Here is a 66,619-nt window from a genome sequence, read left to right as displayed (position 1 = left end):
TCAGTTGCCTTATTGTGGAGATCCGGCTCACTGCTCCCTCCCACTAAGACTCACCCAGGCCACACTCTTTTCACCTGCTGCAGGGACACATTTCTGCAGACCAGACGGGGCAATGCTCATGCTCCAGGTTTGATGCAGTCTCTTTTGTGTCTACATCCACCTCCCCTGCCCACAAAGAAATGAGTATCATTGTTTTTCCAGAGGCCCCTCTCAAACTTCAGTTACCCTGAGACACTACCCCGTCTATTTATCTTAGGCCCTGCAGAAGAGCCAGAGGTGGGCACAATTATGTTGAGTGTAATCTTTGTGTTCCTGAGCAAATCACTTCACCTCTTAAAACCTTGTCTACGTAGCTATAAAACTAAGATAATAATAGTATGTATCCTGGGATACATATGTATCCCAATAGTACATATTAGGTGTGATAGCTGACCCATTAGGTCAGGAGCCAGGGTGTGGGAGTGGATCCGGAAGTGTCCGACTGTGACTTTGCCCATTACGAATAATCCAGAGTCTTGAACTGTGCTGGAAGGGTAACATGCGCAATAAACTGTCTTATTGCACCGAGCTAGAAAGATGACAAGATATAATCCAAAAGAGGATCCAAGAGATTAAAGGTTAAAAAAAACAATTGAACCCAGGCATCAAAATGTAAATTGAGATTGAAAGTCAAGTGGAGGCGAGGGGTTTAAGCAGGAGATCAGACCAAGAGTAGGTGGAACTGGAGCGAGGACTGGATGGGAGATAGCACTGGTGCAGAAGGAAGCCCCAATGTGATGAGATGGGGGACAGTGTGCACCAAAGAAAGGGTGTGGTGGGGGCACAGCCTATGGGCATTCACTACATAGAGGGTAACACTCTACTGAATGCAGTGGTAGACTACGTCACTGTTTGACAGTGTTGCACGTTCCTTCCTAGGCAGGACCATACTTCTCAGCCGATTAAATTCAGATGTAGCCATGAGATTTGCTTTGTCCAGTGCAGTTTAGGCCACTTGGTAGACCTTAAGGCTTAAAAGCTAGCACATGGTTTTCCACACTCTCTCCTCCCCCTACCTCCACTTCAGGTAGAGACTGGCTTCTGTGTCTGGGTCTTAGAATGAGTATAAAGATGACATTGAAGTAGAATCCCCAAATGACCTTTAATAAACCTGTACCAAGAAATAAATTTTGTTGTTTTCTGCCACTGAATTTCTAAAAGAAAATCACGGCATTATCTAAACTGTCTTGACTGATACAAATGAAGATTACTGGTTGGAAGCTAGTAATTAGTGGTTATGCCTAGTTAGACTTATTTTAATATGACAGGCAAGGAACAGCAATGATGTGGCAGGAGAAAACAACTAGAAAAACCAGGACTACAATGTTTACTTAGGATGATTTCTAACAGAGAGTGAAGTCGGCAGGTAAATTTGTGATGTATGCTGGTGTCATAGCCAGCCAAGTGGAAAATAAATGAGCAGGAGACCCAGCCTCTCTCATTCTCAAGTATCGCACAGCCCAAACAGAACAAATTCACACACACACATGCACACGCACACACAATTTTTCACTGGATTAAAAATAGATATAAAGGTCCAAGTCTTGCCATTTTGTGGTTCAGACTCTAAGAAGATTGAAGGGACAAGGTTGCTGAGTTTTGTTACTGCGATTGTGGTGTTAGTCTACTCATCATCATCGTCATCCTCGTTATCATTGTTATTTCACTGTTGCTTTTGTGATGTTAGATATTAAGAAGACATAACAAGAGTTGTTGTTGAGTGGGATTGCAAAAATAAGTTTCATCGTTCTTTGCAACGTTTAGTTTCCAAAGCCAGGTAGGCTTGAGAAGAAAAAAGGTAATTTATTATTTTACACAAACAAATGGCTTAGAAAAAGTTGTGCTTTTGAGGGGATGGGATTATAGAATGAGAAAGGTTCTTTGTAAAAAAATGATGCAAGAAACTGTAATCTGATAGACAGACCAGAGATGGACTCCAATCCTAGAGGAAAAGCAAGGCCAAGCCCCAGGAGCCAGCAAGACCTCCCCTTGGACACAGAGGCTAACTCTCCAAGGCAGCCCAGGGAAGCGGAGACTGCTAATGACGAACAGCCCTGCATCTTCAGACACCACCATCAGGCTCAACTCTGCATACCACCATAGGCTACTCCAACTTGGTGTGAGAGTGTGGGCATGTACAGGGGACAATAGAGAGATTTTTCTTCATCATTTTCCCATTTGCAAGCACAGCTTTTCTTGGCTTACACATTAGTAATACACTGTCCACTGAATGTCATATTGGCATTTGACCCAAGCCCCCTGCCCTGTTCATGATACGCCACACCAACTGCAGGGCTATTGGCAACAGCAAATGTTCATTTTTCTCAGTTGATCCCACATCTACTTCTGAATTGAGAAAAATGCTTAAAACAAAGGCGAGGACCCTTTCCGAGAGTAATGCTGAAGGGCATGCTCATGAAGATGAAAGCAAATGGAAGTGAGTCTTGGCTGCTATCTGCTCTGGTTCGGGCTATTTTAACAGTGCTATTCTTGAGCATTTTAAGTGCAGAATTGCCTTTCTCAGAAGCTCTTTGAAAAATTTTCCTAAATTGTATTCAGTCCCTACTAATTTACCATGCAGCATTTTCACCTTCTTGTTAATATACATGAAACATATTTGAGTATATGTTATTATTTATGTATAATTGCTGCAAAATAAACTTTATAAATGACATAGCACTTTTTACAAAGATTAAATATGGTATCTAGTGCTTTAGCTAAACAGCCATTCAAAAAAATTTATTCTTCAGATATTGAAAACAAATATGTACAGTCAGCCTTTTTTTACATCAGCAGTCGGAAAATTCATTGAATACATGATAAAAGTGATCTCCTGCTACCCATAGTTCATAGCTTTCTTCAAACATGTCTGAAATTTAATGGGGAATGATACATATACATAAATAATTAACTAGACGTTGGCTATAGAAATACATAAATAGAAAACATGAAAACAGACGATGGCTGCATAACGTGGGAAAAGCAGGGCAATAGTTTAGATCTTACTGCACTGCAGGCCATGACAAGAAATCACACGTTAAGTGTGCGTGAGATGTTTGAGGAGGATGGAGGAGGATCAGCTTCACTTGGATGCAGAATAGACCGCAGCCCTTAAGGGGGATTCTGGGCATTTGAGGAAGCTCTTGTCCTCAAAGAATTATCCAGTCATTTCCTGCTGGTACCTAAGATGTCATCATAAGAGATTCTTTGCCTGGATTTCAAGAAAGGTTTTTCTGTATTTTTCAATGGTTTGCTTACATTACACCAACAATTTTTACAAGGTGAAATTACACATAGTTAAACAAAATGCACAGGGTTAAACAATCAAACTGCTTAGGAGAGACATTAGTGAAAAGTAGTGGCCCTGTGCCCTGCCCTTTTCTCTCAGGTCTAAACCCAGGGAGAATGGAATTTAAACAGTTGCCTTTTTCAGGTCTCTTGTTATTTCCTTATTAAAATTGACCTCATCTCTTGCCCAGTTAGTCAGTGCTGACATTCTCTATTCTCTTCCTGCTATCATAAGTGATAATTCAGCTCAATCTTCAGTGCCACCATCCCTCCTAAGGGTTACATCAGGATTCTTAGCCCACTAGTTACCTCTACAGCCTTGGGAGGCAGTGGGCTCACTCATTTGTCCCCAGGCCCTCCACTTCTTCCTGTTTGTAGCACCACTTCTCATTCTGACCTGAGCCTTCCTTTCTGGACAGTCACCCACTTTGTAGCTACCAGCCCCTTTGTAGCTGTCACCCCCTCTGCACGTCTTCTAAGCCCTGCTTCCCTGTTCAGCGCTCCTCCACTCACCTTCCTCCCCCAGGAATAGACTGACTTTCTCTCTTTCTGGTCATTGTTTATTCTGGGCATTGCTTACTACAACATTAATGGGAGATAAAACAGGAGGGAGGGAGCACAGAAGGAAGAGCAGAAGCATGTACTTTGAATGGGAATTGCAGGCAGAGGTTCTCAAAGCAGAAGATATGCATTTTCATGGATTTCATCAGTTTTTCAAAGCTTAGGGCTCTTCCCTCACAGAGTTAAAATACCTAATATGGCCAAACAATCAAGGAGAAGAAAAAAATTACCTATATCATTTTCAACGTGTAGATTTCAATGACCTACATTATTAATGATGTAAATTTTGTATTCAAAATACTGATTTTTGGACTTACTGAATTAATTAGCTGGGCCCGGGACCCTGAAATATGTATCCTTAACAAGGTACTGAGGTAATTTAATATTATATAACAGATGATTTTGTAATATTTGCACGTTACTATATATATAAATGTAAAGTATGTATTACCTGCAGGCAAAATTGTAGACAGTGGGCCTCCTACCAATTTGGAACATAGAATTGGAGAGAGAGGTGTACCCTTAATATCTGACTTTTTAAATAATCTCACTAGAACTTTTGATTGATCCCGTCAAAATATTGAAATATTTGTAAAGTTAAATATTTTTTAAGCAGCAACTTGACTGCATCATTTATATGACATCACACTGAGGCAGCTGGACCTGGCACTTGGTAACCGTAATATCACAACTTCTGTTTCCTGCCATTTCCTCAGCCTCTTTTCCACCATTTCTGCAAGTTTAAGTATCAGAAATTGAGATTGGTTTTTCACAAGTTTTTTAATAAGGATTTTTTAGCTGCTCTGTATGGTTATTTTTCAGCTCTAGGTTTTTTCAAATTGATTTTTCAGTGGCAAGAGTTTCAGTTCCAGAATGTCTTAGCTATGAAAGGGTAATTCTCAGGTCCATTCAATGTCATGTTCTAAATCATCTCGATGTTCTCAGCTGCTTAAACCTCCAACTGTCCGTGAAGCAGAGTCTCCCGTCTAACATGCAGCTGTTGGAGGGGAAGAAAGAACAGCTCAAAAACGGCAGCATAAAAATCTGGAGGATGATTTGTATAAAACTCTAATTAGTACTTTACCTGACATCTTAAAGGCATCAAGTATTCCAAAGTCATTAAAAAACTGTTTATTGTACCAGTCATTTTAGAAGGATAAATTTACCTGCCAGGCAGTTAACTCCTCAGTATGAATATCCTTTGAACAGTAAATAATCCATAGTGATGCTCTTATCCTTTTGAACTACTAGATTAATAACTAAAATTTTGCAAATACTATTTCTAAATAGAATACTATGGGACATTTGGTGAAGTTGCTTCTTCTTAGGACTGGACATGGGGTTTTTCGTGAGTATGATGCATTTTCTTCCCACAGGCTTCATGATTTTTGAGTTGCCAAGGAAAGAAGGAACAAATTCATTGATTTTGCTGGGCCATTTATAATCCTCACAAGTATTACATTCTTTTCCCAAATAGACTTGCACTGAGTTGCAGTACTGTTTGTTCCTCATTTTCATTTCGAATACTTCTCTGTTCCAGATTCATCAATGACTAATTGAGCATTCAACATACCACACATGTGACGTGTGCAGAAATGCATTCCAGAAAAGATCAAACCAGGAGGCTTCCAATTTTCAGTTGGACTTTAACCTGCTTGGTTCTAATAATTCTTAAATATAGATCCTAATTTATAGGCTCGGCATGAATATTATTAAACCTTCCCCAGGGTTCTTTTGCACTTTTTTCCCCACAGGTCCACTGATCTGTAAAGATAGCTGAGTGGATGAATATACTTAATCATATACTTAGACCTGGTCAATGAAAGGGAGATTGAAAATCAAGCTAATATTCATTTTAAAATATTATAGTATACCTCTGGCCAAGATGGAGGTGTTAGGTGGACACACTGTGCCTCTTCACACAACCAAAAGAAGGACAATAACAATTAAAAAAACAAAAAACAACCAGAACTGCCATAAAATCAAACTGTACGGAAGTCCAACAACCAAGGAGTTAAAGAAGGCACATTCATCCAAACCGGTAGGAGTAGTGGAGAGGACTCACGGCAAGGCAGTGACTGGCAATAGATGGAGTGAGGCAGTGGCTGGCTGGCCGGGAGGTTCCACATTTGCATGTGAATAAACTAGAAGGAACAACTGGGGAGTGAGACAGACCACACAACTCCAGGTCCCAATGTGGGGAAATAAAGCCTCAAACCTCTGACTGAAAACACCTGTGGGGTTGAGGCACCAGTGGGAGAAACTCCCAGCCTCACAGGAGTTTGTTGAGAGACCCACAGGGTCCTAGAACATACGCAACCCACCCACCCAGGAATCAGCACCACAAGGGCCCAATTTGATTTCAGGGGAAGTGACTAAAACCCAGCAGAGAGCAGAGCAAGCACCATTATTCCCTCTCTGACTCCTCCCCAACATACAGTGTTACAAGGCAGCCATGTGGGTTGCCCCGCCCTGGTGAACACCTAACGCTCCACCCCTTACTACTTAACAGATGTACTGAGATGGAAAAAAAAAAGGCCCAAATGAAAGAACAGATCAAAGCTCCAGAAGAAATACAACTAAGCCATGAAGAGATAGCCAACCTATCAGATGCACAGTTCAAAACACTGGTTATCAAGATGCTCCAGGAACTCACTGGGTACTTCAACAGCATAAAAAAGACAGGCATCAATAAAGGTTCCATTATGTGAAATAAAGAAAAATTTACAGGGAACCAACAGTGGCAGGAAAGAAACCAGGACTCAAATCAATGGTTTGGAGCAGAGAGAAGAAAGAAATATTCAACTAGAAAAGAATTAAGACATAAGAATTCAAAAAAATGAGGAGAGGCTTAGGAAACTCCAAGACATCTTTAAACGTTCCAACATCTGAATCATAGGAGTGCCAGAAGGAGAAGAGGAAGAGCAACAAATTGAAAACTTATTTGAACAAATAATGAAAGAGAACTTCCCCAATATGGCAAAGGAAACAGACTTCCAGGAAGTCCAGGAAGCTTAGAGTCCCAAAGAAATTGGACCCAAGGAGGAACACACCAAGGCACATCCTAATTACATTAGCCAAGATTAAAGAGGAGAGAATCTTAAAAGCAGCAAGAGAAAAAGAGAGAGTTACCTACAGAAGAGTCCCCATAAGACTGTCAGCTGATTTCTCACAAGAAACCTTACAGGCAAGAAGGGGCTGGAAAGAAGTATTCCAAATCATGAAAGGCAAGGACCTACATCCAAGATTGCTCTATCCAGCAAAGCTAGCACTTAGAATGGAAAGGCAGATAAAGTGCTTCCCAGATAAGGTCAAGTTAAAGGAGTTCATTATCATCAAGCTCTTCTTATGTGAAATGATAAAGGGACTTATCCAAGAAAAAGAAGATAAAAAATATGAACACTAAAATGACAACAAACTCACAGCAATTAACAAGTGAACCTTAAAAAAGAACCCCACAAACAAACTTAGCAAACAACTAGAACAGGAACAGAACCACAGAAGTGGAGATCACATGGAGGGTTGTCAGTGGGGGAGTGGGAGCGGGGAGGGGGAAAATGGTATAGAGAATAAGTAGCATAAATGGCAGGTAGAAAATAAACAGGGGGAGGATAAGAATAGTATGGGAAATGTAGAAGCCAAAGACCTTAGGTGTATGACCCATGGACACCAACTAAAGGGGAGGAATGTGGGTGGGATGGGGTGTGCAAGGTGGAGGGGTATAAAGGGGGAAGAATGGAACAACTGTAATAGCATAATCAATAAAATACATTATAAATAAATAAATATATTATAGTATATGACATTTTTAAACTGAGAAGACAGAAAAATAAAAATAATACACACAAATTGACTTTTACTTCTTTTTTCTGCATTAAAACAAGCAGAGCCATTAAGGTGTATCCTAGCCTGTTTCTCATCCTAAATTTCAAATTTGCTGGTGGTTATGCGAGTAATGAGAGACCCTAAAAGGAGAAGACACCAAAGAGACACCAAGGAAGAGGAGTGTAAGGGCTGAGAGACCAGTTCCTGTCATTCTGTCATACCCAGCATGCTGTTTTATCCGGACATTCCTTGAAAAGAGTGGTCAGCCATGTCCAAAGTTACCATGAAGAGCAAGGAAGATAAATGCTGAAGGTTGTTTTCCTTTTTAGCTTGAGGCAGTTAGAAGCCACAGATGACCCTGTGAAATCAGATTCTGCAGAGAGCTGAGGACGTAATTCAGCTGTCTGCTGGGGGAGCATCTAAGGGGAGGCAAGGAAGTGGGAGATGGTGGGGGTGAGCTAGTCAGGAAGCTCAGCAGTCATTGCCAGGAGTTGAGCTCCTCAGGCCCTCACCAGGGAGCCTTCTAGAGCTGTGCGGTGCACAGCCTGAACGGACCTCAGCAGGGAGTAATACAGGACCCAAATGCTTCTTTCTCTGCAACACCTAATACAGAACATATCTGACACTTAATGCGTGAACTGAATGTTTCTTGAACACATAAAAGAAAAAAATCTACAGAAAAGAAAACATTTTTATAAAGAATCTAGTGATGAAAATGAAAAGAAAATCATATTTATATTTTGAAGATGATAGCAAGAATTGATTCAGTTTTATTTTGAGAATTAGGCAGAGTCAGAAAGAAACACAATGGTGATGATAATAATAACACAGCCTGCAGTGGCATAAATCTCGATGATTCATGAAGCCTTTTTCATATTCACCATCTATTTCCCTATGGAAAAGTGCAGCGTGGGATATTTAGGAAAGAGTTGTAAACCTAAAGCACATGAAAGGTGAGACTTGAATTTAGCATATAGGAAAAGTTCCTAGAACAGATTTCTAATGCGCTTAAATCATTACGTTGCACGCTTGAAGAGAAAAGCTGAATCAACGCACAGGAATGACGCACGCCAGGATCAGACTGGTGAGGGAGGCATGGCCGGTGCACCTGAGAAATTACTCGATGTCATTGCGATTCCATGCGAGTCTGCGCTTCATACAGCTCTGTGGAACATTCTAGCCTCCCCCATTTAAAAGCTGGGCCAGAGAGCAGAAATCCAAGAAGAATTCAGAGAAGAGTTCTGAAGATTATTAAAGACTAAAGAAAGAAGATCTACTATGAAATATTCACAGAACTTGACTTTTCCTCATTGTCTCACAACTCATGGTGATTCACATAATGTAACAGCATGGGAAAAGGGCTGTTCCAGTCATTCCAATTCTAATTATCTTATAAAAGAAATGTGCAAACTTGGCGGCAAGATCTCGGTGGTGGCAGCTCTTTGTCAAATGATTTTTGGTTCACCTCGTTCAGCTTCCGTTGGGGAAGGGCTTTTTCACAAGATTTTGCGGAGGTTCACGACTGACTTTTTGCAGGGAAAGTAGCATGAAAGAAAAATAGGGTTATTTAGACTAAATAAGCAATGGAGGACTTCATTTAAACAGAAGTTGTCAGAGCGGGGTGCGGAACCCACTTCTCCGGAGAGTGGTGCGAACAGGGCCGGCGCTCATCCCTCTGGATGGTCCCAGCCTGCGGAGCAGCGAGCGCACAGCCACCGCCCGCTCGTTCCCTTCCGCCTCTCAGGTCTGCAGGCCACAGCAGTGTCTGAGCCCGCCTCGCGAGCAGGGCCAGTGGTTTCTAACTAGAGTTTCTTCTTGCCCTGCGGCATGATGAGTGTAGAAGGGAGGGTGGGGTCAGAAAGCTCCCTGAGCCGCCCTGGGTTGGCGTTACCAAGACCGGGCACTCCATCCACCAGCACCTTCTGCTGAGAAGCACAGAGGATACGAGTTAGTATTAAATGATACTGGTCTGTCGGGTTTTATTTGTCCCATTGTATTGTGAGTGAGCGTGTGTGCATCTACCGGCAGTAAAACTACCTGGGAAGGAAATGCTGTTAAAAATCCAGAAAACATAACGGGGGAAAAAAATCCTCCCTGTCCTTTTGAGGTTAGGTTCTCACTCAAGCATGTGATTCTTACTTTCGGAGTCTAACATTTAGCATCTGAATTTGCTGGTGGCTGAGCCCTACCTAGGATTGTTTTCTGTTGTTAGCACATATAGGTTTTTCCTCTTAGAAAATGAGCTGTGCTCTAGCCCCCTAAAGCTACAGGGTAAGGGCTGGCTTCTCCTAAGAGCTGAAGAGACAGCAGAGCTGGCGGGCACAGGCAGAGTGAGCTTTAAATACCATGTACCCCATCATTTGGTGGGTGGGTGTTGCCGCTAACTATGCCTCTACTTCAACAAAGAAGGTGGTGAGTTGCCAGAAACCAGGGATGTTGCATCTGAAGGATTATGCTGAATCCTTTCCAGAGAACCACTTTTTGTAAAAAGATAAATTTTATCCTAAAATATTTTCTAAATTTACTTAGGCACTCTATTCAAGGAAAATAGTTTAAGTATTGCACCATGGAACTACTATCTGTAGAATTAGAGCAATTTCCCCTCAACAAAGGTCTGTCTTTATGCATCAGGTTGTGTCAGATGGCCTGTGTGGGGTGGGGAATCTGCCAAGGTCACAGTCATGCAGGCTGGCCAAGCAGACAATCCTAAGCCTAAGCATTCTAAGCCTAGTACATTTATAAACAGGTGGTGAAAATAAAATTTTGTTCTTTTAAAAAATTTTTTTCCTCTTGGCTTCCCATAATTGCTGCTTTTCTTTAGGTAAAACAGTCTTTCTTTCTTTCTTTTTTTTTTTTTACCTCCCAAATGCTAAGTTGATGCCCTTCCCTAGAAGTCTTCCCGTTAGTTAAGTTGGCCTGAAGGTCATAAACCATAATCGATATGGTGGCTGCAAGGTGCTAATTGTCATCCCCAGGGAGGGACAGTATCAACAATCAATAGGGAAGAGCAGAACACTAGTGGATTTATGGCTTTGGTTTTGAAAAGGTGTGGAAATGCCCTGTGATGCTTTCCCCCTGTACTCCTTTTGAATGTTAATGCTTTCTTGGGGATGATTTCAGACACACTGCTAGGATACTGCCTCCACTCGCTGAAGCAGAATCCTCTGAAGAGTTGCTGAGGCAGAGCTGAAATCATCGCTCGCCTCAAAGAAGCAGCCCTGTTGGCCGCTAATGATGCCTCACACAGAAAGACGATGCTCCTTTAACTCGAGGGTTTTAAGGGGAAGTTTCTAAGCCTGAAACGACAGCGTTAGATCTGGGGTGTGCCATCAGCTGCTCACAGCCACCACTGTCTACTGCTTCCACACAGCCCGGTCGGCCGGTCGGTCGGTCAGGAGGAATGGAAACTGAAGAAGCTTGTAACTACCTGTAACAGTTCCACCAGGAAATGGATCAAGTGTTTGTTCAGCCAGATCCAGGTACTTGACCAAAACTGTGTCTGCGACAGGCTCGTTAAATGCTTTTCTCTAACTTTACAATTTATGCATGAGCAATAATTGCATGGATGCCTTTTGAATCCAAGTTCTGAATTCAGAGCTGGCTGTCAGATAAAGTCTAATTAAACAGTTGCTAGGTGAAGTTAATGTTGGGGGAGGGAATGTAATGATGCTTTTGTTTTTCAAGCATGCTTAAGTTTACAATGCTACTGACACTGGATTAAGGAGTCGTAAAATAGGCTTTTTTCTTTGCTAAGCTGCAGTAAATTATTCATGAAAGGTATTTAGCCACGGCAGTATTTTTTTCCTTTCACCTCAAATATCCAATCTCCCACCATGTAAGAGGGATGTTTAAATTTGTTTACAAAGGATCACAACTCAACAACTCAGAATGGTAGTGGGGACGGGCCATGGCATCCCTGGGCGAGGAGCAGTGTGCAGCCTGAGGCTTGGGAGGCATCCGCAAGCACTCTTTCCCACTGGGAAACAGAAGGAAAAGCAAGGGAAACTGGGTAGAGTTGTAATGTGTACTGCTTGAAGTTAAAAGGTCCAGCTTGCTAATGGTGCCTTTTGATATCCCCAGTGACTGACTGAGACAAGGTGGTGTTTTTCTGATGCTCTCAGCTAGGCTACAGCCTTGCCCTTCAGTCCCTTTAAAACTCTTCAAGCAGACATTAGGACGAAGGTAAAGATAGGGAAGAAGATTAAGACGAGGTTAGGGCACAGGCTGAAGAAAAAGGTCTCCTGCTTACCCAGAGCTGGCAAGCGTGGGAAGGGCAGGGTCCACCCCAAGCCCTGCAGGCTGACTTTGCGGAGGCAAAGAGCTGGAGGGACAACCCCCCAGTGCAGCACGGGGGCTGGCAACAGTTCCGAAACTGCCTGTTGACATTTGTAGCTGACCACATTCACATGTCTTTAAAATCATTGTTTATGGGTTCTCTAGTAGCTTTGGGTCTCTTGTCTGAGTGTATAAAATGATATTCACTCTTAGCTGTCCTGTGAATTCTGAAGCACCAGGGCTCGTATTGGAACAGAAGAGCTGTATTTGGAAAAGAAGAATATGGAATTGCAGAGTATTTATATGAGCCAAAAGAGGGGGGTTGGTGGTTAAAATGCATGAAGTACCTGCAAAGAGCCAGAAAATGGTTCCCTGAAGTTCTTGGCTGGCCACCAAGAGAGCCATGAGTTGTTTGAATTTATAGGAAACATTTTGTATCTTTGTGTATATATCCTGGAAGGCAAGTTATTGTTCCCGGGGCTCATACACAGAACTTCTACAAGATTCAGAGGTATGCACACAATTCAGTTGCTTATATAGTGATTTGATTGCTTAGAGGATGAGGTGGCTTTTGTGGAGGGCTCCCAAAGGTGGGGGGAAATGTACAATAGAGTGGAGGGCGATGTTCACATGTGGGGGGTGGATGTGGAGGATGGGTGGACCTCCAGAGACTCCAGTTATGCAAACAGCAATGCAGTGGAGGCTTCCTTCAGCTCAGAAAGTAGAGAACAATTCTATTTCACCTCAGTTTCAGGATATGTATTATTTTAGTCATTGCAAGCCACATTAACATTTCAACAGTCAGCTTCAGAACTGTGGCAGAATAATGCTGCACTTTGAGTCAGTTGGTCTCTGCCAGTTGTTGCAAATTCAGTCCTGCTTGCCTCATCAATTCCCTTCCTGTGGCAATCTACAGACTGGGGTCCCCAGTCCTCTGGATGAATAGAAATAAGGTGCACAGGGTGCCTTTGCAGGACAAAGTGTCCTGTCTGTCACATGTGCAAGTAAACTGGACAAGCCTGTGAATGGTCTCTCTCAATGGACGAACTGTTTTTACACCTACTTTTGAAAACATGTCAACTCACATAACTAGGCTTCTGGCCTAGACGTTTTAGAAATTAGGTACAGCAATTATGTGGTTTCAGAGTACTTAAAATACAGACAGCATTGCTTAACTGTGCCCTGCGCACCGTTTGCAGCCGAGAGATGATGACTTGCTATTCACTCCAACATGCCAGAGAGAAACTTGCGATCCAGCATCCTTAGGGGGACGTTGCTTTTGTGGTAGTAGATTTCTTTTTAAATTTGGGGCAATTTACTTATGATCTCTGTTGCTTTGTGTGCTGATTTGCATAACAGAAATCAGAAGTAAATCTTACTTTGCACAAAAATGGGGTCAAGAGAATATACCCATTCCCTCTCCCCTCCTTATTGACCCCTCGCTGCACACTAGGCAGGACTGCACATGCACGGCCTCGGCCACAGCTGTTGCTGCAACGCTGGCAAAAGGCTGAGCACAAGAGCCCATGGCCACCGACATGAGATGGGGGAGTGAAATGCTTGTGTGTGGGGCCACATGTGCTCAGTGTGTGCTCAAGGCTGCTGCTGTTGCTCCAGAAAGAAGAAAAGAAACATATCATTGCTTTAAGATGTATTTTCTTCAGATGAAATATTTTTCTTTACTGTGAAATTGTATAATGAGATGCAAATAAAATGAATGTCCAAAAGAAGGATCCAAACTTGAGGAGGGTACATGTTAATATTTATAGTCTCCATGTAAGACATTTGGATGCGAGATACGTCCAATGGCTGCCCTTAACAATAACAACAACAACAAAAAAAGCGTATTAGGTAAGAAAGGGTTGACCCCTTAAATAGAGGGACACTGCTTATCTCCAGTCGGTTTTTATACTGCAGACCCGCGATCAACACTGCGACCCAGGAAAACTTAAGGGGCCGGATAACTGCTTTTCAGATCCTGAGCTCTGTGACTGCTAAAGTGTCCCGGTGACTCAGACTCTCTGCGTGTCTTTGACACAGGATCTATTTCAAATGCAATGGTCTAACATTCCAGTTCAGCTGGATGACATGCTTTTATTTCTCACGCCCCACCCCTGTCTGTATCAGCTGGCACCCTGAAGTTTGAATTCAGTACCCTGGACTGTGAGGGGCTAGAGATTTGAGTGAACCCCTATTGAAAGAGGCAATGATCACCGAACAGCAAGAAATCCCTCAAAGAGCCTGTTGTTTGATGAGGGGAAGAAGATGAAGCCCGTGGAGACGTAATAAGGTGCTGCCACAGAAATCCAGGTAATGTGCTCTTGGAGAGAAAGCAGAAAGCACCCACTCCTTTTGGTGAGGGGCAGATGCAGGCCCTGCCGCACAGGTGGTATTGGTGAGGACCCTGGGGGAAGAAGAGAGACCTATGGGTGGGAAAAGGGTGAGGAGGAGAGCACCAGGACTCAGAGCTCACAGGTGGGAAACCTAGAGGTGTCCAAAGAACAGCAGGGGTTGGGGAAAACCGCTGAGCTGACCAGACCAGGTGAGACTTTCTCCTTGAGTGTCCTGGACTCAGTTACTGTCACTTTGTTCTTGTCAATACGTTGGTCATTTTACCCAAAGCCAAATGGGATTTGATGTTTGTCCCTTTTTAAACTTATTGTGAAAATAAAGTACTATCTTAGAAAAATTCCATGGTCAGAATATGACCTAATTTGTGGTCCGGAGAACCGGTGTATCAGGTCTGCAAGGGGTTACGGGTAGGTGAGGGTTTTAGATGTTGGAGGACTCATGTTCTGAGGGGAGGAGGGGCAAGATCTGAGCCCAGAAAGGTGAATCTTGACATGGCATGTAGGAAGTATGGGGAAAGAGAGAGCGAGCCCTTTGCAAATTACACTTAAGCCAGTGGCTAGTAGTGAGAGTGACCGTGGCCAAGACAGACCGCTCACGATGGGCTGCATAAAATTCAGGGCATGTTACACTTAGTATCAGCGTCCGGGGAGCCTGACTTGAGAAAGGGGATGTATCATAGGATTGTAAAATATGTCATTGTTTAATTAAGGTTTCTTTTGCCCCGTGTTAAAATTAGGCTTTATTTCCTGAGCAATGCACACACATAGACCTAGCAGAGGGCAGACGGGATGTGCCGCCTGTGGGGAAAGCCAGTCAGGATTCAAACGCTGCTGTATCTGCTCATGCTGGAGATAACTGCCTTGTGTGCTTATTAACACTCAGGGTTGTGTCAAAGTCTTCTGAAATCATTTACCTGCTTGGATTTCGCTATTCACATGAAAGAAAAATTCATTGTTTTGCTAGAGGCAACTGTGAACATTCCTAAGAATTATTTATACCAAAAGGGACATTTTACTTTAAGATAGACATTATTTTTAAATGCACATGTTTTTTAATATTTTTGTATTGTGGTTACATTTAGTTTTTTTCTGCATCTTATTATATCTGTTTCCTTTAACTTAAACATACTGTTGAGCTTTCCACATTTGTAAATTATTGATTAGCTGATTGCGGGTTTAAAAACTGAAAACAAAAAAACAAAAAAAAAGACCCTCCCAAGGACTTCAATCAGACCTAGGTAAAATTGTGATATAGTTTGCATTTCCTTCTGGATCTATGTGTCTCTTTTTGTGACCACCTTCTGGTGTCTTTTTATGACCACCTCCTGGTTTCCTCATCTCTACCCCTTGTCCTCCATCACCCCCCAGGTCTCTCCTGCTGTGCCACCTGCTCACAGCACCCATGTCTGTCTCCCCAACCCCGTCCTCTTTTGCAGCCCCTCACTCCCAGCAAGGTCTTCCTTCAATTTCCTCCCTTTTAAATCCTCACCCAAGGATATGTTTATTGATTTACAGAGAGAGGAAGGAAGAGAGAGAGAATCTAGGTATGTGCCCTGACCAGGAATCAAATCCGCATCCTCTTGGTGTACAAGTTGAAGTTCCAACCAACTGAGCCACCTGGCCATGGCCTTTCTGTTAACTACACTGCCCCTCCTTCAGAAAGGAACCATTTTCACAGACAAACCCCTACTGTGTTACTATGTCACTTTTCTTGGTAAACTATTGCAATTTAACATCCATTAATGATATGACCAAATGAAGTCATTTAAATAGGAACTTGGGCACCACAGTATCCTGGGAGGGAAGAGGCTTACGATTTATAAAGGGCTATAGAGTTTTCAAAGCACGTAATCATGCTGCAAAGAGACTTAACCATGTTCTTGCATCTGCCTTTTAAACAGAACAGGGTGATAAAACTGAACATTTTAGAATCATTCTAAACTGAATCAGATGACTAGGTTATTTGCTGGGGCTTCCTCAGATGGTTGCCCATCACTGAAGCCTGCACATGAATGGTGTGCTGGCTCTAAAACCTGAGTTCTTAGAACAGCCCAACAAGTATGGGATGATGAGCTTGGAGGAAAGGAGTTGGCGTTTGCCTTGTACAGAGGACTAGGCTGGGGAAGACTGCTTCTGGGTGTCAACATGGCTCTTATCAGTGGAGTCTAGGGGTGGGGTGGGAGGGATGAACCAGGCACTGCTATCCTACTCAGCCAGCCCGTGGATGGGGAGGAGTTATCACAGGCTCAAAAGGTCCCATATCCGGTTCTTTACCGTCTTCATCGAATTTCACAAACCTAGAAATCTTCATGTTCTTCCTCCTATGTAACTTTGCCTGTATTTCCTTCCTGGTTTGTGTAGTGTTTCATAAGAGACTTTCTGAAAATGCAAACATGTACTTTCAGAAGTATTGAGAACAGACATAGAAAAGGACTCTGTCCTCATTTGGGGTTGAGAGAAAATGAATGTAGAATGGGACCTAGTAAGCCAGTAGGAAGGCAGTGATGCAAGTGTGGGAATCCTCAATAAACCATGAAAAGACAAGAAAGAACATGGCAAAGACGCCTTAGGCATCTATTCCACCAATACTTGGCTTCCTTTTGACCTGGCCCTTGGAGAATTTTCTCTTTTTTTTAAAGATTTTATTTATTTATCTTAGAGGGGAAGGGAAGGAGAGAGACAGAGAAATATCAATGTATGGTTGCCTCTCGTGCGTCCCCCGCCAGGAACCGGGAACTGGCCTGCAACCCAGGCATGTGCCCTGACTGGGAATCGGACTGCGATCCTGTGATTTGCAGGCCCGCGCTCAATCCACTGAGCTACACCAGCCAGGGCCCTCGGAGGATTTTCTATTTGACTAAATAGAAAGACGAAATCCAGTCTGGGTATTTGGGGCGGGTAGAGATGGCCTCATAGGAAGCATCAGGAGAGCGGCATAGGGAGCTCTGGCTCCATTACCTGCCCACCCCAGCCCCCAATCTCAGTTACTATGGAGAATGAACAAACACCCAAGCAAACACCAAACCCAATCCATGAATGACTTCTATAGTCCAAAGAAACTTAGTTTTAAAGGAATACAGTCAAATTTCATCCCAATTTTATTTCAAAATAAAAATGAACCATAAATGACTCCTTTGCAACTATGTCAGTCTTTAAAAAAATCAGTCATGGAACTGCAAAATATTTCCCCCCCAAATGGGTAACTCGTTCCTCCCGGATACTGCTCATCATTCCCTTCTTAAACTGTCTTTAAAACTGTGAATTTATGGACTTTAAAGTGTTGACATACACACAAAGTGTTATGATTACTACTGTTGAACTTCAACGCAATGGTTGTAAGTTAGCTGAGGGAGTATTGCATTAATGCTTTAGGTCATAACTTCTATTTTGATTTGATTGCTTGTTTTTACTGAGAGTAATTTTTTGAATCCATGTTAATTGCCATACCTGACTACTCTACTCCGTAACTTTTCCGATAGACAGATTCATAAATAAATGTATCTCAGGATTTTCTACACCGTAAACTGTAATATAGATACTCTCCTTTACAAAAGTTGATTTAAATAGATTTAGTTCAATGTCTGAAGCTTCTTATAGTCTGTGTATATTTCAATTTACCTTTAAAGCCAAACAATGATATCCACAGTCCTTAATCTTTCTACCAGTAAAATTTCCTTCTCTTTCTCTCCACTAAAAGGTCTTCAAGAGTAAGAAGCCATTGGGAGGCTTTTAAAAACTGCAGTCATGGGAACATCTGCAATAGTGTCAACAATAAAGTAAAGGAAACACGGGCAATCAATTCTTCTTCCCTAGCTCTGGGTACTTCCTTGGGTCAAGTATTGAAACTGGTCTTCGTTTTCTGCAGAAAAGAGAAAAAGCAGCAGGAGCTCCATGGTTTCGAAGTCTGAGACACCTCCTTTCTCTCTTGGCTCAGGCGACAGAAAGCAAAGAAGCATCGCAGCTCTTTTGGTCATGTCTTAAGTGAAGCAACACTTTGTTTTTCTTCTTTGTGTACTTTTCAAAGGCTTTTCACAGACATTCATCCACATGAGAGCAACATGAGATACACAGGCACTTCTGCTTCCATTTTCACAGTGCGGGGACCTTTCCAAGGGCCCGCACTCTTTTAGCATCCCATGGAAACTAGAACCCAGAACCCAATGCTCCCTGAGTTTCTATATTAAGCACATTTTCTAGCTTCCGTCTCCCTGCGTTGAAGCTATAGAGGTCCCTCCTTTCTTGGAGCCTGTGGTAGGGAGGCCAGCGCATGTCGTGTTTAGCCACAGTCCTGGCACATAGTTTGTGTTCCATCAATGGGAGCTTTATAGGAATGATGTACGAGTGATGTTATTGGAGGGGATCTAGAAGAGACTTGGCAGGGAGACTGGGTTTGGATGTCAAGTTGGCAAGCACACCTTGAGGTCAACATGACCTTGCACATTTCCCATTTTCTGTACTCTGGTTACCTTCCCTGCCCATCCCTCCTGGCCTCAGGTGGCTGTTCGGAGGACAACCTGGTAATTTCATGCAAGAGTAAAACGTTATATACAGAATTAGGCATCTCTAGCGAACGAGTTTAGAGATTCCTTCCTCTCTCTGAAAAACACAACTGTGAGCCTAGAAATAAAGTTGCTCTTTGTTAGTTATTTCCCTTTTTTCTCTTTCTTTCTTCCTGCAGGTAACTTAGCCTCTCCAAGGTGCCAACACCATGATCTCAGCAGACTGATGATGGAACAAAAAGAAACAGGGCGACCCTTTGCTCTGTCTTCCCCAGACAATGGATGGAGGACAGCCAGTTCCTTCACCCCTGGTGCCCTTTGGGAACACGTTGTCAGATTCTAGCATGTCTCTAGAGCAAAAGACCACATTTGTTTTTGTGATTTTGTTGTTTATCTTCCTGGGCATCCTCATCGTCAGGTGCTTCCGGATTCTTCTGGACCCCTATCGGAGCATGCCGACCTCAACCTGGGCTGATGGACTTGAAGGCCTGGAGAAAGGTCAGTTTGACCATGCCCTTGCTTAGCAGGGGGGAGCAAGACCCCCTTTTGAGGAGGTGAAGGGCTTCATGTCTTAGCAAGGAATTCTGTTCCATCAATGTTCTCAGCAAATCAAGTTTTAGCAACATCTGTTCCTAAGACCACCATCCATTATTCAGTAAGCATGCTGTTGGGTTAAAACATCGAGAATATTGGAAATAGAGATGTATATTACTGATCAAAAATAGACAAGTTTAAATTCCTGGGCACACTCAGTGAAGGAACATTGTCAAATGTGTGCAATGGAGAAACCACAAGCGTCGATGTGGATGTAAACTTTGCCGTAGGAGGAAGCATTGCCCAACCTGACCCGGGAACAAAGACCAGAAAGGACCTGGTCTGAATCTGGTGACTGGGCCAAGAAGAGACCTCTTTGCTTTAGTCCTGAGCCTCGGATTGCTTTATTTGCATGGGAATCTGGGTCTGAGGCAGGGAGTGAGAAGACTGTGTTCAGTGGACCAAAAGCAGGCACTTGTTTTCACCTAAAGCAAAGAGCATGGGGAGGCCCTGAGAGGGCTTGGAAGAGATGGTTCCATCCTGGTAAAATATGAGTGAGGGTGATGTTTCATTTTTTAAATAAAACTGAAGTCAAAAGTTTATGGTGGTTTTAAAGCTATTTGCCAGGGCAGGTACATTCTATATATTCATATTAATAACATGTGTGGGCATTGCTATACATAACCTGAATTTACTTTCTTTACACAAACAACTGAAATAATAGGTTACAAGTGCAGCCTCAAGTCTGTTGGTTTTTAAATAAAAAGTTAATTGTTTAGAGGAGGAGACTTTCACAGTCCCAAGAGAACTGTGTGTTTATGACTGAATATAGAAATCAAATAAAACTTTTTAAGACACAGAAATGTCTCCTCCTTTATTTCTCTGAGACTAGACGCACTGGAGGCAGTGTGTTATGCTGAGCGCTGGGCGTCTGGGTGCTCTGGGGAAGAGAAGAAGAGCAAAGACCATGAAAGGCCATGTAATTCATTCCTCTCCCACTGCGGGGAGGGCTCCTACAAATTGCCTCATATGCATAAAACCTATTCTAAGCACTGTTTAATTCCACAAAAAGAGAAATACGAAAACCTCTTATTCCAAATTCTACTGGGCAGAAAACCTTGTACCTAAACTAAAGCCCTCAGGCTGTATTTATAGTCTATGTCTTTTAATTTTCTCCTTAGCTAGCCATTGTTTTTTATATTTATAAAAAGTTTAAAAGCCAATTCTGTGTAAAAAGGCAGCCCCTAGTAAACACTGGTGTCTTCTTTCCTTTTTTTTTAGCATTCTTTGGGGGGGTCTGCCACTTAGATTTCCCACTTCCTATTTTCCCATTGATTTTTTTTCTTTACTTAAATAAAATAGCTTTATAAAATTTACCTTTTTAAAACATTTATTTATCTTTAGAGGGGAAGGGAAGGAGAGAAATATCAATGTATGGTTGCCTCTCATGAGTCCCCTGCTGGGAACTGGCCCGCAACCCAGGCATGTGCCCTGACTGGGAATCAAACCTCGATCGTCTGTTTCGCAGGCCTGAGCTCATTCCACTGAGCTACACCAGCCAGGGCTAAAATTTACCTTTTTAAAGTACGCAATTCATCACTTTTAGTATATTGGCAGAGTTTGTGCAAACATCACCACTATCTAATTCCAAAATTCTGTGTCCCCAGCAGTCGCTTCCTATCCCCCTTCCGCCTGGCCCCTGGAAATCTCTAACCCATTTTCTGTCTCCATGGAGTTGCCAACACTGCACAGTTCATATGAGCAAACTTATAGAATGGGTGGCCTCTTATGCCTGGCTTCTTTTACCAGCATGTTTTCCAGGTAGGTCCATTTATATGGTAGCATGATCAGCACTGCACTCCTTTGGCTGATGAAATAATATTCCATTGTTTGGACATGCCACAGTTCATTTATTCATTGGCTGTATGAATAAACAATGAGTTTATTCATTGGCTAGTATGAAGAATGATGCTATAAACATTTGTGTACAAGCTTTTGTATGGATATATGTTTTCAGTTCTCCTGGGGATATTCCTAAGAGTGGATCTGCTGGGCAATACTCTAACTCTGTGTTTACTTTTTGAAGAACTGTGAGGCCATTTCCCAAAGTGGCTGCATTATTTTATATTCTCACCAGGAATGTAGGAATGTTTTGATTCTTTTCTTACCCTCCAACTATTTGCCTTTCTTTTTTAGCTATAGAATTTAAAACTGAACACATCACTTGAAGAATGAGTCTGGTTAAAAAAGAGTGGACCACTTCATGGTTTCTACATGATAAAAGTTCACTGATGCCTTCAGAGATCCTTTGATGCTAGATCTAAAGAAAAACACAGAGTCTGATTTGTGGTCATCTTGGGGTTTATTAAGTTACCTGAGTGGTTTGGGGTCTTAATAATACATATTTCCTTAACCTACCAGTTATAAAGGTTTCTTTTTTCTTCAAATGTAACACGCCATGTATCTCCTTACTAATTTTTTTTTCTTATTTCATTGGGAGTTTAACCAAAGCCACTCAGGTATTTACTGAGCACCTGCTTTGAGCCTGGCATTTCTAGCACTGGAGAGACAGAAAAAGTACGGGGTCAGTTTCGGTGCCTAAGTACCTTTCTACCTTACTGAGAGCTAAGGCATGAAAGAAGATGTGTGCCTGAATCATTGTTCAAATGATGAATATGGACCTATGGTTGTTATACCATCAGAACCATCAGGAGCTATATATATATCTCCACACACTAATTTTTATCACACAAGATGTACGTGGTCATGGTAAAAAAAAATAACAATACGGAAAAATATAAAGTAAATAGCAATAATCAAAATTGTGTCTCCTTAGGTCACTACTCAGCTTCTCCTGGGGAGCTTGTTGAAAATGTAGATGACTACAGCCCGCCATCCCTAGAGGTTGACTTATGGTACATAAGGTTATAGTGCTTGGTGTAAAGCTTTATGCAATGTAAGGTATCGGTATGAAAGAAATTTTGTCTTGAGCTAGGGGATGGAGGTATTTTAGATATGTGCAAAGGAAGAGAGGAAGTAAAACCAAAGAGTAAGGAGAAGGAGGTGTAGGTGTGGCGTCACAGCCAGGAGAGCAGCCTAGTGGGAGAGCGTGGTTGGAGGGGTGGCCTGAGCTCACGTGGGAAGGACAAAGGTGGAGCTGAACATCAGAAGGTCCTAAAAAGCAGGACCAAGTGTGGGAGTCACTGTAGCTTCGGAAGAAAGAAGACGCCATGCAGAGTGCTGGTCAGTTTCAGTTTCCACCTTTCCTCAGTCAGGGCAGCAGTGAATCTGCGTCTATAACGGGCACAGCCTGAAATAGCCACCTGCCCTCTTCGAGGCCTTTGAGCACAGGACTGCCGGGAAGTGCCACAGGGCCTCCCAAACCCTGCCCTTCTTTCTTTCCTCCCGCTGTCCCCCATCCCCCACTCTATTTTTGTTTTTCCCTCTCAGATTACTTCTCCTGTTCTACCTCCCCTCACTGGGTCTCCCTCTCCCCACTCTCTTGTCCAGAACACGGGGACCATAACAAGTGATAAAAAGCTTTGGGCTATTCAGACTAAGCTGATCCCTCCTGTGAGAAGTGCTAGCTCTCAGTGCTAATTACTCAGGGCTCCTTGGGGTCAACAGCATATTCCCTAAAGCTCACATAAGCCCTCTCTGTCCTGACTTTCTGGCTACAGGAGTTACAGTGCAGCATTTTGCCTGCCTTACAAGATATTTATAACGAGGGCAGCTGCCCTCTACCATGTACATCTGCATTCCGAGATGAAAAATTACTTTCCCAAGGTCACTCGAGAAGAGAGCTGCCTTCTGATAGAGAAGAATGTGGCAAATTCATTCTCAGCCTGAGTTCTGACTGGTTTATGCCCCCGAGAGACCCCCAAGTTCTAGATCAACACTGCTCCCTCCAAGAATCCTTTTTTAAATGTCTTAAGTACTGAGGAAAGTAAGTCTAACACGGGGTGTGAGGAGATTAACTTGACTCCTGCTGTTAAACTAATGAACATTCCAAGGCAGATCATTCTTTTACTATTTTTAAAGGTTGAGGCTGAAACAAAATACGCAACAGTTTTAGGAGGCAGAAGTTAGAGCAGATGCTTATATATACAGGAGAAAATGTATGCAGATTCCTTCTTTTAATGAGTTCACCACATAGTCTGCCAGTAATACTGACACTTCTATATTGTAAGTATATTGACAAAATTGATGTTAAGAGAAATTTTCCTTGTCCACCATACACCATTAAAAAAACACCTTGTAGTTTCAGAAGGATGTCAACTTTTAAAACTGATGCATAAAACACATAAAACACAATTATTTAAAAAAATATATTTTAAGCCCAAAGTATTGGTTAAGTTTTGAGGTGTGATTTGTGACATCTGAGATGTGTGCCCCCTGAGACAAATGATGCAGGAGGAGCATGTCCACTTTGATTCATCACAGAGTTGTCGGGTGCGGACGTGACCTCCAGAACAGGGGCCGGAACCACTGCGAGTGCACGTGCCACCTGGGACCACACTGGCCCCCGGCAGAGGAGGGTATTTGTTTTGAGATGCGAAAGAAGGACCCTCTAAACTTCGTGTCTCCTCTTTCTTAAAAAGAATAAAATAAATAATTTTCAGACGGATGTCTACCCCTTCAGAAGACCTTCCTCACTATCCTACAGGGCCCAACACGTCAGCCCGTCCAGGGCCCTTTGGTTTTTTGGTTTTATTGTTGTTCAAGTACAGTTGTCTCCATTTCCCAGCCCCTCCCCCACTACTCCCCAGAGCCATTTCTAAGGTCATGTTTTTAAGACTAGGGTTGCCTTTCTTAAAAAAATATTTTAATTATTCTATTCCAGTTGTCCCCATTCTTCCCCTTTGCCCTCTTCTGCCCAGCCCACGCCTGCTCCCACGGTCCATCGCCACGCTGCTGTTCGTGTCCATGGGCCATTCACACGTGCCCCTGGACTAGTCCTTTCCCCTTGTTTCCTCCCGGCTGGATTCAATACAGAGTGAAAATTCCATGTCCAGTTTCCTGACGTAAGCTGTGTGCAAGTCAGGAGCTACACGCATGCACTACAGGACACTCTCATTTCCCTCCATCCTAGCCAATGGAGCCTTTCCCAGGATCCTAACCGATGTTTCTATGCTTTAGGATAAGAGATTCCTTTTACAGCATCTGTCAGAGGGATTTCCACCCTTATTTTCTCCTAAGCCCTTTTACCTATCTGTTACCAAATTTATGGCAGTTTTCAAGCAGGTAACTCTTCCTGGATTCTTTGGAGTTTGAAAAGCTGCAAAGAAACATTGCTGTTATCTATGTCAAACCCACACTTCACATGGTAAAAAGGAGAGAAGCAAAGAGGACAAATGGCATATCCACAGTCATGTCTCCACTTTGGATTACAGTTGCATCGCCTTCCATGTGTGGTGATGACTTTGAACAGAATGAGCCATTACTAAGTCCAGGAAGTGAAAAATGTACATTTGCTAACAACAGGATAGTTATTTGTAAATAAACTCTTTTTCCTTCTTTTGGTTTTTTGATGGGAAAACAAATGTGTTTTGCTTCTTTGAAAGGCTCCTATGAGCAATATATTTTCTCTTAGGATATTTCCAAGCTTAAGCTTGGAAAGCTTCTCCTGCATAACAAGAAGTATTTCCAGGTAAATTATAAACAATTCCTTAGCAAAGATTTTGTTCCTCAAAGCCCAGCATAATCAATTTAGAATAAGTTTTCAGAGTTTCTTTATTCCCAAATGGACCTTTGAGCTGTCTTTTGTTTGTCCGTTTGTTTCTTGTTTTTGTTTTTGTTAACTGAAGAGGCCCGACAAAGGAGATTACGGCACGAATGAAGTTCATAGAGATTTCGGATGCGGCTCTGTCTCTGGTTTATCAAAGAGTTGTTCAGATGCTCTTGGGACACAGATCGAGCATCAGAAGTTATTCAATAAAGCATTTCAAGTTTGAAAGTATCCTTTTTCTTTTCTGTCATGCATTTTTTCCTAGCTACTTCACTTCTTCCTTTCCCTATATTTTCTGAGAGTGGGAATGCTGGAAGATGCTCTCTGTAACATCAAATGCTGTACTTTTGTGTGTGTGACTGTTTCCTCAGGTCACGGCACACGGCCGCCTGGTTTCTGCCTGAGCATGTCTGGCTTCTAAAGGAGCCCTTCCCACTTTGACACTGTTCTGGTTTTCAGAAAATATTCCCTTATCTGTCATCTTTCGGTCATTTTCACCAACTGGACATTGTTTTTCCTTGAGTGACAGAGTTCTAATGTTCTTTAACACGACATCCCTCAAGATCTGGTTACTGTTGAAGACAGTTCTCCACGAATCTCTCTTCTGTCTGCCTTCCCAGTAGAAGCACTGCTGGCGTTTTGTTCCTTTCGGAGACGTTTGTTTAGAGACAGCGTCTGCCTTCCCCTACGAAAATGGTTGTATAGGTTGGATGGTGTATAGGTTGGATCGCAGCCTATTATAAAGGACTCGGGGTTCTTCCCTGGAATGCCGCCGACTGTGTGTGCAGGGGGCATCTGGCCTTTTTTGTGTGGCCCTGTGGGTATTGGAGCTTATGGACCTGGCACAAGACAGTGCTGAGATTTAGGTGCTGTGACTCCCGTGAGTAAGAAACTGTCCTCTGTTTCTAAGTTTTGTGCCTCTGTGAAACTGTGTCAGGCTAACTAGTCAGCTTGCAAATACAGTAAAATCTTAACTCCTTATAGTTATTGGCTGTTGTTATTAATCCCCCAGGATAAAAAAATTCCAATCCCTTCAACCATACTTCACAGTAACATATTTTCTAATCATCTCTTGTTCTTATCAAACCTGGATGCTCTACTGTACCCATGTCCCTGCTGCATAGAAAGGAAAATAAAATGAGCAGAACCAAATGGTCATTTATTTTGTTCTGAAAACCACATGTTGCAAAACACTCCAAGTTAAACGATTTTTGTGTGTGTGGCCACATTACTGTTGACTCATCAAATTCGCTGCTAGCCTGAACTTCTGGGCATTTTTATATGCCAGAGGAGAAATTTACCTATGCCAGTGCTGCGTCAAACACAAATTAGCATCCCATTCTTGTACAGTTTTTAAATTTTGCACCCAACCCAGGAATTTAAAATTCCCTCTTTTTTAAATTTCACCGTATTACATTGGATCTATATCCTAGGCTTTTTATAACCTGAGCCCCGTTAACATATTCACTGCGCTTCCCATCTCTGTCATCCACCAGTCAGCTTAGCAAGCCAGCTAGCTATGTATTTATTTATGTTAATGGTAAAACTTTGAACATACGGAAGCCAAGGAGAAAACGCTGGGCCCTGTTGCAGGAATTCAGTGCCTGGAGGAGTCAGGGGCAGCAGTAATTGCAAGCAACTGTTGCCCCCGCCGGGAAAACTCCATGGAGACGGTTCATGGAGTTGCCACCCAGGGGAAACTCACAAAGCGTGAGGACTGGCTTAGGTCTATGGCAAAGCTGTAAAGAGAGGAAAACCACCAAAGTAATATTTATGTGACTTTCCAAGCTCGGCTGAAATGGTATGGCTCCAAGTCGACAAGTGGGAGTCACACAAATGGCAGCAAGGGACTCTCACCACGGGACTCTCACCACATTTGCTAGAGCTTAAATCTCAGAGGCAGTGGAAAGACTTTTGGTTACACCCACCTCTCTGCCCTGCACGTAACTCTGGATACGTATAAAAATAATCATGCAATAGCTGCTGAGGAGAACTTCTCCTGGTGACAGAGATCATCAGTCATCTATTCAATATTAATCCGATTCAGTGTGACATGAAATAGTGAAAGAGCCCACACTGGGGACTCTGGCAGCTTGGGTGCATCACTTACTTCTGCAAGGAGCTGGCCGAGAGGCTTTTGAATTTTTTAATATATTTTATTGATTTTGCTATTACAGTTGTCCAAATTTTTCCCACTTTGCCCCTCTCTGCCCTATACCCCCATTCCCTCCACCGATCCCCTCCCTTAGTTCATGTCCCTGGGTCATACATATAAGTTCTTTGGCTACTCCATCTCCTATACTGTTTTTAAATTCCTCCTGTCTATTTTGTACCTACCAATTTATACTTCTTAATCCCTTAATTCCTCTGGGCCTTACTTTCTTTGCTGGTAAATTAGGATGTTTGGACTAGTTAATCTCCAAATACTCTTTCACTTCCTAAACATAATTTATAGCTAGAAATTTGAGAACCCTTGACTGAATACCAGTATGAAAGGGGCTTGAAGAACTTAGATGACATGCCCCGGGTCACATGGCCAGGGTGAGGCCAAGTGAGACTCTGAATTCAGTCTGCCATGAACGATTCTCTATTGACAAAGTAGTGCTACGTAGGAATCAATCCAACAGCAAAAAACTCTTGAAATAAGGAAAGCTCTGGAAATAGACATGGTTTTCTAGACATACTAAACTGAGTCAACACTCTGCTGAAGATTTTGTTGTGATTATTGTTTTTTAAGAAACTACTTAGAAAAGAGGTTTTATGGGCAAAAAGTAGCTGTTGACAGGCTATGAGGTTGACTATAGATATACTGAGTTTTGTTTGGGATACTCAGCTGGTTTGCACTTGACCTCCAACCCTCATTAATTTTATGACTGTGAGAAAACGAGTTAACTTTTTTTTATATCTAATTTTTTCATCTGGAAATGGGTATGATATTAATAGTATCTCCCCCACATGGTTTTTTTTTATAAGGACTAAATGAGAAGATGAGAACAGTAACTGAGTAACAAGCTTGCAACAAATATTGGCTTAATGTTATAAGGCAGGAGTGAGCCTTTACACGCATCCCTCACTGAGATACCAGTTGTGTCAATATGTGCCCCAAACGCAAAACACTGCCATTAAAAGTTAGACTACCAAGGGAAAAGTTTATACAATTGTGCCTTTGTAATTATTTCCACTTTTTTCAAGTTGAGGATAGAATGAGGAAAATGTCCGGTGAAAGTGAAGATTAATTTAAGTGCTATGCCTAAAATTACAAAACAGCTTTATCTTTGGAACTAGCACAGACCTCTAGGCACTGAGAGACAGGTTCCCCCTTTTCATTCCCGGAAGTGCTCCCTCATCACACATCAGTATTTTCTGTCCATGAGCCAAATATTTCAGAACATTTGGAAGCAGAAAGAATCCATTCTCAGGTTTCTTATCCTTGGTTTCCTGGTGATCCTGGTAAAGTCAATTGAAGTCCTTCATGTTTCCCATAAAATGGAAATAATGGGCTGGTTTAGCAAATAAATCGATAATCTTTTGCATAGTTAAAATAAAAAATGTAATAAATATTAAAATATAAAATTTAAAAATTATTTCTGATCACTTATTTTTTATGTTCCAAAAAGAAATAAACTAAGCCTATATTTTGTTGCTCACACAAGACACCCTGCACATGTGATGAATGCTACTTCATAGTCTCCTAGTAACACACTCAGTGCTGAACCACTGGAGAATTTACGTGGATGTTCTCCAGCAGTACCTTCCCTGCCTCTTGCCTGCCTGCCCCCTGCCTTTAAGGTAAGTAGAGACTGTGGCAGGTATGTTTAGTCTTAAGTTAGTTTTATACAGAGAAAACATTAATCTTGTAATTGCCCTCCTCGTAGAGTCCGAGATTGAGCCTTCATGAAGGTCACACTGTTGCTTGGAGCGATCTGTAACTAAATTTTCAAAGAATACCTAGCTAGTGAGTACAGAAGTGAAACTATGTGTTTACGTAGACATCTCACCACGGAGGGCAAAATATGAGAATGATATGTCCTCTAACTTTTGCAAAGCAATTCTTGGCAATAAATCTCGTTGACACTTCGGAATTGGATAGCTCTGCTCAGTATGTTGGATAGTTTTCCAGGATATCAGTTTCTTGGCCACAGCGTTTGGTGGCCAGGTTCCTGTGGGGTAGACACCTCTGGGGCAAAATCTACAACTGGTAAGTTGTGTAGGACACCACTGGGAGGCTGCATGGAGTAACCCCTGCGGTCAGCAATCCTCTCCGAGCATCTTTTCTCAAGAACCTAAGTTCTCCTTTTTGCCCTGGGAAAACCTGCTTATTTACTTGGATTGTTCTACACTACTGAGTCATTCTCTACCTTTGCTTACCTTTCTGGGCAATTTCAATTTAAGAAGTAAAAGTTGCTAAATGCTGCCTGACTCGATTCCTCCCACCAGTGTGCTCAGTGCCTATGGGGGGTCAGGCATTGTACAGGCCCCGCATTATGTTCACAGAAATAAAAACAGTACCTTCTCTTGAGGAGTAAACAGTCTAGTAGGAAAGCAGAAAAAGGTTCAGTTTGTGATTAATTAACACTTAATAATTTTTGAAGAAGCTCACCTTTTGATAAAATTTTGCTCAAGATGCTCTCTAAGTTTGATTTGTGTTTTCATTTACCTTCTAGAAATACAACTACTCTCCATAAGTTTTTCAGTGAATATGATTCTTAAAGTATTCCATAAAATTCAGTAAAACATGATACATGAGTATTATTGAAATGCATAAATGTCCTAAATGAATACTTTAGATCCCAGAACTTCCCAATGTTTCATTTCTGTAAATGTCTTTAAGATAAAGAAAGCTCTTGGGTTTAAGCTAAATGAAGCTAAAACCGTAAGTTCCAAGAAGCCAAATTAAATTAGTTACTTGGTGAATAGAAAGAGACATCCAGGTAATTCAGACCCCTTTCCCCTAAGGAATCAGTGCTAAAGGCTGTGAATGGAGAGGGAGTTGATACCCAGATCAGCTGATGGATAAACAGTCTCTGTACTGTGTGGAACCTCTGGTTAACTTGAGAATAGAATTATTGTAATCATCTTTATTTGCCCCATATTTTCTAGCCAGCACACTGCCTTAGATTTAACAAATAGTCAATAATTATTTGTCACATAGCATAGAAGTAAATTTAATTAAATGCCCAAATATCTAATAGTTATCCCCAAGGCCACTGAACACTTTCTGATAAACTTCCATACTCTGGCTCTTGAGGTCAAAACAGGGAAGGCCTGTTAGTGCCTTTTCCTTTTCTTTCTATTTACCCCTCTAGTAGGCCCTCTGGGAGAGGATTTTTTTCATATAGGAGTTTTCCTCGGGGTTAATTTTCATTTGGAGATAAGTCTTGCTTTCTAACTACCCTATGAACACCATGTAAACAGCATATTTAAAAACAGAAATGTATTGATGATTTTGCCACAAATAAACTCATCCTACCTTATATGACATTTCTGCTTTTTAAAAGTCCCTCCCTCATTCTAGTTTGAAATGGAATTTAGTGTAACAAACATTTACTTAATAAACACACCAGGGCAGAGGAACCAGGGTGATGGATGATCTTACTTTTAAACATTCACTGGCAAAAACTAACCTACTCTTTTCCAATTTAACTCGACTGCATCTTTCTGGCTGGCAGCCTTTCTGTACTCCACTGAACTGGCACTCATATTTTCAAGAGACACGTGGATTTCCAAACTTAACCTTTAAATCCCTAGTAGCTTGGTCTCTGCTATAATTCACTAATTACCCCCTGCTCGGTTCAAATGAAAGGAAAAGCTCAAAGGGTTTGGGATGAAATTTTTTTAAATCAATAACAAACCTTGAAATGGATGTGCAGTCCTCTTGTTCAAGGAGGTCAAAATGCATTACATTATGGATTATACTTTTTTACATTTTAATGCATCCATTTTCTCATATTACATATTTAATAGCTAAGGCTTCAAGTTGCTGTGTTGTTTTCCTTTGTTCGATCATTTATTTGACAAAAATGCATGGAGTGTTTCCCATGTGGAAGGCATTTGACTGGGTACACATTGTGTCAGGTCACATCATTGGCTTCAGCATGTTTAAAATCCAACAAGGGAACTAAGGATCACAAACGCCAGCTAGTTACAGACTTCGTGTGGGCAAAGAAGGATGGGTCTTTGCTGGTTAGTCATAATGAAGGAGGTGCCGTTCATCTCAGCGCTTGAAGAACAGGTGAAACTTCAATATGCAAAATCGAAAGAAAAAGAATTAATGAACAACATAATGTAAAAGGCACAAGTCTGGAAAGTGGCAGATCTGGTTTCTGACCACTGTTCAGAATTTGCTTCATGAGCCCCAGGACCTCAGGGTCTTTGTTTGTAAAACGAGGAATTGGGTTAGGTGATCTCCAACTTCCCTCCAAACTTTAATTAGCACGAATGGTCTGGAATGAGCAACAATGAAGATGAGCTGGTGAAAGAAATAGTAGCAGGTTTTGAGAGCCCTAGCTGGTGTGGCTCAGTTGATTGAGCACCAGGCTGCGAAGCAAAGGGTCGTGGGTTGGATTCCCGGTCAGGGCACAAGCCTGGGTAGTGGGCCAGGTCCCCAGTGTGTGGCATGCAAGAGGCAACCACGCATTGCTGTTTCTCTCCCTCTTTTTCTCCCTCTCTCTAAAAATAAATAAATAAAACCTTTAAAATATATATTTTAAAAAAGACATAGTAGTAGGTTTTGGTCTTGAAAATCAAACTGAGTCATTTTAATTAACATAATTAATATGTTACCTTGAACATATTAATAATATTGGGTTGGCCAGAAAGTTCGTCCGCTTCCCCCCATAAGATGGCTCTAGTGGAGCTTAGTTGTTTTTAACTTCATTTGAAACAATTTAGTTAGACTGTATAGTGAGAGCTGTCAGTCATATCAGTGTGCATTTAAAAAACATCAAAACTGGTGAATTTTTGTGTAGGCACTTTTAATACTGACAATGGAAGAAAATAAGCAATGTTTTCAGTATATGATGCTTTATTATCTCAAGAAAGGTAAAAATGCAACTAAATGCAAAAAGAAAATTTAAAAGGATTTGTGCAGTGTATGGAGAAGGTGCTGTTACTGATCAAACACGTCAAAAGCGGTTTGCGAAGTTTCATGTGGAGATTTCTCGCTGGACAGTGCTCCACGGTCGGGTGGTCTAGTTGAGGTTGATACTGATCAAATCAAAACATTAACTGAGAACTGTCAGTGTTACACCACGTGGAAGTTAGCCAACATACTCAAAATATCCAAATCAATAAAGTTATTGGCAAAAATAAAAACTGCGTTTTTTATTTTATGGAAAAAGCTGAACAAATATTTTGGCCAACCCAATGACAATAAGATCTAATATTAAAATGGTACTGGATTTTAGTTTGGAAGAACAAAAACATCTGAGTCTGCTCCACCCATCATTTGACATTTGGAAAACGGTACTGAACTGCCAGATATTTGCACGAGGCTTTGTCACTCTTCCCTTTGCACTTCCAGTTGCTCTAATTACTTGTTTCAGAAAAGTTTGGTTATTTCTTGCTCTTCTCAGAGAGGGATCAGTCCCACCACTGGGTAAAATTTAGGGATTTGGGATCTTTAAGACATGATGTCATCAATTGTGGCATCTCAGAGGGGGAGCCAAGACCCTTCCCTGGCATCAGGAAATTCCTCTTTCTATTCTGTTTTATAAAAGCTGCTGATTTTTTAAAACAAGTTGGTGGCTTAGAGAACTCATGAGAGAAAATATATCATTTCAGCTTATAAAATATTTATGAAGGTTAACTTACTCTGAGCCAGGTTTGGTCAAGTTAAAGTCATTGACCAGCTCTTACACAGATGCCATGTGACTCCCCCCACTTTAAAAATTTTCCTCCAGCTAAACAGAGCTTCACCTGGCCCTGCATTCATTGCCTTGTTACCCCAAGGCATTGTCGCTGAACGTAAGGGAGCAACACACTGGGGACTATAATAGTTTGAACTTTATTTGATGGACAGCGAGAAGTGATTTTTTTTTTGAGTAGGGAATGGTTTGATTTGAACCTTTCACTAGGAAGATTGATGTGGAGACAGAAGGCAGCATGGTCAAGGACACTGGAGGAGGGAGACTGTATGGGGGAGAAAGCTGCTAGGATGCACTGTGAGAAGCTTGACCTGATGACAGTAGTAAGATTGAAATGGAAGGGATCCAAGAAATGTTGAGACGGAAGATGTTGTCCAATAGAAATATAAAGCAATCCTCATATGTAATTTAAATTTTCTGATGGCCACATTAAAACAGAACAAAAAGAAATAAAAATGTAATTTTAATAATATATGTTATTTAACCCAATATATCCAAATTATTGTTATTTCAACATGTCATCAATGTAAAAAGATATTGATATATTTTACATTCTTGTTTACTGTACTAAGTGTGCAAAATCTGGTGTGTACTTTGCACCTACAGCCCATCTCAGTCCAGACCAGCCACACTGCAAGGTAACTACATGTGGCTAGTGGCTACCACACTGTTCAGTGAAGCCCTACAATGGCAAGACATCATATATAGATTGGAGCCTGGAAGGAGAAAGGAGAGAGAGTCTAAGGGTTTGAGTGTAGAGGAAATGGCTCCTTTACTAACACTGGAAATGTTAGAAGATGCATGTGGCTGTGCAAAGAGAGTGGAGAGAGAGAGAGGATGAGCAAGTAATGATTCTATCACTTTGATTTAAAGATGCGCAAAACAGCTCTTGGCACATATAGAGCAGGCAGTTGTAAAGGGAAGGTAAAAAGATAGCATGGAAGACAGAACTCAGAGTGGAGATTCAGACCTGGGAATCGATTGGAAGGAGGGCATTCTAGGTGGTTACCAAGTGCAGGGAGAGGGGAGAGCCTTGAGAAACACTCCAGCTGGAGGGTACAAGAAGGTAAATGAAAAAGGGTCACCGCCAGAAACCTGGAAGGAGAACCAGGTTGAGCAGTGCCAGAGTGAGGGGCCACTGAGCTGAAGCTGACCCAGGAGGCGGAAGGCACAGAAAACAGGAGGAAAGTGGAAGCAGAGTAAGAAAGTTGTAATAAGAAATGCATGTTTTGAGTTTGAGTTTCATTCTGCCATGAACTGACTTGGGAATAATTGCTTTTTCCTGAGTTCCCATTCTCTATGTAATAAAATAATAAAAGGTAACACATATTATTTGCTTCCTCTTCTAGGTGCAAATGCTGTCCTAAGAGCTTTATAAACACTATCTTTAGTTTTCACAAAAGCCTCATGAAATACATATTAGGGGTTATGCAGTGATAGGGCCCTGTTAGCTGATGATATGGCCAACGGACCATGTACGACTCATCCCAGACACCTTTCTTCTGATGGAGGCTCTCAAGATGCACATAAGATATGGCAAAAAGCAGACTAATAAATTTGTGGAATTATTATATATATGTACATATAGTAGGTATGTATTTTATTTCCTCTTCCCCTACTAAACACCACTTCTATCAGCTTAACTACATGTTTTCTTAAACTATTGGGCATATTAACTCCCAAACACCCAGTTATCATACATGCGTTGCCCCTGAAATCAACAAGTCAACTTTGTCATGCTCACTTGATCTAAATTCTCTTAGGTCAGTCTGTATAAAATGTCTAGGCCTGGGGAAAGATATTCCATTATAGGCTTTTGGCACAGGCAAACATTGATTATTCCTGCCTTGATTTGGCATCCACTTCCTGTGGTTTAACTCAAACCTCACTTCTTAAGCAATTATTTATCCTCTCAAAACCGAGTCTAAAATGACATTGGTTTTTTTTTCAAACTACTAATAGCCAACTTTTGTGCAAGTTGCCAATTTAGAAATATAAGCTATGACTGACATTCAACCAGAGCAGAATAGTCAGTTTCTCTTGAGTGCTTTGCATGTACCAGTTATTCTACATGCTGGTTGTGAATTAATTTGTTTAATTATCCCAGGACTCTGAGTTAGATGGTACCATTATACCTCTTTCAAAGAGTGAGTCTAGGCAACGGACATGTATGATGCTTGCTCAAGATCTCAGTTAGTAAGTTGTAGAACTGGGATTTAAAAATAGCATGGCTCTAACCACTAAGCTATGTTGTAGTTCAAATTAAGGACATGGATATCTGAAATGCATAGAAACATTCTAAAAAGTTACGCCCCAATGTGAGAACCAATTTTAATTTCTTAATCAAAAGTACAAGCTTACTGGAAATGTTATTTTATTACATTGATGCTTATTTATTTGGTACCCATGATACAGCAACACTGGATGTTGTAATGCATACAATCTAGTTGGGGAGACAAAATTGACACACGGAACATTCAGAGAGAAATCACGGTGTGTAGTCAAATTTTAAGTCATGTGTTGTATTAAATTGTTTAGTAGAAGCATAAAGAAGAGGGAACATGCAGAGAGCCAATATGAGAGGGCAAAGACTCACAAAGGATCTTAAACGATAGAGAGAAACGGGATGAGGAGAGGGGCTAGAAGGGCACATCTGCCAGGAAGAACACGAGGAAGACAAACGGAAGCTCAGGGAGGGGAATGATAATGGTGCACTGGTTTCTATGCTTCACTCCTCTCTTCCCCTCTCTGTCTCCCTCCCCGCCGCCTCCCTCCCCTGCTCTGCACACACACATATAGGGTGAGGCACAAGTCAGTGCACAGTGGTTTCATGGAAAATGAGACAGTAATTAATAAATAATAATACAAGAATAAACTCTGTGTTTTGCCTACTCACAATTATAAACCTACTTTTCCCCACCCCGTAGGCTGACCATACATATATGGTAATTGGTGTATATGACTGTATATCAATATATATGTGTAGATTTACCTCCCAATAGTATTTGCCTTCCTTACACCAATGTTAAAATGTTTCTGATAAACTCAGAAATGGGATTGGATGCTACAGATGACAATTTGTCATTTTTAAATGTGCAATGGCTAGTTCATAAAACACAAGGATATGAGAGAGAAATGAGGTGTTGGTTACCCTTGACTATATTTATCAAAACCATCCTTCTTTCAGAAATCAAGGACAGGCCAAAAATTACACCAGTAAGATATTTTTCATTAAAAACTAAGTCTTTAAAATGACAAGTGTGATGGTTTTTCGATAGACACCATACTTCTACTTGTACGCAGTTTTGGTTTATCATTGCTATGGGAAGTAAAGGGGAATTTGCTGTATAATATTATCCCTGTGTTCAATAATAAAATTCACAAAAAATAAAATATTCCTCCAGTCTAGTGATGAAAATCCTCAGTTTTATGGGTTGAAGTAGATTTCTGAGTCATGGTTGCTGTTACCAAAAAAAGCTAGGCGTCAAAGACCACGATAAGAAATTCTTGTATAAAACTTACATTGCCCTTTGCTGCCTAGATTGTGTAAAACAAAAGAACCAAAATTTCTGGGTTTTAATTTGGAAACATAGCAAATTGGATTTGATCTGCCGCAGGATTTGTACAACTGGTAAAAATGTTACTTCATATTTAACTGGAAAAAACTGTAATTCACAGACTAGCTATCTTTTCTCATGTAAATTGAGTAAAATAATTTTTGCTCTATTATTGCATGTTTAACAATCCTCCATGAGCAGCTTGTGGAGGAAGAATCACATGCATATTCTGCAGATTTACTCAAATGGCCAAATGCTATTTGGGCAGCATCATATCTGGAGGTTCACTAACACAGTAGAAACAGGTGGCCAAATTGATTCCCTCCACTTTTGCAAAGCCATTATGAACTTCCATTTGTGATCAAAGGCATCTAGTACAAGTATCGATTCTGATTCCATCAACAGAAGGCATATCTGTCTGTGAGTCTCTGTGTCTGGGTGTGTACTCAAGGCATTAGCCTCTTGGTTTTGATTTCTCCAGATTTCTGGGGTCACTTTTCCTTTAATATTTAAGCAAAAAGCTCAAGATTCCTCTTCTCACATATTGTTGGAAACCTAGCATATTTTCCAATAGCTACAACAATTCTGTTGGGGTTCATTGGTAAGAGACATCACTTAGATTTTTCTGACAGCTTCTGACTTTCTCATTCTTGTTTTGCTGAATTCTCAATCTTTTCTTAGCTCTTCATTTGCTATCTTGTCCCTTGTCCTGCACTGTTTTTTTCTGCTTTACATTGTCTGAATCACTGCACTACTAAACTGACACTGAGCCTAGGCTATGTGTGGAACAGGTTTTTCTGAAAACTTGGGGGTTAAAAAAGAATTATATAAAATATGCAGCATATTTGATGAAATCTAACCTTCACTGGTAGACAGGATTGTTTTTAAACTTGATCATCCCCATTGCAAGTAATTCTCACTAGTCATATATTTGGCTTGAGCTGTAGTCTACTATCCTGTTGCTGGTTCCCCTCTCATCCATCAACTGATTCCCCTCTCTCTTCAATTTGCTAATCCTTAACTTCTGCCAAATTGTGTATCTATATCTTCAAATAGAAGTGCATTACCAAGAACAGCTACCATAGGCTCTGCTCTGAGGACCTTATCTTCATCACCAAAGCACTCCTTGATGTGATCTGTGTGGTCAGTTTGTAAGCTTAAAATGTTTTTCAAACAAAGTGACACATGCTGAAAATATTGCAGAAGAACTACGCCTGGCACTTATTTCAAACTAATCCAGGGGCGAGGAGTGGGCAGAGGCAGAGATGAAGCACTGGGGACTGTGGGGTTTTGTGCTGTGTTGTGTCAACACTGATGATGATCGTGGAAGCTGGGTGATGGGCCACGACAGGGGTCCACTACATTTTTCCCTCCACTTTTTATATGCTTAAAACACTCTATAAGATGAGCTGAAATCTTTTCTACCTATATGTAAATATACAATTTGTATATAATTGGTTAGCATATACTATAATATACAGAGTAAATATATTACATAATGAATAATTAGATATAATAATCATATCATGTGTGATTATATGTATATAATTAGTATAAGCCAATTTAAAAAATTAATAGACTAAAATTTGAGGGTAAACACAAATACTGGATGAAAAACCAACTTAAAGACACACTAGAGGTATTTTAGGAAGGAGAGATGCAATGATAACATGTATTGGTCATCTTTCAGTGCACAACGCATTATAACAAAACTTAGTGACTAAAACAAGGACTATTTATTATCTCAAAGTCCTGTGGATTAGGAATCTGGGCACAGTGTATGTGGGTGTCTCTAGATCAAGATGGTCACGGGGCTGTCATCAAGTTGTTGACTGGGGTCTAGACTAGGTAAATATTTGCTTCCAAACTCATTGAGCAGCTCTTGGCAGGTGTCAGATCCTCAGCAGCTGTTGGCTAGAGATGGCAGCTTCCTGCTCACACGGCTCTCTCCCTTGGGCAGCTTCACATCATAGCAGTGTGTTCTTTAGAGAGTGACTGAGAGAGTGAACTCCAGATAAAAGCCACTTTTTTTTGCAACCTATTTTTCATGCCATGCCATTGTTTCTGCTATTGATTTCATTAGGAGCATGTCAACTGAGTCGAGCCCATAAGAGAGAGGATTACATAGAAGCGAGAATGCTTGGAGGTGGGGATTATTGGGGCCACAAGGGAAGCTGCCTCCCTTGTACGCTCTACAATATACACTTCAGGCCCAAATAATGCACATTCTTCCCACATTCAAAACACATTCAATGCATTCACCCTCCTCCAAGGTTGCCAGGCTTATTCCATTACAGCATCAACTCAAAGTCCAGAATCTAGTCATCTAAATCAGGTCCAGGTGTGGCTGAGGTTTCTTGGGTATAACTCCTCAAATACAGCTCCTTGTGTGCACTTGCTGTCAACATACGGGCTTGTGAAATTAAAGATGCAGCTTATCTGCTCCTCACACACTCAACACACAATAGTGTGATGGGTGTAGGATAGCTGTTGTACACATTCCTGGTCCAAAAGGGGGGACATGGGAGCCATCAAGGAGTGACTCTCATACATAGCAATTCTGAAATCTAATAGGAAAAATGTTAGAAATTTTTTAATTAGGCCCAGCAATCATTCCTTTGGCTCAGCCCTCCAGGCTTGTATTAGTTGGCCCAGACCGCCATAATGATAGCACGAACCGGGTGGTTAAATAACAGAATTTATTTTCTCACACTTCTAGAGGCCAGAAGTCCAATATCAAGGGGCTGGCCATGTCGGTGTCTGGTGAGACGTGTTGACCTGTTTTGCGGGTGGCTGCCTTCACGCCTTGGCCTCACATGACCTTCCCTCTGCGCTTGTGCAGTGAGGGAGAGATCTGGCGTCGCTCCCTCTTCTGAGAAAAAGGCCAATCCTATCCACTTAGGGTTTACTTTTATAACAACATTTAACTTTAACTACCCCCTTACAGGCCCTATATCCACATGGAGAGTTAGGGCTTCATATAAATTTTAGGGATGTAATTCAGTCCGTAACAGGGCTCCTGATTCTGCCTGCTGAGTCATCTTTCCTTTTTCATGAGAGATATCACTTTTGCCAATGAGCAGTGTTCCCAGGCTACTTCCTGATCTTTGGGGGGATCCAATTGCCTTTTTGTACTTTCACGCTGTCTCTACCCTATTCAGCCCCAGGCGGCAGTGGCACACCTTCAGTCTCAAAGGGACTTTTGTATGACGGAGTAGTTCTCTGAGGCATTACCTTTGATCTTTCTGAAGTCTTAACAAAAAATTTTGCAGCCACACCCTTGGCTTCATCTCTAGACTAAGGGTACAATACCATGCCTTTGATATTTTTTTGCCAGAAATGCACAACTGTGTTTCATCATGAGGAAACATCAGACGAACCCAAAGTGAGAGACATTCTATAAAGCGACTGGCCAATACTCTCCAAGAGAGTCAGGTCATGAAGATAAAAGGAACAAAAGAGATAGACAACTGAGTACAACCTGTGGTCCTGGCCTGGGTTCTAGTCCAGAAAATCATCAAAGGAATGTGCAAACTGTGGTATATAGATTAGGTTTGTGCTGTTATTCAAGAACACTCACCAATCTGATATGTCTGGAAAAAATGGGGGGGGTGCATTTCTAGACAGCCCCGCTTCAAATTGGAGTCACAGATAGGGGTTAGAGCAGTACGGACCATCCAGGTTAACCAGCTGGGAGTGTGTGGTAGGTGCATGAATATGTTAATGTCTGAAGAATCATAATTAATGAAAAAAAGGGTAAACAGACAGTAATGGAGTATAGAATAAGCATTAGAACAGTTTTTATCATCAGACAGATTTTTGGCTCTGCCCCTAACCAGTGATGTGAGCTTTGGAACGATAATGATTAACTCTCCTCCCAGGGTTTAGCATGCTAAGACCTGCCTCAGAGAGCTGTGTGGATTAAACGAGGAATTGCTCAGCAAGAGCATGACACGGAGGAAGCATCCAATGGATGGCAGCCTTTCTTTATATCATGTCAATGGTGATGACGATGGTAGGCCACATCTAAGCAGACCGGTGATGTGGACAGAGGCGTCTCTTAGAGACACTGGAGAGCAATGCAGATAGAAGAAAACAGGCAAAACGCCTCTCATGACAGTTTATCAATATCCCATGAGAGAAGGGCAAGAGTTACAGCTCGGTGAGCCTTGGACGTTTCAGGATCCCACTCAGACGCTACGGAGAGTTGGCTGAGTCCAGAAAGACTATTTCTGAACTCTCCACCCACAGGTAGAAATGGAACTGATATACACTCATTTTACCACTCAGGAAATGAAGAGAAATTAGCTACAGAAAGGTTTTCCAACAACAGCACCATTGACATTTGGAGTTAGATCACTCCGGACCCGGGCCCCCTGAAGGACAGGTGTGTGGGGAAAGCCAAGGGGAGAATGAAGTCACCAGCAACTGAGGGGCCTTAAAGATGAATTTAGCAAGTCTGCACTTCAAGGGCATGGACTGAAGTTCAAAAATGCAACACTACTTTCTATAAGAAAAACACATTTTCTGACTTTGAATCTTCATTTGCTTATAGGCACAAACATAGTCATAACTTATTCTAGGTAAATTCTGTGAAAATATGGTAATTTTTCAGGCAATCCTAGTTTATAATCCAGACACACTTTGGGATAAAACTTTATTTTTGGATTTTTTTTCCCCTTCTTTTCCCCCTGGATTTGAATCTAAATTGGAGGAATGTGGGAGGTTGATAAAGAACTTTGCTCAAAAGCCATGCAATACTGTTAGGAAGGAAGCCATCTGCTTCTTAGTTTTGACGTGTTTGATCCCATGCAGATGTCCTTTGAGCCATAACTCATCTGCTTTGGTTTTCAGGCACATGTCATGTTTTACCATCTGCCAAAATGGTCTCAGGGTTCAGTCATCAGCCTCTGCCCAGGGGTTACCCATTTAGAACTTTGGGGAGATGCTGTGCAACATTTACCTCCACTGCCCAGCCTCTAGGCTTCCTTTGTCTTCCTCTTCATGTCCTAGTTATTCTCCCCACATCTTGAGGTAGAGGGTTCAGAGATGCTGAGAGGCGCTCACTGTGTCCCTAACACTGTCTCTTACCCATCTCTGCTCTATTATAAGCAAATGTTATTTTCATGAAGGACATTGGCTTGGTCACTAACTCTCAGAGTTCAGACTAAACCAGTGAGGTATTCTGTTCCATCATGATGGTGTCAGAAATTTCTCTGTGAAGGGTGCTCTCTCTTGGAGCCTCACCTACGATGCAAGAGATGGGTCCCTTTTGTTATCCGAAACTGAAATGTAAATGACAACTCCATTGAATCCTTCCCTTCCTTCAGGCATGGGGTGAGCGATGGGGAGAGTCAGGGTCAGGGTCAGGGCACAAGGGAAGACAAAAGTCTATAGGTGCCTGATTCTCTTTCAAATTTGCTCCACTTCCTGCACAGCTCATGGTTTTGTCGTCAGGGGGCAGTGAGAGAAGTATGGTTATACTTCACCAGATTGTGTTTCCTTTCAAATCTTTTTGAAACCATACATTATACTTGCATTGAAGCTTGAATTTAGAAGCCATGAATTTGGAATCTTTGCTCTCCAGCCCCACCAGAGAACTGGTCCTGGGTAAATGACAGCTCATATGTCAAGCTCTACTTCAGAATGGACACAGGAGAAAAGATCAATTAATATTTCACGTTATTTCCCTGATGAGGGAAGGCTGTTCAGGTTTAACATGGCTTCTAATAGAAATATTTCCTTCCACTCATAACTCTGACAATAGATTGTAGCGTGCTCTGAAAGGGATTCTGGAATCCTAGACACTCTTCTCATGAAGCACCACCGGTTCTCCTCAGGGTGCTGTTCTGATTTCATTCCCACCATGCGTTTTCCCCTCTCTGCTGTCAGATTCCTTGTGTGTCACGTGCCTGCACATTCCGTACACTTTCCTGAATCATATCCATAAGTCACAAGGTCAGGTTCAACTATCTCATGACATCTTTCCCAAGCATCTTTCTCTTCTAATTAGCTAAGACTTAATTCCTTCTCTGTTAAGTTATTATTTGTTTCGTGATTTTCAAGTTACATTTTTTTCCCTACAAGAAACATGTCACTGGAATGCAGTGATCTTGCCACATACTCTGTATACTGTGGAGGGTTTAGCGTGGTGCTGGTGCACAGTAGATGATAAATATTGATTCATTGCTCTACACTGGCTTAAAAAGAAATATGAAAGTCTAAGAACTGTTGGAAATCATTTTCTGGGTTTTCACAACAGTTTTATTTCTGTTTCCTGGAGACATAAAAGGCTTCTGAAATACAAAAATGAATAAAGCTAATTTCCTAAGTTTTCACCATATTATTTACACTGAGATAATGATCACAGATATGACAAGCTTTACAACGGCCAAGGACACAGCCTGGTTTGCTCTGTGTAGTGGCCATTACTGTGTTCTCAGCATGTTGTGTTGTCTTCAGAGTCAGCTGTCCTTGCCATCTCAGAGTTCCCTGTACAAGAGATGAGTGTGAGAATATGTTTAACAAAGCAGAGAGAGGCCAAATACAGAGATTAGAGAAACAATCACATATGTCATTAATATCAACCATAATAATAATTTCCCAGAATGTCTTTCTTGTACGTAAAGATAAAATTACTAAATACTCCACTGGATAAATCAAAATCATAGTCAATTATAAACAGAATTATATAATTGTATTATTATTTTATTACTATTTTTTATCTTACTAAAAGACTTTGATTTTATCAATATTCCATTCATACAGTCCTTCATCCAACAAATGATTATTAACCATTTACTACTTGCTAGGTATTGGGGTTACAATGTTCTCTGCCCTCACTGAACTTACAAACTTTAGACTTTAATTTATAAAGTGATTTAATTTTTATGTAAGAAAGAACGATAATCAAAAGAATGATTTTATCAGGCATTTATAGACTCCCTGAATGGTTCCATTTTTGTACATACTTAAAACTTACTTTTTAAAAAAATCACTTAAAATGTTTCAAAAACCTGCTTAAAAGTTAAAAGAGTGATGGATATATGAATACATTGTATGTTGATTTAAAATTTGTATCTGCTTCTTCTCTTCTCGCCAAGAAGACACTTGTGATTTGTGTTGAAAAAGTAGCACGATGATTTACACTTTTTAAGGTAATTGCCCTTAGGGAGGACTCAAGAAGAGGAGAAACGATGCTCAAAAATACCCTGACTCACTGTTGCCTGAATCAAGAGCGTTGTTTCAGTATTAGCACTTGGAAGACAAATACGAACAGCCTCCGAGGGAGGTGGTGTTCACTGCAGATCTTATGACTCCAAGTGGGAGGATGGAGAAGCTACTCAGATGTTGACACCCAGAGGCAAACAAACACTTATGCCAGAAATGTACACACTCACTATCATAACACCATCAACCCTACCCTGCCCTGGTAGGTAAACAGCTGTTTCAGAGTCTTCCCAGGAATATGGCATTTGTAGGATTTTAATTTAAATAGCTTTCAGTGGGATGTGAGAGAAGGTCTCTATACAGACAAATAAACCAGATATCTAGTAGTTCTTTGGGTGACTGGGATAACTTTATAGAGCCAGTGACTGCCACCTGACAAAGCTAACACGTTACCAGAATCTCTGTTTCTATCAGCCTTCTCTCTACTCTACTAATGTCTGGTCCATGGTGGTGCTCTGCTGATGTGGGAGACGAGGGATGGCTTGCTATCCTACATTTATTTGGACAAATAAAATACAGTCCTAGAGGGAAGAAAGGGCCTAATGCAGTTCCACCTTCTGGGCCATTACTGACATTACCTCTCTTTTCCTTTGCTAGATATGGCACATAAATGGCCAACCTTCCTTCTAAAATTCAAAAGTGATCAAACAATTAAAATGTATCTCTGTTTAGAAAATGCTAAAGCCTAGCTGGTTAGTTTTTTAAAAAATTTTTCCACAGCATCATCATGAGAGGATATCTTTGTAAGCTTGCTTTGATCCTTTGCCTTTGACTCTGTATATGCTCAGCAGGGTCCTGATCTGGATGTTTTTGTTTGTTTCGCAAAGCCCACATAATGGTTTTCCAGTGCAGGTAACAAGTTCTGGTTCATTAATCATGTCTGGGAATTGCATCCATCTCAACTGCATTTGAGATGTGATACACTAATAACAATTCCTTTTTAAAACCACATTAAACGGTCATGAGCGAATGCTACACCACCTGAAACATGACTAAGTGAAGGAGGAAAATATGCCATTGGAAGAGGGCTAAAGAATAGAGAGCTTTTTCTTGACCTTGTAATTGCTGGTTAGGATCTTTAGTGGGAAGAATTAAAATATTAAGTTGCAGGAGCTTCAGTGGGTCGGCCAGGACTCTTGTCCTCCCTGCAGCCACAGAGGAACAAGGGGGAGACCCCTGGCTCCCCTGAGGGGGGTTCTGCATTTCTCAGCTAATTAGAATGGAACCACAGATAAGTTTTTTCCACCAGGTCTTCACTTTTGCCAGATATCCTAGAAGGGAAGAAAGCAAAACTACCATAGAAGTCAGGGAAAGGGAAAAATAGTTGAGTAATTATTTCTCATTGTAGAAGTTGCGATGAGATTCTGTTTTTATAATAAACCCCACCTAACACAAAATGCCTGGAAGAGAAATTACCAAGTGTCTCAGAAGGCCATTTCGGAAAATATAAAATGAGAAAAAGCTTTTTGAAACCTTTCCTAATGTATCTCTCAGGACTAAAAGAACTATAACTGTTTTAGGACTGCCCTCCTGACCCCACTTTCCTTCTAGAGAGAATCAACAGAATTCAATAATCAAATGCTTCAAAGGACGCCAAAAGGTCTGACATGATTCCCAGGGACGGTTATTGGCGTGCTGCTGGGGAGAGGCAGAAACGGAGGGAGTCTTTGTTGAGTCTAGGTCTGACTCCAAACCAGAGGAAAACCATAAAAGCACGAAGCCAAGAAGACAGTTGCACATTTGGCCTTCCTGTAGAGACAATGGTAGAGCTATCAGACTTCCATAACACCTCAAAGCAGGTTTCTGGGTTTCCTCTATCAGAAATTCCATTTCTGAGACTCAGAGCAGCACAGATTCAAGGACAAGGCGCCGTGAAAGAACAAGATTTAATTAGGGACCCAGGAGGTGGTGAAGATTTAGTGTTATACAATCAAATTAAATATTCTTCTGCAGTGTTTTGTTTTCTTAACAACGTAGCAAAGTTACTCAGAATATAATAAATCTAATGAAGAAAAAACCAAGTGATTAAATCAATAGTGGCAAGCTCTTTGACCTTTTCAGAGAGTACTTGGTTTTCCATTTTTGCCTGAATCCATTCCAAGAAGAAATAATGTGGAAAATTATTTGATCCAGTGTGTAAAATGCAGGATTTTGTCAGAAAGAATCAAATTGTGCCTTTGTCTAAGAATTTAGTGACTACTATTTCAGTGAATTCTTAACTTTTAAAAGTTTTAAGTGTGCACTATAGAATAACAGGGAAAGTTCTGGGACCTAGTTCCAACCTCACTCATTAATTTGTTTATTCACTTATTCATTCATTCACTCACTCATTCATTCACTCACATGGCTATAGTGCTAGGCAATAGAGAGACTATGTTGATCAAAAAAAACAAACAGCCTTTGTCCTCCAAAGCTTTTTAGTCTAGTGAGGAGGAAACACATGCTACCAAATGATAACTTTATTATAAACTTCTCTAAAGGAACATGAAACACGAGATCTCAACCGGTCTGGGCAGCAATGGAAGGTTCTCTTGAAGAAACAAGATTTAAACTGACGCGTAAAGAATGAGCAGGAAGAGTTCACCATGCAAAGAGAAGGGAAGAGCATTCCAGGTAGAAGAAACAGCCCTTGTAAAAGACTTAGGCAGGAGAGAGCATGGTGTTTTGGAAAAGTTAAAGAAAGCCGAATGTGATTGGAAGCAGCCACAGCCCTAACAGTGTCTGGATCCTGGTTTCTAAACATCATTTTCCACTAACAAAAAACAGAACTCCCTGGAAAAATGGCCAGTTCCAGGGCTGGGGAAGGGAAAGTACACAATGAGCCCAGGACACCTCGCTGTGTCAGAAAGTGAGGAAGTGCTCAAAGAAGAGAGGGCACCGGCCAGAACAACACTGCAGCGCAGCCAACCCGATGAAGTTCCCTCTGACCACATTTCTGGCAATTTGGATATGAAAATAAATAATGATGGTAGCAATTACAAAGCATCCCAGAAAGATAGGAAACAATGAGTCTGTACTGATATGATTATTATGCATGAATAAATTTAAAGTTGGGTGAGGAATGGAATATTCTCATCTTACCTTCCTACAAAATAGTTAATTACAAAGGGAAAAGAATACAATAGAAAACCTTGGCAGGCACCACCTTAAGTGACCAAAGTTAGTGTTATTAATAATCATAAAAAATTGAAATTATATGCTATTTTCTAGTAATAACTGAGAACACAATATCATTTCTTTAATATTCTTGCCAAAATGAACAACCATCAAGAAATAAAAACACACCATTTCACAATGAAGAACATTATCCAAAACAACTGGCCTGTGATCTTCAAGTTTCAAGGTGATAAAAGCCAAAGAAATGATGACAAATTATTCCAAATGGAAGAAGACTGAAGAGAGGTGACAACTAGGCACAATATGTAACTCCAGACTGGATCTCTGTCTACAAAGGACGTTATTTGGATGCTCAGTGAAAATTGAAGGGGATCTGAGAGCTGAATTGATGTGATGTTCCTGATTCCAGTGACTGTATTGTGAGTACAGAGGGGAATGCCCTTGTTTATAAGAACTACACTAAATTATTTGGGAATCATGGGATACCATATCAGCAACATAGGCATCCACATGGTTAAGAAAAAGCCAACTTATCTACAAGTTTGAAATTGTTTCATGATAAAAAATAAGTCAATTAATTTAAAAAACACGGGAAAAGCCACTATGGCTAGAAATCTTGACCCTCTATTTCCCCATCTGGTCAAAAGGAGGTAGTTGGACTCCATGGATCTCAGTCCCAGGAATGACATACAAAGGGAAAAGGATGTGTATTAGTTTTCCTACTGCTGTGTAACCAGTCGCCATAAATTTGGCAGCCTAAAATGCACCTCTTCATGATCTCAGTTCTCTGTGATCCAGAGGTCTCAGTGGTGGGACTAGGGCCTCTGACAAAGGCTGAAATGAAGGTGCAGCTCCACATTCTCATCTGAAGCTTGGGATGTTCTCTTCCAAATTCATTCCTATACTCCTGGCTGAATTTGGTTACTTAGGGTTGTAGGATTGAAGTCCCATTTTCTTCCTTTTTAAAAATGCTATTGTATTTTTATATAATCTTTGTTTTATTTTTTCCATTACCAATTAGTCCCCTTATACCCCTTTCTCCTCCAGAAATTACCACACTTTTGTCAGTGTCCCTGAGACCTTTTTCCTTTTTGTTCAATCCTCTCGGCTCCCAGCTCCATGGTGCCCTCCATCTCAGCAGCGGACAGCCTTCTTCACATGGGATCTCTCTCACAACTTGAATCTCTCTAACTGCTCTTTTGCTACCATGTAGAGGAAAATGCTCTGTTTTTAAAGGGCTTCTGTTGGTTAGCTTTGGCCACACAGCTCATTTTTCTATCTTGAGGTCAGTTGGTTAGTATAACCTCACCTACATCTGCAAAATCCCTTTTACCATGTAACATAACACAATCCCGGGAGGAACAACAGGGGGCAAGACTGTGGGGGCTATTTTAGAATTCTGCCTGCCACAGCAGGGAAGAGAGGAATGTGTTTGAGTCTGCTGTCAAAAAAATATAGGTAAGGAAGGGAAGGTAAACCTCTGCTTCTCCATTCGTGAACCGGGGGCTGGGGAATTCTGGGCTATGATCTTTGAGACATCTTCAGCAGTGAAATTCTTCAAGTTGCTATTATGAGGCTTTAAGGGCAGGCACAGTGTTATTTCTAGTTTACTATTGCGTTCCCCGCACTTCTCTTAATGCCTGGTATGTAGTAGATACTAAAAAAATATTGAGGGTATGAACAATAAAAAATGATGAGTAAGTAATTAGCTATGGCAACCAGAGATTTATTTATTTTTATTTGACTAATCAAAATCTTTACTGCTGGTCCCTTGGTGTGTTATTCTTCCAGAACAGCCAGGTTAAGGAGAAACCTGACAGTTAATTTCTAGTTCCCTTTTGATTGATGGCATTTGTGTGTTTATAACATTTGAGGGTTTTTTTAAAGTAAGTATATTTTGCCAAGAAGCTTGGAACATTTCATTTATCAATAGAAGCAGCTAATGCATTCAGAATAAAAGGATCTTAAGAACACTATGTAGTTTCAATTAATATATGATAAAAGCTTAAAACACTCTTATATTGAGATATAGGAGGAAGTTGTAATATATTAAATATATTAAATCTAATATATTAAATATATTAAATCTAAATATATTAAAATAGTTTTATTGCTTTTGTTATTATAAAATGTACACATGCTCAAAGTAAAACATGGAAGAACACAGAAGAGTATGAAAAAGAAAGTACAAATCACCTATGACCCCACAACTCAAGGATAAACACTATTAATATTTTGATAGATTTCCTTTCCCCACGCCACAAAGGATACCATGTCAGCACACACGTACACATTACCACACACATAATTCTATGTATGGTTTTTATAATCTGCCTTTTTGTTTGAAAATATATCCTAAGCATAGTTCCATGATTATAAATTACATCTAAACCACCGTGTTTAACAGCCGCCATGTATTTTATGTAGCTGTATGAACATCTCTTATTTAGCCCATCCTTCCTCATAGACATATCAATGCAACAAACACCCTGGCACATAGATTTTGTACACCGGCTTCATGATTCCTGTAAAATAAGTACCCAGAAGCACTACTGATAAGTCCAAAGGCATGCAAATCCTAATGTTACCAGATTGCCCTAAAAAATGTGTAAACCCTCAAGCAGATTATAAAGTGTCTGTTTACCCTTACCAACAATGGGTATTATTAATTAAATATTTAATCATTTCCAATTCGACACACACAAAAAATTATTGTTTTGATTTGCATATCTTCTTTAGATAGCTATTTTATATGTTTATTTTTCTTTGGAATTTAAAAAAAATATTTGAAGAGGAGGTTGGTAAAATGGTCCTTAGGCATTGTTTTTTCTTGTTCTTTGTCAAATAGTATTTTTTTACCTCTTATAAATATGTAAGCCTTTGTCTAAATGATTCTTGAAATAGATTAGAGTGGTAGGCAACCTGCAGGGGCCCCAGTAGCCCAGCCCCTGGGAGTCGCAGCCTCTGAGATCTCCCCTGGAGTGTGAGCCAGCCCCGTGGCTCTCTTCTCTGTCCTGCCCGTAGAATACAGTGAAGGGATGGGATTTCACTTCCATGATTAGGTTGTTAAACACTGTGACTTCTGTCTGTCTTGGGAGCAGATTCCTCCTCTTGCCTTCTTGCCTGCATGATTCAATGTGAAGCAAACTACGGTGTTGGAGAGACATACCTGACCAGGAACCAAGGGACACAACAGTCTGACCAAAAGCCAACAAAGACTGATCGTGAGGAGGTGAATCTTACAAACAACCTTGTGGGTTTGGGAGCAGGCCTTTTCCGAGCTGTGTCTTCAGATGAGGCCTCACGGGTGCCTTGGTTATAGCCACAGCTGTACCCATTCCACTGTGCTCCATGGCCTCACGAGCAGACTCCCTCTGGGGCGTATTATTTCTCCTTAATTTACAGTGTAGCCTTTTCACTGTATGGAAATGTAACTTTAGCATGCCGTATCTGACCGTATAGAGATCAAATATTGGTTTTGAAGTTCCTACGGAGTATTATCATACACTGTACGGCAGAATGGGGATTGAGAATAGCCAAAAGGAAATCTGGCCTCAGGCTAGTTAACTTTTGACAAAAAAAGGTGATGACGGCTCTTGCTTGTCATCTTAAAGAACCCACTGGACACTCAATCAACATTTTACTTTCAAGCTGGCACTGGGATTCTTAAGGACTCTCCTCTGCCTTGATTTCACAATAAATACCAGAAATTCCACAAAACCTATTTGCATGTACTTGTATTTATATAGATTTAAGGGTGCACTTATATATGTCCAGACTTCTCTAGAGTCTCTGAAAGATTAAAAGATAAGTATTTTACTTGTTGATCCTGAGATGCACAATTCCCCTGGGCAGTGTTTCTTGGGGCGGGCTAGGTGTGGGGAACAGCACTGTCCTGCCGCCTCTGAGGGTCTGAGGGCACCACTGTTGCCTCCTCCAGAATAACGACACATCACTCACCACTTCTGTGTTACTGTGGGTGAAAGTTTAAAACCTTTAGGCTTTTTCCCAATGCAAGGAATTAATCTACCAGTGTCTCATTCGGCCCCCTGCCTATGAGTCCTGGTCAGGGATCTAAAAAGCCAAATTTTGGGAGAAAAAAGATAGCCTCTCCATTCCATTCCACATTGCCTCTGCTGTCTTAACACCTGGGCTTCTGACTTCACCATATTAAATGCCATCTCAAAAGATTCCTTTGGAAGGGGGAGGGTAACCGTATTTTCTTCTACTTATCTAAATGTTTTTTGTATTATGACGGTCAGAGGAAAAATTTAATAACACCTTGTAGGGATTTATTCATACATCTATTCATTGTAAGTCACCATGTTTTAACAAAATGATGAATTCAAGCAGTGAAAAAACAAATTAATGTTTTTATAAACCCAATTTTTTTCCCTCAAGCGAAGGAAGGTGGCATCACAAGAATCAGAAAGGTAGGAGTGAGGGGTGGCCTGAGGTGGGATGGAGGAAGATCCCAGAGTGGTGAGGTGGGTGGAGAAGGGAGACCTGTCACCCTGCCTGCGATAGCACCCTAGTCAAGCCATGTTAGAGTGACCACTACACATTTTGTTTAAAACTAAACAGAGTAGCTGCTTCCCCTTCTGCCCAAAGCAGACTTTTGGTCCCTCTTCTTTTTTACAACCTTTGCTATCTTATTTTGATTAATTAAGAGAAGTCCAAAAATCTGTGTGAAAGGCTAAGCAAGTTCCCACCCAGTCTTGGCAGTTCAAAAGAAATAAAATCCACGACGCCTCCCATGGAGGGATTGAGGGGTTATTTTACTTCTAGACCAAGCCACAAGTGCAAGGGGAAAGACTGTTGTCTATGGACATGCATTTCCATAGGGATGTGGGGACTGGTCCACCAGGAGGAGATCCAGGCCTTGTTCACAGAGTGTTGAAATAATAAGGCAATAATCAGCCTAAGAGAAATGCTGTCCAGGATTTTCTCCGAGGAGGGATTCATATCTAAGAAGAGACAGCTCAGGGTTTCACTCTACTTCCTCCACATGGTGATGTTCAGAATGACCAGATATGTCATGTGATCTGGTGGAGGGAGGATATAATTTGGAATCAAGACACTTGGATTCCACCCAGTACTTCTACCGATGTGAGCAAGTCCCTCAATCCTGTCAAACCTCCTTTTCCTCTCTAGTTACAATCTCACCAGGGTGTTTTGAAGTCCATTGAAAGAAAAGTGTCTACTACGTTGTTCTACATATTATGCTTGTGATCTTTATTGCTATATATGTGTACAAGTTCCAGAAGACTCCAAGAGAAGCAGCATGACTTAGCTATGCAAGTACAGATGCTGTCACAGAAATGTAACTCTGCCACTCATAAGCAGCGTGAAGGATCTGAATCTTCATTCCCTTCCTTCAGGATACATCCAAGGATATGCCTGCCACAGAGCATCCCTGGAGAGTTTTTTCAGTTGACATGAAAAGAGAATCTTTGAGGTTTATTATGTAAACTTTCTAAAAAGATTTTATTTATTTATTTTTAGAGAGAAGGGAAGGGAAGAAGAAAGGGAGAGAAACATCAATGTGTGGTTGTCTCGCAAGCACCCCTGGCTTGCAACCCAGGCATGTGCCCTGACTGGGATTTGAACAGTCACCCTTTGGTTTGCAGGCCCATGTTCAATCCACTGAGCTAAACCAGCCAGGCTTATTATATTAACTTTTTAAAAAAGAATTTAATTAAAATAATCTTTCTAAAATTGTGTTTTCTTTAATTCTACAACACACACACAAAACAGGTAAGTCTGGCCAGTTGTTTTATATTCTTTTTGATGACATGAGTTTTAAGAGAAACCAAATCTGGAGTTAAGTTGCCATGCCATTCGAATTCAACAAAAAATAAACGCAAAAAAAGAAGGGTGGGGTCCCACTCACTAATACTTTTTTCTGAAAAGATATGAGGGAGTGGCCTGGAGGAAAGGCAAATGAAACCCCCCTCTCCAGTTTCCAGAAGTATGTATGTGCTGTGATTACAAGGCCTCTGATTACGTGTCCAACAGATGCATTGGAGTCTCTGCTTCACAGCCCACAAGATCCACAACAGCAATTCGCGTGGTGGTGAGCTACAGGGACTGCAGTACAGCAGAGTGGTGAAGAGTATGGATTTTAGTTCCAAAAACACATACGGAATATTGGAATTTCAGGCCCTCTCGGTACGAGCTGTGAGGTCTCGGTTAAATTGTTGAACTTCTGCAAACCTTGGTTTCTTCATATAAGGGGGGCCATAATCTTTTGGTTCACAGGTCAGGGCTCGATTCAGTAAGCCACAGCAGCCAGGGCAAGAAGGGGCAATAATCTTAATGATTGTCACCACAGAGTTGTAAGAGTTAAAATAAAATGATATAAATAGAACTAGGTCTGGTTATTGTATATTATAAGATCTCAGTAAGTGGGAGCTCTGCTTGTATTGCTCTCTTCCATGCACCCTTAAATTATGTTTAAAAATGGAGATGTTGTATTATATTTAATGATATTTCTAAGGTTCTGAGTATATTCATTCTCAATATTAGCACACATATATTTTTCACTTTATAAAATTTTTTCTCATGTGGCTATACATTCTTTTGCAAAACAAATAAATATTCTGAAAGTAAAATTATATTTGACAATAAGGGGTGGATACTGCACTAAAGAAACATAATTTTTAAACTTTGTTGAAACATATAATCTTTGAAAATCTGATGACAGCTATGTGTCCTCTTCTGGCCGAATGCACAAATCCTCACATGCACAGACTATGTATAATTAAAGGGGAGCGTGGACCTCCCCTAAAAAAAGTTGAGATTTTTTTAACGATGAATAAGCTATCAGTATTGCAACTGTATGCACTCAAATTTTCATACAGTGGCTTTTAATGAAGTACCTTACATAGATTGTAAATGTTTAATGCAGTCCAAAACACAGTTACACGCCACGTTTGCCACGTAAGGTTATCGTAAACCCGGGCTTACTCACCAAGCTGCAGCTCTGCACCGAGCAGTTGGTGTGCGGTGAACAGTCACTGGAGTGCCATTCACATTAGTGTCAGGTTGTACTATTGGATTATTCAATCGGATTAATGCTTTCTTTTCACGTGTTTTCTCTTCCAAAGAATCAGCAAACACAATGATCTTTTTTTCCTGAACAGTAATTTTTACTTTATATTTTTCAATAAGTATCTTTTAGAAATTCATATAACGTACTTATTTTCCTAGCATATCAATATTTAACAGGAGTAATCGAACATTTGAGACATAAAATCAATCAGTAAGGTGACAAGTTTAGCATTAAATTCCTGGCTTTTCTCCTGCACTCAATACTATATTAAAGTTAATGTAATGTAGTGTTTCAATTATTTGAAAATAATAAATGGTTAATGGACTCTGAGGAGTTCCCTGCCAGCAAAATTTGATATTTCTGCTAATATAAATAAATCACAATGAAACCTTCTGAAGAAATGTTCAAAGATAAGCCTCAAAACACATGAAAAATCTTGAGAAAATATAATTTAGTTATTAGGCAACCTTTAAAATTTTACTTCTGAAGCTTTAAATTAACCAGGAAAAGGATTTACTTTGAAGAGAGGTTGTCAGTCTAAGGAAACCCACGTCACCAGCTCATTGGTGATTTCCATCTCCTTCCTGTCTCCTAACTTGAACTAACGGAGTCAGATCGTTTGCTTCACACTGTTTTTTGTGAGCTGTGGGATTTCGATAACCCATCAAACCTCACTGTGAGATTTACGGTGGCTGGTTGTTGGTGCTGTTAGCGTCATCAGGTAAATCCAGAGGCAAACGAAGTCCTGCAGTGGCGGCAAGAAACAACCTTCACTGGCAGGAGTCCTGTTTGGTGGCTGATCTGTTGCCACTGCTCTGTGTGAAATGGCAGAAGGGTCACTCAGGAAACTCGATACACCCGCAGAGAGAAGCCACACAGGACAGCGTATTTTGGGAACTGTTCTATCATGTGGATACATTTGTTCTTGGAGCGGCCTCAGGGGCCTCCCTTTCATCTCTGTTTCGGTGGAAGGGACTGCTGATGTCTGCTACCTGGAGAACGATATTCTCTGGACAAAGTTGTCTTAGTATAGTCAGTGTTTTTCCTATCGCGAGGAAGCTACTCATTGCTATGTATTTGGTAGGAGTCCGTTTCCTGCAGCGCAGGTGGAGGGATGGCTCCTGGAAGGCTGGGCACAGCCAGGGGGTCAGTTACAAACAGGAAATCCTCATGCTGATGTTTATAGCATTTTCTTGTAAGTTCTGAAGAAAGAGACATGGCAGTGTAACTGCTATTTCTTTATATTTTTTATCTTTATAGTTCACCAAAACTTATTCAGTAATTAAAGTTTAGAAACATTTTAGATAAATGCTAATAATAGTATGTTAATGATAGCTAAAAATTAAGAATGACATCTGCTAAGGTACTTAATCATGCTTTTCATCTTTCATTCTCTTAAATTATATTCTTTCTTTTATTTAAATTTCCACCCAATCTTGGGATTTACTGTTCATGTAACTTTTTTTTTGCTAATGCAAGTTAGGATGGCCAATATAATTTTTTGTAAATGATCAATGACAAATGTGATATATTCAAAGTGTGTATATAGCTCTATCTTATCAGTTTCTGGGATTTGGCACACTTACTGAATTGCTTTTAGATTCAGCGAGCATCTCAGGAACCTTCTACAGAATAATAAATAATAATTGACATCTTACCAGCACGAGCAATAATTCATTGGTTCAGATGCATTTGGTAGGTTGTGAGCATTTCCCCTGTGTGGTACAGGTTGGGTATTCTTTCATTAACAATAACAACACTGACAAAACCACTTGCCTTTTTGAGCTGGCCTATTTAAAATTTTTTTCTCGTTTTGAACTTGCCACACGTTATATCTCTCCAAGATCAAATGTCTTCTGTTTTGCTTAGATTGCAATTAATAAATCTTTTCTTCCCTAAAATTAAAGCTACGAATAGAACAGTTTTCAATACTTTATAGTGGTTTCAGATTTACTGATTTTTGAATAGTTTTCCATGTGTTACCTATGAAGCAAATAATGTCCTGTGCTGAAATGGCGGATTCTAAGAAGAATCTCTTCTCCACCCGGCTGATAGCTCAGAATGATGAATACTTCCAGAATGGTGAACAAAATGCTTCCTGCGTGGAACAAGTAGAGATGAGGCTGTTTGTCTTTCCTGCTTGTCATTTCCTTTTGACTTGCATTCACATCAAGTCCCAAAGCACTGTCTTCTCGGTGAAGAATAATGATGAAGATGTGACCCACAGGTTAAGGATGTGACTTGCTGTTCGTGTTTAGACTCTGCTCTTTGGAGTTGAGAACTCTTTCCTGCTACTCACTGGCCTGGCATTAGCACTTCTGTAAAGGGAAAATGTATACTTTTACCACATCTCTGTTTTCTCCTGCTATTGCCCCAATTCTCAATTTTCTAACTTTTTCTTCAATGGGCTGTGTACTGCAGGAAGGGTAGAGAAACCCCTCACTGCCTTTGTCCCCCTGTGCAAGCAACACACACACAGTCACACCTGTGCTCAGTGCAAAGTACAGTGCCCGGCACACAGCAAGTGTTCAGTCAAGGAGATAAATTTGACGAATGTTTGGAAAATAGATGGATAACTAATGAAATGAATGAACTACATTAAAGTCTGAAGAAATATTTCAGTGAATTTTTGAGCTGATCTAGATATTTTGTTTTGTTCCTAGTTCTATGAAGGTAAAGATGAAGACTCAACATTCTTTGCAATAGATTAAAATAAATGTCATTTTTAAGTGAAATAAATATACTATTAGACATTAAAATATCAAAATAACTTCTACGTTCTAGCTCCATGGCGATTGGTAATTTCATAAGTATAATAAGATTAGTGAGTACAAAGTGTTTTAACAAAAATATTGTATTCTGAAAATAAATTATATATAAGCCTCTACATAGTTACTATTTATTAACTTCCTAGTTTTGTCTAACACAGAAATTCTCAAAATTATATTTCAGATCAAATTTTTAAGTGTTCTTCTCACTCTTCCTTTAACTTATTGTTTCCCTTACTGGTATATATCTCATTACAAAAGAATAAAATATAAAAACAGGTAAATAATTCATAGTAAATTAATATTATTGAATATTTTCCCAGTCTTCATAATATGAAAAAGTTATAAAGTACTTGTATGGCAACGCCCTATATTAGTAAGATCTGGTCACTATTATGCCTATCATAAAATGATCAAATAAGAAATATATATGTGAATTACATACAGATTATATATGCAAACGTTCTCCTGCATTGGATACATTGGAGCCTCCCAAGTACCTTCCACCCTTTCCCTATATGTAGCAGCCGAAGAATTCGAATGGACCGGATCCCATCCCCAGTGCTAAGGGTCAGCTCTGATAGATCCTTTTCCATCGCCGTAAGGGACTGGTTTCAGTGTGAGCATATCTTTCAGATTTAAGTTAATCAATATTTCTCCAGCTGTAGTGATCCAGCTATTTAGAATCACCCAGTTAGAACAAAACACAGGACTTTTGTTCCAAGGTTGTGGAAGTCAACCTTCTTTCTCTGCCTTTAGCCATGAACAAAGTCACCTGCAGTCTCAGTTACCACTGGCAGCCATTCCATGGCCACAAGAAAAGCAAGCCTTCAGAAGAAGCCAACACTGTTGACAGAGTGACAAGATGGAAAGGTACTGTGTGCTGATAACATCATTGATTAACTTTGAAGAACCTTGAGACTTCTGGACCTTCTAGTCACATGAGCTAGCCATTCCTTTATGATTAACTACTATGAGTTGCTTTTGGGGGGAGCTTGTAGCTGAGAGTATCTTTCACAGTCCAGTACCCATCAGCACATGTTCATCCATTTGGCCACGAGCCGTGAGAAAATCCTAGTGGAGAAGAGGACTTTTCTGAGAAATGGCTTCTTAAAATTGTCTACCGTCACCTTGTTTGTTTTTGCTTACTTGAGACTAGATTCCTTATTGGAGTAATAAGAATATTATTAAAGAAATTAAAATATAATATTTGGAAAAACTGTATTTAATTTTACAGCTAATGAACCTCCATGAACTTTTTTATTTTATTTGTATTTTATTTTTTATTTTTTTTAAATATATTTTATTGATTATACCATTACAGTTGTTCTATTCCCCCCCTTCATTCCCCTCCACCCGCACCCTCCCTCCCCCACCATTCTCTCCCCCTTAGTTTATAACCATGTGTCTCAAGTTCTTTGGATTCTATATTTCCCCCACTATTCTCGCCCTCCCCCCTATCTATTTTCTACCTACCATCTACGCTATTTTCTGTGCCTTCTCCCCCCTTCTCCCCCTCCCACCCCCCTATTTCTAACCCTCCATGTGTTCTTCATTTCTATGGTTCCACTCCTGATCTAGCTGTCCTCTTGGTTTGCTTTTGTTTTAGGTGTGGTTGTTAATAACTGTGTGTTTGCTGTCCTTTCACTGTTCATATTTTTCATCTTCTTTTTCTTATATAAGTCCCTTTAGCATTTCATATAATAAGGGCTTGGTGATGATGAACTCCTTGAACTTGACCTTATCTGAGAAGCACTTTATCTGTCCTTCCATTCTAAATGAAAGTTTTGCTGGATAAAGCAATCTTGGCTGTAGGTCTTTGGATTTCATGACTTGGAATACTTCTTTCCAGCCCCTTCTTGCCTGTAAGGTCTCTTTTGAGAAATCCGCTGACAGTCTGATGGGTACTCCTTTGTAGGTGACTGTCCCCTTATCCCTTGCTGCTTCTAGGATTCTCTCCTTCATTTTGGTCTTGGCTAATGTAATTATGATGTGCCTTGGTGTGTTCCTTCTTGGGTCCAACTTCTTTGGCACTCTCTGAGCTTCCTGGATTTCCTGGAAGTCTATTTCCTTTGCCAGACTGGGGAAGTTCTCCTTTATTATTTGTTCAAATACGTTTTCCACTCGTGGCTGTTTCTTTCCCCCTTCTGGTACCCCTATAATTCGGATGTTGGAACGTTTAAAGATGTCCTGGAGGTTCCTAAGCCTCTCCTCATTTTTTTGAATTCTCATTTCTTCATTCCTTTCTGGTGGGATGTTTTGTTCTTCCTTCTGGTCCATTCCATTGATTTGAGTCCCCGTTTCCTTTCCATCACTATTGGTTTCCTGTGCATCTCCCTTCATTTCAATTAGTTTAGCCTTCATATGTTCCTCTAATTTGTGACTTTGTTCCTCTAATTTGTGACTATAATCTACCAGTTCTGTGAGAATCCTGATAAATAGTGTCTTGAATTGTGCTTCTGAGAGGCTGGCAATTTCTCGGTCGCTTAGAGTTATTGGCTCTGGGACTTTGAGTTCTTCTTGCGCCATCTTTCGGGTTGTTCGTGCCTGTTCCATAGCAGGATCAGAGCCCTAAAGTGTTCACTAGAACAGGGCAACTAAGTTGCTGGGTTGTGACGCTGTATGTGGGGGCGGGGTCAAAGAGGGACTATGGCGTCCTGTCCGCCGCCTGCCGCCACAGCCCTCACCGGTGCCGCAGTTGCTGCCATCACTGGGCCCACGCGTTTCGTCCCACTGCACGCGAGTGTGCCACCGCCGTCAACCCTCGCCCCCTGGGGCCTGCGTGGTCTGTCTCACTGTGGGCGAATATGTACCCGTGGTCTGCCCCACACACCAACTGGTTGAACGGTTAGATGTAGTCGGACTTCCGTATAATTCAATTTTCTGTCCTTTGTTTGTGTCTTTATTTCTCCAAACCTTTGTTGTATTCAAACTTGGTTGTGGGAGAAGGCACAGTGTTTCCACCTATGCCTCCATCTTGGCGGAGTTCAAAGTTCCATGAACTTTTTTTTAAAGATTTTTTTATTTATTTATCTTAGAGGGGAAGGGAAGAAGAGAGAGAGAGAGAGAAATATCAATGTGTGGTTGCCTCTCATTCATCCCCTGCTGGGAACCGGGAACGGGGAACTGGCCTGCAACTCAGGCATGTGCCCTGACTGGGAATCGAACCGCGATCCTCTGGTTTGCAGGCCTGTGCTCAATCCACTGAGCTACACCAGCCAGGGACATGAACTTTTAATAGTGACATAAAGGGCACAGACTCTACAAAGCCTAGAATAGCAAAGCATAAGAAGAAAAAAATGAAGAACATTAAAGAAAAACAAACAACCTAAAAGAGAAATTTCTCAGTAGTGTACTAATATAACAAATATGTCCTGGAACCATGAGTTTTTTAAACTATGCCTATCTCCAATATCTTGCATTACAATAGGCATATACATAATAATAAATGTTTTTAAATGAATGGGTGATTTACTCTGAAGAGATGAATGACTAGCAGAGAACAGCTAATCAATCATAGAAGAATCATAAGCATGTACTCAACAAGATAGTACTAACATTTTAAGTAAAGCAATGAATGTAAGCAAAAGAATCAATGATGATTGGGCTATATTGAACAATTGGGTTTTGGGGGGAAAACGAACAATAATATAAAAAATACAGGTGCATGAATTAGGCTCTTATCAGTTGGATGCAATAGAAACCAATTTTGGTTAAGAAAAGAAAAAGTCTTAATTGGCAGTATGTGGGTGCTCCTGAGATCAGCAGAGCTGCAGTTGAGGTTAGGAATGGGCAGAAACAAAAGTCATTGGAAAGACTCAGAAGCAAGACTCATAACAGGGCAAATTCAGGTCAGGATGCAGTTATTAAAGGGAGGTGACCAGGTAGAGGTGGATGATAACTGAAATGAAAGTCATTTCAGTGGAGACTATGAATATTTATTTGCTTGGAGAATACTGAAGAAGAGGTGGGGGGAAAAAGCAACTCTTTTGACGATTTTTTCTGTGAAGGGAGCACAGAAAGACATGAGGTCAAGAGAAGTTTGTCTTTTATTGCTGCTACCTAGCCTGTCTCTATGACGACGGCACTGAAACACTGGCCAGAATACTCTTCCCTGCAAACGTCCCCAGGCCAGTTCCTTCTCATTCTTCATGCCCTGGTTCTATGTTACCTCTCGGGCCTAGCTGTATATCCTCATTGTACTTTCTGTACAGCACTTGTCCCAGTCTGGAATTATCTCCTGTATTTCTATGACTGCCTCCATGGACTAATGTATGAAATTAAAAGAGTGGCGATTTTGTTTTGCTTTCCGCTGTGCCTGTATCACCAGCATGTAGAAAAGTGCCTGTCATATAGCAGAGCCTCAATAAGCATTTTGTGGGATAAATGTATAAGCAAACACATAATTAAGAATTCAACTGTTTCATTCGTTCTTTTATCTCTTATTTGAGAGTCAAAGTCCCAGGATCACATTGCTACATGGCCAAGTTCAGTTGTAATGCAGCCCTTTGTCTGGACAGGGTTTTTCCCTCCTTGGGTTACATGGGGTGGGGAAAGTAGGTTTACAGTTGTTTGTATGGAAAATAATATAATTATTAATAAGTGATATATAAGAATAAACTCTGTGTTTCACATACTCAAACGTATAAACCTACTTTTGCCTCACTCTGTGTGATCAGGGCTGAGTACATGAATTTGCTGTTCTTTCAAAACCAAAGATGAGGGGAGAGAGGCAATTCCCACAGGGAAATCAGGATTTCCTATGCTCACTGTAGTGCAGAACTATAAGGAGGGAGAAGCAATGTTTATTTCCTGCCACTGAAAATGCCATTAAAATGTTTACATTTCTGCCCATCAATTACCAGTTTTCAATTTTATTCCTGTTTCCTGAGGAAAGATTTCAGGATCCCGGGGTAGGCAAATCTCTCTGCTCACACAGATAAACATTCCTCTCCATTAAAACAAGCTGGAAGCCTGGAGATAATTAGACCCACTGTGTCAAGCAATTAGCATCAGAGGGAAGAGGTCACAAAAAACAATGACAAGACAGCTGGTTAATTCTTGAGAGAAACAGAAGGAAAGCCTCTGCAATCAGCTGAATGATGTTTTGGTTGCTGTGGCTCATGGACTGACCTTTACTTATCAGTATGCTGCTACTCTGGTTTCTGTCTCACCTTTACCCTCTTCTCTTGTTCTCCCCTGGCACAGACACACCCAGACTCCCAGACTCCCAGACACTCCCTTGTGTCCATCCCAATGAAAGCACAGTGAACTTCCCTGGATTAGTCCTGTAAAAGCAGTTACTTGTCTCCACAAGAGGAACACCTATGGGGTACTTCTGTTTACTTGTATTTATTTATTCTTTTTTTATGATTGGAATATGTTGAGTTAGAAGAGCCCTCTGGCAATCCAAAACTTGCTTCCTCTACTCTTTTTCCAATAGAACATTGATGGCTACTAGAAAGATAACATTAATAGAAGGATCAGCTCCATAAGAACAGGGACAGCATAGATTTCATTCATGTCTAGCACCATGCCTAGTACACACTGGGTTTTCAATAAACATTTGGTAAATACATGCACAAACAATGGGAAGGGAGTGGACAGATGAAGGCCACGGGGCTATTTCCCAATCAGAGACTCTAAAGACCTCCACTATGGCTTTCTCTCCTCTCCTCAGCCACACCACTGTATTGTAAATCTACTATCCATGCTGTCTTATCTTTCCTCAATCCTATATTTCCTCTTCTACCCTTCTTTCTAGTCTTACTGATACTTAGTCATCTCAGTTTGATAAGGCATCCTGATAAATATTAGAATGAGAGCATCTAAAGTACATATACTACTTACGCTTCCTCCTTGTTATATGCACATATATAATTTGTGATTCCAAGAAAAGATAAATTTTGACAATTTATCAAAAATTTTGATAAATTTTATTTATTTGAACAAATAATAAAACAGAACTTCCCCAATCTGGCAAAGGAAATAGAATTCCAGGAAGTCCAGGAAGCTCAGAGCGTTCCAAAGACAGTGGACCCAAAGAGGAACACACCAAGGCACATCATAATTACATTAGCCAAGATTAAAATGAAGGAGAGAATCCTAGAAGCAGCAAGAGATAAGGGGACAGTCACCTACAAAGGAGTTCCCATCAGACTGTCAGCAGATTTCTCAAAAAAAACCTTACAAGCAAGAAAGGTCTGGAAAGAAGTATTCCAAGTCATGAAATCCAAAGACCTACATCCAAGATTGCTCTATCCAGCAAAGTTTTCATTTAGAATGAAAGGGCAGATAAAGTGCTTCTCAGATAAGGTCAAGTTTAAGGAGTTCATCATCACCAAGCCCTTATTATATAAAATATTAAAGAAATTTATCTAAGAAAAAGGAGATTAAAAATATGAACAGTAAAATGACAGCAAACTCACAGTTATTAACAACCACACCTAAAACAAAAGCAAACTAAGTGGACAGCTAGAACAGGAGGGGAGCCACCGAAAGGGAGATCACATGGAGGGTTAGCAACAGGGGAGTGGGAGGAGGCAAGTGGGGGAGGAGGTACAGAGAGCAAGTGGCATAGACAGTGGGGAGAAAATAGGGGGAGGGGGAAGGGCAAGAGTAGTGTGGGAAATGTAGAAGCTAAAGAACTTATGACACATGGATATGAACTAAAGTGGGGGAATGTGGCCGGGAGGGGGTATACAGGGTGGAGGGGAATGAAGGGGGGAAATGGGACAACTGTAATGGCATAATCAATAAAATACATTACAAAACCACATTATTAATGGTGGAAGTGCCAATAATATATGTATTATATTTCTCTATATATTATATAATTATAATTACACACACAATTATACGGTATATATATTTCTATATACAATATATATATTTCTAGAAGTTTTGTTAAAATACTCCTTGTTTCCTTTAAAGGGAAACATGTAGTTCTTAAAATTCAGTTCCAGTTTTTAAAATAAGGTCATTTGAATGACTTTCATTCATAAGTACTTTTTCTTAACAGAATCATTAAAGAACATTATTATTAACTTTATTATTTAGCCTCCTCAGGCCAAGCATTCTGTAGTCAAATATGTCTTAAATAAACCTAATTAGTTCACCTCCTCCTCCTGAAATCCTTCCCCCATAGTATTCATTGAAGGAGATGTAACAATGGAAAAATCACTCTGTTTCTCAAGGACTTTTTGAAAGTCTGTTTTTGTGTCAGCCACAACTCCCCACCTCCCTTTTTGATCAGTGAGATGTAAGATAAGACTAATAACCACGGTAAATAATCAGTGCCTACACTGCCTTTCACCAGCTGTTGCTGAGATGACCTTCTTTTCATAAATTGTTACGAACCAAATACGTGGTGAACATCGCTCTAAAATGTACTAAAGAACAATCCACTCTGTGGCTGTTTTGATAAGATGGGCTAAGAAACAGAACAGAATGTTAGAGCTGGAAGAAACGGCAAAAAGCCTCAAGTGAGGCTTTCATAAATAAAAAAACACAAAGGCATAGACAGGCAAGCTGACTTTCTGAATTCTACACTGGTTGCAACACCATCACCACAATTCTTGCCTTTCCCCATCCACCTAGTCAGTGATTTTTCAAGCCAGATACCAACTGCTCAAAGTTCATTGCTCTACTCATAGAACTGCTTTACCAAGGGGCTGGGTGATTTAAAGTTCTTTTGGAGAAGTAAATGCTAATTACACTCTCCAACTGACCCCTTCTAGCCATCCCCACTCCTATTGCGGTTATTTGATCTGCATGCTCTATCCCTAGAATCAAATCCTGTGATTTAAAAAACTGCTGACAAATCAGCCTAATTCATTTTGGGATGGGCTGTGGGATTAGGTTTGGGTGAGCCCAGGATGTAAGGGATCAGACCCCAGGAGTGATTTTCATCTACACAGCAGAGCTCCCACATGTACTTCCTGCTGGGTCAGGAAGTGAACACAGATGAACGTGGGCCCACAAGGTGTTCAGGGGGAGATCTAACAACCGGCTGGGAGAAAGTGGCTGCTGGCTTCAGACAAGCAACAGGGAAGAAGTCCTGGCTGCGGATGACTTGTGACAGTGAGCAGTGCTCCAGTTAATTGGGCACAACTGGTCACCTCTGCAACACTGTGCCAAAAAAAAAGGCTTAGGACATGGTTGGGTGGGGTTCTCTCTTGCGGGCCTAGGAGCCCCAGGGAAAGATCATCACAGTTGGGGGCCTAGGGCAAAACTATCGTTCAGGCTGTAATCCAATCCATTTCCGCACACACACCTGTCTCAGACAAGCAGTGTGAGAGAAAACGTTTTCTTGGGGAATTCTTTCCTATAAAAATTGGGTACTCAGTAGTTGTATTTCTAAATTTTATTAAAGTCATTTATTCACTCAGACTAATTGGTGACTGAGTACCCCTTCAATTCAGCATTCAGAACACAAGGTAAAACGTTTGGAGGACAGCTAGAATGATATCTGAAGACATTATTCACTTCAGAAGAAGGCGTTTGTGTTCCTGTCAAGCACAGAGAAAAGCAATGGCTGTACATCATATTATTACACCTTGCCAATAGAAATGTAAACTTGTTTTCCCATTTTCCCATAAACCCTGGCGAAAATGCTGCAATACAAAGAAAAGTTTCATAAATATATTTGTTGGTTGTAATTTGTTTTTTTCTCAGGCTAATAAGCTTTGTACCATTGTTTTCCCTCCTTAGTTATGATACAACATGACTTGTGCTGTGTATGCTGAGTTGCTATGGATACTCTGAGGCCACGACTCATGACCTTGAAATATTTCTGTCAGGCAGCCAAAACGCTGTCATTTTTAAATCAGTAGTTTTGTTTCAGGCATTGAAAAAAGAAGGTGGTTTCGAAGAGTTTTACGTGTACACTCGTGGCACATCTGAATATGCACACCAGGGTATTGTACTCAGTGTTCGGTTTTGCTTCATTTTGTGACCCAATATAATTTCTTGTGTGGCATGTCATTGGTGAACAAAAAAATAAATAAGGCATAGTCCTTTATAGTCCTATGGGGGTGTCACTGAAAAATGCAAAACTGCAGGTAGACAAATAATGATACGCATCGTGAAATGTAATAAGGGATGTAAGGACAGATATCCCAAAATGACAGAGGCAAGAAGTACTTCTGATTGGTAGGATCAGAGAGGTAGCATGTGAGTCACGGCGTGAGGGATTGATGAGGTTTTTTGATGAGAAGAGAGCATGAGCATTCCAGTTGGAAATAAATCTGAGAATAAGGTAAACACATACTCTGGAACTACTGGGTAGAGTTTGGTGAAAATATCCATTTTGTGAGATGCACTGATAGAAAATAAAATTGGTCAGAAGGTAAAAGGGGCCAGACTCTTAGGGTCATTCCATTCACTGCATTACCCAGCACAACTGTGATGGCCCAAAGCTGTTTTCCATTTCATGATAAAGAGTCACTGCCAAGTAGAAAGCACGAAAACATGGGTTTTGTTGATCTAGGTGTGACTCAGGAAAAGCAATTAGACCTTTCAGAACCCCAGTGTGTCCTCCCACCAAGTGGGGAGTTCATTAATTTTGTGCAGTAGTCACTGATTACTCTGTGAACAGTTTTAAAAGAATTTCAAATTTTTTGAAAAGTGAGTTGAATGCAGAGAAATGTGGAAATAAAATAACACATCTGTGAGGGAGATAGGAGGATAGAAAATAATAAAAGTACCCCTGGGTTGTAAAGTAAGACATTGGTTGGCAACAGTAGCATGAGACTTACTAATTTTGAGGCTTATTAAGTCACCCATTTACACATTCATTCATTCAACAAATACTTACTGGCCTTCCTAGCCCTCTTCAAGATGTGAAGGAGAGCGTAGCAAAAATAACAACAGAAAAGATTTTCTATCTTCAAGTTCACATTTTCAGTGAAGAGGGAGCATGGTAAAT

At 40.8% G+C, this 66,619-nt stretch overlaps 1 protein-coding gene across 3 annotated transcripts; it reads left to right on the top strand.

The window, feature by feature from the left end:
* Nucleotides 1-10,837: 10,837 nt before the first annotated feature.
* On the top strand, nt 10,838-20,229 carry CTXN3 (cortexin 3). 3 transcript variants are annotated; one of them, XM_037028471.1, is made up of 3 exons: nt 10,838-11,192; nt 14,116-14,278; nt 19,018-20,229. In XM_037028471.1, the coding sequence occupies exon 3, from the start codon at nt 19,117-19,119 to the stop codon at nt 19,360-19,362; it is 246 nt and encodes an 81-aa protein (XP_036884366.1). In that variant the 5' UTR covers nt 10,838-11,192; nt 14,116-14,278; nt 19,018-19,116; the 3' UTR covers nt 19,363-20,229. The 3 variants fall into 3 exon arrangements, with proteins under 3 accessions (XP_036884366.1, XP_036884352.1, XP_036884358.1); XM_037028457.1 differs by having other exon boundaries at nt 14,116-14,298; XM_037028463.1 differs by lacking the exon at nt 10,838-11,192 and adding an exon at nt 13,119-13,272 and having other exon boundaries at nt 14,116-14,298.
* Nucleotides 20,230-66,619: the final 46,390 nt, after the last annotated feature.

The sequence above is a fragment of the Sturnira hondurensis genome, unplaced genomic scaffold (genome assembly GCF_014824575.4).
Source record: "Sturnira hondurensis isolate 20B ecotype Veracruz unplaced genomic scaffold, ASM1482457v3 Scaffold0001509, whole genome shotgun sequence".
Classification (NCBI taxonomy): Eukaryota; Metazoa; Chordata; class Mammalia; order Chiroptera; family Phyllostomidae; genus Sturnira; species Sturnira hondurensis.
Note: the sequence above shows the minus strand (reverse complement) of the source record. Positions and strands in the feature narration are given on the sequence as shown.

Bases quoted from the DNA above. Each gene is read 5' to 3' on its own strand.
- CTXN3 (XM_037028471.1), top strand. From the start codon at position 19,117: ATGGATGGAGGACAGCCAGTTCCTTCACCCCTGGTGCCCTTTGGGAAC.